Source organism: Heteronotia binoei, chromosome 3 (assembly GCF_032191835.1).
Source record: "Heteronotia binoei isolate CCM8104 ecotype False Entrance Well chromosome 3, APGP_CSIRO_Hbin_v1, whole genome shotgun sequence".
Taxonomy (NCBI): Eukaryota; Metazoa; Chordata; class Lepidosauria; order Squamata; family Gekkonidae; genus Heteronotia; species Heteronotia binoei.
Genome location: NC_083225.1, coordinates 6033405 through 6105493, shown reverse-complemented (window position 1 = coordinate 6105493; position 72089 = coordinate 6033405).

The window sequence follows — 72089 nt, the reverse complement described above, 5'->3', positions numbered from 1 at the left end:
TCTAACATTGCACCTTAGGTATCTTATTTTTTTTTAATCATTTTGGCATATTTTACCTCTTGCCGTGAACTTTTGATTGAGGATGTATTGTAGTGGTGGTGGAAACCATGCCACTGTGTCATGGCTGATTTATGGTGACTCCGTGGAGTTTTGAGGCAAGAGACATTCAGAGATGGCTTGCCACTACGTGCTTCCACACCACCCTGGTATATTTCAGAGGTCTCCCATCCAAATACTAGTGAGGGCTGACTGTTTAGCTTCCAAGATTTCATGAGACAGGGCTTGTCTGGGCTATCCAAGTAAGAGTGATGACATAATCTTTAGGGAGATAACAGAGACTATTCCTTCTTTAGATTATTTAGAACAGTGGTCCCCAACCTTTTTGGCACCAGGGACTGGTTTCGTGGAAGAATTTTTTTTTCACAGACCGGGGTGGGGTGGGGTATGGTTTCGGGATGATACAATTGTGTGTTTTATTTTGATGCGGAGGTTAAGCATGCGGACTCTTATCTGGGAGGACTGAGTTCGATTTCCCACTCCTCCACTTGCAACTGCTGGAATGCCCTTGGGTTAGCAACAGCTCTCACAGGTTGTCCTTCAAAGGGCAGCTTCTGGGGAGAGCTCTCTCAGTCCCACCTACCTCACAGGGCATTTGTTGTGAAGGAGGAAGGTAAAGGAAATTGTGAGCCACTTTGACATTCAGAGTGGAGGGCGGGATATAAATCCAATGTTGTTGTCTTCTTCTTCTTCTTCTTCTTCTTCTTCTTCTTCTTCTTCTTATTATTATTATTATTATTATTATTATTATTATTATTATTATTATTATTATTATTATTATTATTACATTATAATATATAATGAACTAATTATACAACTCACAGCCCAGTTGCTAACAGGCCATGGCCCAGGGGTTGGGGACCACTGATTTAGAAGATACCACCAGTTGATGGAGTCTTAGTGTATTTAAGGAGTATTTTATAAGATTCTGCTAGTTGGAAACAACCCACTATAACTAGGTTTTACCAAAGGTTTCTTTTTTTTTGTTGGAACTCCTTTGCATAATAAGCCATACCCCTCGTGATGTAGCCAATCCTCCAAGAGTTTACAGGGCTCTTAGTACAGGGCCTGCTGTAGGGTCTAGGAGGATTGGCTACATCAGGGGTGTGTGGCCTAAAGGAGTTCCTGCTACAAAAAAGCCCTTTTTAAACTATTGTAAATGTCAAGCATCGATATTTCCCAATAATCGGTCTTTTGTTATTGAATCAAAAGTTGCTTTATTGTAGAAACTCCATAGCTTTACCAAGGACAGAATCCTTGGAAGTAATGACGTATACAAACTTACATAGTTACTTTATAGGATAGCTTCAAAAGGTATCAACAGATGCAATTTGAGTCACGGGTTCAAAGGTTACTACATAGAATCTCTTTTATTACTAAGGAATGTAGGCTATTAAAAACATCTCCCTTTCTCACACTTTCTCTGAGGCCAGATAAGACCCATCTGTGTGGATCTGGGGGAGAGGCGCATCACACTGTTACCAGCCAGGCTAACCTAAACATCCTTGGGCCAGATGGATTTATTACTTGCCCTTAGGTTGTAAAAGAGGGGGGAGCAGGAGAGGTTGGTGATCTACTCTTTGTCTTAGGGACCATCATGGCACACAGAAATATGCATGCTTGACAGTATATTCCACCTTTTTTTTTTTTTTTTTTGAATGGGAAGGTTAAAAAAAAGATGCCACTTCAAGAGACTCTGTCCTGGTGAGCAAACAGAGTCATATAGATGAGGTACAATTGATAGAAGAACAAGAATTGTTTGAATGCTTTTTCATTATATTCAGCACAAATATTCCCAATGCTTCTCTCAAACCCTCACCCAAACCTAATCTTTGATGCTGCCTAAAATTTCCAGAAAAAGGGATACCTGTATGTAGGACTTTTTTTTTAAACAGGAATGCACAGGAACGCAGTTTTGGCTGGCTTGGTGTCTGGGGGTGTGGCCTAATATGCAAATAAGCTCCTGCTGGGATTTTTCTACATAAAAGCCCTGCCTGTATGTGGTGCACAATTTCCTCTCCTTTCCCCCCCCCCACACCCCGAAATGCTGATTGTGGGGGACAGGGACTGCCTCCTTCCATAATACTTTTTATGGGTAATTGTAGGTCTGCCACAAAGTTTCAGGCAAGATCAAAGCCCTCAAATCCAGCTCTTTATAGTGTTTCAGTTTGAATGACGGAAATCCACCGATGGAAGGTCCCATTTGGTTAGCATCTATGCCATCACAAATATCCTCTTTCCTTGAGCAATTTTGCAGCATCTTGAAAAGTATTTGCATGGATTTTTTAAAAAGTGTGACCAGGGCTTTTTTTGTACCAGGAATTCCTTTGCATATTAGGCCACACACCCCTGGTGTAGCCAATCCTCTAAGAACTTACAGGGCTCTTCTTACAGGGCCTACTGTAAGCTCTTGGAAGATTGGCTACATTAGGGGGGGGGTGTCTCAATATGCAAAGGAGTTCCTACTACAAAAAACCCCCCATAATATGACTATATCAAGGGATAAGTGTCAATGTGCCACTTTAGAAGAGTATAACAGGACATCCCACCTCATGCAAGTAAGGAGGAGTGAGAGCTCGTTACTATGTTCATGCATAAGGCAAATCGAGTCACTGACAAGTTGCCAACTCCAATTCAAGAAATATCTGGGGACTTTGGGGGTGAAGCCAGGAACAAGGTTGTGACAAGCATGACTGAACTCCAAAGGGAGTTCTGGCCATCACATTTAAAGGGACTGCACACCTTTGAAATCCCTTCCCTCCATTGGGAATAATGAAGGATCAGGGCACCTTCTTTGGGGTCTTTTAGACTTGGACCCCCTGGTCCAATCCTTTTGAAACTTGGAGGATAGTTTGAGGAGAGGCACTGAGCACTACACTGAAAATCTGGCACCTCTGCCTCAAAAAAACAGCACCCCCCAGCCCCAGATACCCATGGATCTATTCTCTATTATCACCTGTGGAAATTGGTCTCCATAGGGAATAATGAAGTGCCAAGCAGACATTTCCCACTTTCCCCCTGCTTTCTGATGACCTTGAAGCGGGGACAGGGCCTTCAAACCAGGAGATCCCCTGCCCCCACCTAGGGATTGGCAACCCTAGTTGTGAACTCTTCCGATGGCACTGTTGCTTAGCTTCTAATCCACCAAACCAACTGCAGGCCACCAGCCTAGGATAATGACCTGGGGTCAATAAACCCATTGATATGCTGCCTGTCCATAACTAGAAAAACAACGGTGGAGAGTCCATCATATGTTGCCTAAGTGAATCATAAGATGCTGTGAAGATCTGCTCTAAGAAAAAACTGGAGGTAATAACTGAAGCAAGCCCTGTTTCTCAGTCCAGAACGGAGGCCTTGATTTACACGATCGCTAGCAAGCCAATGGAATGAAAAAGTTGAACTTCCTGACACATTCCATTTTTTTTTACTGGTGTTTCTGAGCCATTTTCTCAGACTCAAATGACCAGATTTTATTGTCTTAATGTCCCCCGAGTCGACCCCCTCTCCTTTAAAGGCTCAGCTAAAACTTTCCGGTATTTGAAGTAAGCTTTGTACGAGCAGTTTGTGGTGTGCTCAGCAAGATACCTTATTTATCAGATGTATAGGGGACATTTATTGCTTCATACACCAGCGAGCTCCTCTGGGACTCTTCCTAAAACGTAGACCACTAAATCACCTTCAGCCAATTGCTACATTTACAGCTGAGGGCCGTTTGCCAAAGGCAACAGCATAGGTTGAATGCAATTACAAGCCATTGTGTTTGACTCAGAATGTTGCTGACCAACCTACAAGCATTTTCCCCTCTGTATATTCAGTTCTGAGTTTTCAATAAAGCACTGTTTCCCAGAATTTATTATTTTTCCTCCCCATGTCTAGATGTATAGAAACAGGCTGTATTGTATTTTCAGACCGAGTAATGGATTACGGGTAATATTTATGTCTGCAACAGAACTGAAAGCCAGTAGGCGACTATATTCATTCTAAAATAACTTCTGACTCAAACGTAGAAGGAGAAATGAAAACCTTGCCTGAAGAGCACAGGAAGAGATTAAAGAACAGCAGCATGGATTTATTAAATCATTGATGAAAGGAAGCCATTCTTATCAGATTAGAGTTCCTCTCAGATAATCAGAGGAAAACTCAGATTTCTTCCGGTTGAGAGCCATTCTGTAAAGACACTCCTGAACCCATGAGGCAGTGAAAAATCGAGTTTTATACGACTTCTGCTCTCTCTAATCAAAGCCAGGAAGAGGTGCTTAGTGAAGATTAAGCCCCTCTAGATGCCGCTACCAAATCATCATTGTGATCAGGAATGAACACGCATGAAGCTGCCTTCTGCAGAATGAGGCCAATGGTCTATCAAGGTCAGCATTGTCTACTCAGACTGGCAGCAGCTCTTCAGGGTCTCAGACAGAGGTCTTTCATGTCACCTACTGCCTGGTCCTCTAACTGGAGATGCTGGGGATGAATAAAGTTAAGGCTTATGTATTTATATGTCTACAGTATTTGTATGTCATGTTCCTCCCCAGAGAAACTCAAAGACTCTCACAGAACAATACTCAAACACAGTCCATCAGTGGGAGGGAGACTACAACTTGGTGGCTGAGCATCTACTTTGCAAGCAGAAGGTCACAGGTTTGGTTCCTGGTACCTCTAGTTAAACGGATAAGTTAAGAGGTGATGTGAACAGGCTCAACCTGAGAGTGACGCTGCCAGTCTGAGTAGATAATACTGACTTGGTGGACTAGTTGCCTGACTCAGTATAAGGCAGCTTCATATGTTCATCTAAACAAATAATTCAGTCAAACAAAAAAACAACCTGGACTGGTCCCAAGACAAGGCTGCCATAGACTCTCAGACTACTAGTCATGGGCTAAGAACCCTTTGAATTGAAATCCCAAGCCCAAGGGGCTACAGCCTTCAGCCCTGCCCAGACTACTATCTGCAAGAAACAGAAGAACAAAGTTTGATTCTAGTGGCACCTTTAAGACCAACAAAGTTTAATTCTGGCAGGGCCATATTAACAAATAGGCCAAGTAGGCACCAGCTTATGGACCCCCATGCCTTTAGGGGCCCTGGACCAGCTTTTCCCCCTGGTTTCCCCCCTGATTGCAGCCCTCCCAGCCTTCATGTGCAACCAGCAATTGAGCCGTTCTTTGCCCAACTTACATAAGAGAAGCCATGTTGGATCAGGCCAATGGCCCATCCAGTCCAACTCTGTGTCACACAGTGGCCAAAAAACCCAGGTGCAATCAGGAGGTCCATCAGTGGGGCCAAGACACTACAAGTCTTCCCACTGTTGTCCCTCTCAAGCACCAAGACTACAGGGCATCACTTGCCCCCGATGGAGAGTTCCAACAATACACTGTGGTTAATAGCCACTGATGGACCTCTGCTCCAGATGTTTATCCAATCCCCTCTTGAAACTAGCTATGCTTGTAGTTGCCACCACCTCCAGTGGCAGTGAATTCCACATGTTAATCACCCTTTGGGTGAAGAAGTATTTCTTTGTATCCATTCCTGGTGCGGCTGCAGCTGGTGTCGTCACCAATTTGCCTCTCTCTGCCTCTCCCCTGCAGCTTTGTCAAAAGGGCTTTTGAAAAGGTGCTTGCAGACTGAAGCAGGGGCCACGGAGAGTAGGGCAGATGTTCTGACTCTGAGATAATTTGCAAGGGGCCCCCAAGATTTTGACTGCCGAGAGGCCTCCACAGGCTTCAATCCAGCACTGAATTCTGGGTATAAGCTTTTGTGCCCATGCACACATCTTCAGAATAGACTGAAATCAGCCCAGACGAGGCCAGAAACATCTTTCTCAGGTTCTGGGCTCTGCTACCTGAGGTTTTAAACTGGAAATATTAGGAAATGTTTCTGAGACCTTCTGCATATGAAACTTGTGCTATACTACAAAATCAAAGCCTTCCCCTAGTGAAAAATAAAACAAATATCTGGAGTGTTTGTTGTGATTAATTCCCCCCCCCCCAATACTTCTTAATAAATGCTGTGAAAAAGATCAGTCATCCCTTTAAAGGAAATCAGTGCCTCTTGAATGCAAATTTATTTTATAAGTCTCTTTATTAGTGTATAACTTTGTTACCTATTGAGGATTTGCATGTGGTCAAAAAAATGTTTTGTCAGCCAGAAATAGGGGGTGCCCCCCCCGTTTCCTTCCTAGATGGTGCCCCTTCCCTATTAGCACCCCCCCCCCCCGGCAATCGGCTGTCTTTGATACCTCTTATGTATGAACATAGGAAGCTGCCTTACACTGAATCAGACCCTCGGTCCATCAAAGTTAGTATTGTCTTCTCAGACTGGCAGGAGCTCTCCAGGGTCTCAAGCTGAGGTTTTCACACCTATTTGCCTGGACCCTTTTTAGTTGGAGATGCTGGGGATTGAACTTGGGGCCTTTTACTTACCAAGCAGGTGCTCTACCACTGAGCCACAATCCCTCCCACTGTCCCTCTTGGTGCCAGGAAGATCTCTTTAGCAACTTAACAGACTCTTCAGAGACCGTCAACTGTTTGTTGAAGAACGGGCCACGAAGAATACTAATTAACTCCCCATCTCGGGTGTTTGCTTGATAACTTGATATTTCATTCCGGCTCCTACCATTAGCCCACACACAAAACTTGCTCAGCCGTACAACATTTGATTTCTTTTTTTTTCTTTTTTACCAAGATAAAGTTACATTTTCTTTTACAAGGTCAAGTTTCCAGGGAGCCGTACTGATCAAATTGGCTTGGCGTCGAGCACAAGAAGCGCTCATGCTGCGTTAAACTGCATTACAAAAATTCATACAACATTTGTTATGGAACTGATGGCCTCTCCGCCGCAGTAGCCAAACTTGTTCATGGTCATTAGAATGTTGCTATTTATTATTGCCAAGGAACAGTGAGGGGGGGGGGGAGAAGAAGAAGAAGGGAGGAATGACTTTAAAATATTTCTTTTGTAAGAAGGGCAGGAGAAGGAGGTTATAAAACACGCTTCTGTTTCAAAAGTCCAAGTAGCAAGCTAGTAGAGTTTGTTCCTAGCCAAAAATAGGTCTCAAGTACATTCCAGGGATTTCTTCCTCATTTCCCACCCACCCCCAAACACAAAAAAGGTCTTTTGTTGGTCATTCAGTATCTTGTCTGTCCTCTTGGTTCACAACCCCTGATGTCAAAGAGCCAGTCTACAGTGGGCGATATCAAATGTCCGCTGATTTTAGTTTGCACTTGACATTAGCACATTTTAAACCCAGTTGAATGTATCGGCTGTGAACCAAACTATTGTGAAGCTGGTTTTTGTTTCCCTGGTAACAGTCTCTCCTCAGCGCTGTTCTTACTTGTTCATCATTGTTATGGTGACCTCTTCACCTAGATTGGTTCATGGGCATCAGCATTGCCATCATATCCAATGCATTTACTATATATTTATTTACCCAGAATATTGCTCAAGGTGGCTTACAAACCAAAGGATATAACAATACAAAACGGCAAATAATGAAAAAAAAAAAACTGTTCGGCACAGAAAACACGGAAAAAAAATCTGTGAAACAGACTTTAGAAGCAAGTCAACAGAAAATCTGGGTAAGATATAGGGCAGGCATGAAGGAGCTAGAAAAAGATTCTTAAGTGTATGCAGGCTTAATTTTTGGGCAGGAGCTCACAGGAGCAGCGCTCTGGAACCTCTAAATTTTGTTGCACTCTTTCTTTCTTAACCCCTTCCTCCCAAAAAAAAAAAAATTGCTCCAAACCCCCTGTGAGAATTTTGCTGAACTCTAAGATTTGACAAACTTTCTAATATCTTTCCCCACAAAAGAATGGGAAAATAACCAAAACATATAAAACAGACAAATGGAAATCTTCTTCATGCCACCGTAGCCGTATAGGAAGAAGTAATTTGAAAAGTATGAGGGGAGGAAGGTTTTATTGTGACAATTCCAATTCAAGAAGAAATTTATGGCAGATGCTGAGCTGATATCCGGTGATGTCAGGGGGTGTGTGGCATACGTCAATGAGTTATTGACGTATGCCAGTTTGGTGTAGTGGTTAAGTGTGCGGACTCTTATCTGGGAGAACCGGGTTTGATTCCCCACTCCTCCACTTGCAGCTGCTGGAATGGCCTTGGGTCAGCCATAGCTCTGGCAGAGGTTGTCCTTGAAAGGGCAGCTGCTGGGAGAGCCCTCTCCAGCCCCACCCACCTCACAGGGTGTCTGTTGTGGGGGAGGAAGGTAAAGGAGATTGTGAGCCGCTCTGAGACTCTTCGGAGTGGAGGGTGGGATATAAATCCAATATCTTCTTCTTCATCATCTTCTTATGCCAATGAGTTGTGCTAATGAGCTCTGGCACCTCTTTTTCTATGAAATGACTCCTGGGAGTAAGCAGGGCTTAAATTCTGCAGGAGTTCACAAGAGCACAGCTCCTGAACCTCCAGCCAGGGTCTGCATGCAGTGTGGAGTTCTCTCCCCGCTGCACACAGATCCCGGGGCATATGCAAATGAGATATTCTACTGAGCTCCTGCACCTTTTTTCCCTAAAAAAAATGACCCCTGAGTGTAAGGATATGTCTCTAGTGACCAAGAGCAAGATAATTCGTGCCATAGTATCCTCCACCACTCTGTATGTGTGCGAAAGTTGGACAACGAAGAAAGCTGACAGGGACAATGTTGATTAATTTGAAATGTGGAGTTGAACATATGAAGCTGCCTTATACTGAATCAGACCCTTGGTCCATCAAAGTCAGTATTGTCTACTCAGACTGGCAGAGGCTCTCCAGGGTCTCAAGCTGAGGTTTTTCGCACTTACTTGCCTGGACCCTTTTTAGTTGGAGATACCAGGGATTGAACCTGAGACCTTCTGCTTTACCAAGCAGACACTCTACCACAGAGCCACCATCCCTCCCCAAACATATGAAGCTGCCTTATACTGAATCAGACCCTCAGTCCATCAAAGTCAGTATTGTCTACTCAGACTGGCAGTGGCTCTTCAGGGTCTCAAGCTGAGGTTTTTTCTCGCCCATTTGCCTGGACCCTTTTTTAATGGGAGATGCTGGGGATTGAACCTGGGACCTTCTGCTTTACCAAGCAGATGCTCTACCACTGAGCCACCATCCCTTCCTGAGACTGAGTTGACACTGAGTTGGAGGAGAGCTTAAAGAGTCTTGTGTATCACTCAAATTACAAAGAGGTGGGTTCTGGATAAATCAAGCCGGAACTTTTCGTAGAAGCTAAAATTATTAAACTGAGGCTATCGAAATTGGTCACATGATGAAAATACGCAAGTCCCCAGAGAAGGAAAACCTGATGGCAGCAGGAAAAGAGGAAGAGCCAACATTGGATGGATTGAATCAATCAAGGAAGCAAGATCTGAGCAAGGCTGTTAACGGTAAAGCTTTTTGTGGGTCATTCATTCATATGGTTTCTGCGGGTTGGAAGTGACTTGATGGCACTGAACATATGCCAGATAAAACCCCTAATTAAAAGCCTAGTTTAAAAGATGTGTTTGGGTCTTGCCTCTACCACAGAGTTTTTGACCAAACACCAGAGCATCGCCCAGAAGTAATGATGTCATTTCCTGTATGACGCTGGCATCATGGCCAATGGCTTCTTGCTAAGCCCCCCTGCGGGTCTGCTGATTGACAGCTGTGGAACAGGGCCCAATGGGGATGGGGACCCCACCTCCATCGGGGATCTGACAGCCCTACATGATGCTATCATAGGGAAGCTGAAACAGCGTCTGGAAGCAGGCCTGGAAAGTTTGGTTTTCTCAACACCCGGGGAAATGAACAGAAGACTAGATACGTCGATTCACTTGTCCAGCGTCTAGATCTTGCACTTGCTACAGAGTTTGAGATCCCTCTGACAAGTTTTCCAACCAAAAAGATAGCTGATTTTGCAGGTGCCAGCAAGAATAGGGGTATTCATTTTAACATGGCAAAAAAAAAAAAAAAACGACAAGGAAAAAAAAAAGACACATTCTGTCTTTCCATAGTTTTAAAGTAATTTGCAATCATAAAAGTGAATATATATATTCACTTTTTCTAATACTGTGATGTTTATTTTTAATATATTGTTTTTGCTTATCTTTTCTTTTCTAGCTCCAGGACTTTTATTTATCTGAGCAGATTTAGTATATGGCGGTTGACAGCATACACCTCGATTCTGTAATAGATATTCTAGTGCCAGTCATAACACTGGGAAGGGGGCAGCAGTCTTCTCAGCAAAAAGAAGCCAGAATTCCTTCGTGCTCCTTTGGCATGGCATGCGAGGAGACTCTGATAGGGTTGCCAGTCCCCAGATGGGGTCAACAGAGAATGTGATCACAAAGGTAACCACGTTATTCCACAATCCACAGGTGGGGGCAGGGGATCCCCCGGTTTGGAGGCCCTCCCCCCCCGCTTCAGGATCATCAGAAAGCACAGGGGGAATGTCTGTTGGGCACTCCATTATTCCCTATGGAGACCAATTCCCATAGAGTATAATGGAGAATTGATCTGCAGGTATCTAGGGCTCTGGGAGGGGGGGCATTTTTTGAGGTAGAGGCACCAAATTTTCAGCATAGCATCTGGTGCCTCTCCTCAAAATGCCCTCCATGTTTCAAAAGGATTGGACTAGGGGGTCCAATTCTATGAGCCCCAAAAGAATGTTCCCCAAGCCTTTATTATTTCCATTGGAGGGTGGGCATTTAAAAGGTGTGCGATTCCTTTAAACGTGATGGCCAGAACTCCCTTTGGAGTTCAATTGTGCTTGTCACACCCTTGCTTCTGGCTCCACCGCCAAAGTCTCCTGGCTCCACACCCAAAGTCCCCAGATATTTCTTGAATTGGACTTGGCAACCCTAGGTTGAATCCTGTGGACAATTTCTCATGAGTAAATCCTCTTGAATTAAGTGGGACTTCCTTCTGAGTCACATGGACAGGGTTGGGTTGTAAAATCTAATGTAATAATCTGTTCATAATGCCTTTATACAGCCTTAGAAGAGTTTTGGAACAAATGCTGCATGGGTGGAAACCAAGAGTGGAAAAGACATGCTGCCATTTGCAAATCTGAATATACTGAACAGATTCTGCAGAGATATGAGAATATTCACACCTCTGAAGATTTATTCAAAGCCTTCATAAACATTACAAAAAGTATAATCTTTACATGCCTTTAGAGAGTCAATTTGGTGTAGTGATTAAGTGTGTTGATTCTTATCTGGGAGAACGGGGTTTGATTCCCCACTTGCAGCTGCTGGAATGGCCTTGGGTTAGCCATAGCTCTTGCATGAGTTGTCCTTGAATGGGCAGCTTCTGGGAGAGCTCTCTCAGCCCCACCTACCTCACAGGGTGTCTGTTGTGGGGGAAGAAGATAAAGGAGATTGTAAGCTACTCTAAGACTGATTCAGAGAGAAGGGTGGGATATAAATCCAATTTCTTCTTCTTCTTCTTCACATTGTCTGGCTGCTTTTAGGACATCATTTATGTGACTGTTTTTAAGCCAAGCATCATCAAGCTGTTTTGTTATGTTTCCTTTTCCATATGTTGCACTTTTACGTTTCAGCATATTTTTGATGTTGATAATGAAGGCACGAATGGCCAATTAGCAGGTATTATCTAGTTCTATTTACCTTCCCTCAGGGACTCAGGCCCTTGTGATTTGTGATTTTAAAATCCATCTGTTATATACTATATTGTAGGCCATAGATCATTTTATAATGTTGAGGTATAAACAAAAAACGTTTTCTCCCTCTTAATGCAACCTCTCCAATGATTCTTGGCGACAATAACCAAGGATGTTTATATACATACATCTGAACCAAAAAAAACATTATTTTGGAAACACAAATTCTCCTGGTTGTTGACATCTCATACTACAATGAATATTTCTTGGTAAACATGAGAGATCCTTACCCATCCCTGAATCCCCCACAAAATCAAACCTCCAGTGTTTTAAACTGCTGCCCAATTGATAGATTTGCCAACTTCTGGGGCGGGGGGGGAGGGGCTGGAGATCTCACCAAATGATGACTAATTTCCAGAAAACAGATAATTCCCCTGGAGCATGTGAGTGATTTGAAGATAGACTCCATGGCGTTCTGCTCTTTTGATGCTGCTTTCTCTCCCCAACCCAACCAAGAGGAAACCACTTGACCTGATGTGTTGGTTTATTGATGTATTGGTCCAGCATTAGTTTATTGATGTATTGTGTTTTGTATCATGAACCTGTATAAGTATATACTTGTTTGACCTCTAAAGAAGACCATTCTTGGTCAAAACGTGTCAGGTCAAATGGTTTCCCCTTGTTGTTTTAAGATTTTACAAAAGAAGGAGGCAGAGGTGGAATTCTAGCAAGAGCTCCTTTGCGTATTAGGCCACACCCCTCTGATGTAGCCAATCTTCTAAGAGCTTACAAAAAAGAGCCTTGTAAGCTCTTGGACGATTGGCTACCTCAGGGGTGAGTGGCCTAATATACAAAAGAGTTCCTGCAAGAATTCCACCCCTGGAAGGAGGCTAATGATGGGCTCCTAAATATATTTAACTTTATATAATAAATACATGTATTTTTGCTTATGATTTAATTGCATATTTTGCTTTTAATTTTTGGCCCTTCAGTTGTATATTAACCTTTTCGGTTCTTGGTTCCCATTTTTGGGTTAAACTTCTTTCCCCTGTCTCCCCCCCCCCTTCCCCCTAGAAGTGACATCATGGCCCTGTTAACACAGCGTATTGAGTCTGTGTTAAACTGACCCAGTTCTATTCCAAATATCTTTGTACCGGATATTATTGATCAGACTGCCATACTGGAATTCGAATCACTCTGCAGTGAAACTGTCTTCTGCCGTCCACATGACAGCACCATGCCGTTCTTTTTTTTGTTTGTTTCCTCCACTATTATGTGCATAAGAACATAATGTGCATATTCACATGTGCATAGGTAAAAAACATAATGTGGTTTTGTAGTTATGTGCATATAGCTAAGTAGTAAAGAAAAATGGCAACCGTAAACTGGATGTCTGAGGCTCCTTTTGCTCCGGGACAACCTTCAGACACATCAGGAATTTGGTTAATATTGCAGGAGAACGATCCAGATGGAGAAAACTACGAGGTGAAACCGGACAATTCAAAAAACACCGCAAAGGAGCAGGTAACAAAATAATCCTGTTTGGTGAAGGACTGGAGGGGGGCGACAATGATTAACTACTGAGAGGCAGATGTTGCTGTCTGATCAACCACTTTTAACCCGGTAGGAAACAGCAGCGACAACTGGCTTGGCATTAGGGGGTGTGGCCTAATATGCTGGGCTTTCCCCACAAAAAGCCTTGTGTGAAACAATGGTGATGTCAGAGGATGTGGCCTTATATGCAGATGAGTCACTGCTGGGCTCTTTCTACAAAAAAGTCCTGTGTGAAGCAATGGTGATGTCAGGGATGTGTGGCGTAATATACAAATATGTTCCTGCTGGGCTGTTGCTACAAAAAAAACCCTTGGTGTTAACACATAATTGAGGCATGAATGATTAAATATAAGCCTGCTTTAGAACAAATGAACACTTTGAGGAGTCTGCAGAGAATGTGTATTTTCTTTTTTAAATATAATAGGAAATCCAGGTCCTTAGACTAACTGGCTCGAGAGAATGGTAATGATAACCCTGAATCTCAGAAGGAACAAACATGCAAAAATAGAAGCTGCCTAACTGCTTATCACTTTGCTTTGTACTTACACCATTCCTGCTATTTCTTAAACTGCAACTCACTGAATGTGGGAATCAGAACTGTGGCTGGTTGCTCACCTTTTGATTCTACCACTATGTAGTCGAACATCTTGACCAGAAGTCTGTCATTGGAGACTGAATAGAAGTTAAATGTTGATGAAACCAATCAAGGAGAACTTCTTCATGACCGTCCGGGACACCTACTCCACTACAGAGACATCAGTGTCAGCGCACTCTTCCCCAGTTGCCTGTGCCCACACAACCCAATGCATATAGCTCCAAAGGGCATGATCTGTATACTACACAAAAAAGCACAGATCAGACATCAGAGCACCTCAGAAGCCCCACTCCTTCACATGCACCTGCTGAGTGACCTCGGGTTAGTCACAAGTTCTCTCAGAGATGTTTTCTCAAGAGCAGTTCTAGAAAGAGCTCTCTCAGCCCCGCCTACCTCACAGGGTTTCTGTTGTGAGGAGGAGAAAGGAAAAGAAATTGTAAGCCACTCTGAGAATCTCAGTGAAGGGAAGGGTATAAATTCAATCTCTTCTTCTTCTTCTTCACAAAATTTATGTGCTCACCATTCTGCCCTTGCAAGAACTGCCAATTGAAAACACGCATAATAAAATTACATTATAATACCCTTAAAATCAACCTCCCTCGCAAACACACATGATCAAAACAGAGTTAAAATACATACAAAACAGTTAAAATGCTTACAGAACTTGAAACAAAAATTGATTAAGACAGTGAGATCATGGAGAGATTACCAAATGAAACCAAAAAAGTCTTTACCCACTAGCTGTAGATGGCAACAGAAGGAGACAGACAAATCTCCCTGGGGAGAATATTCTGGAGCTTTGGTACTATGACCAAAAAGGTCCTCTTCTGGCTGTCACCTGCCTTGAACACTTGAAGCAGGACCTCTAGAGATGACCATAATGATCAGGTTCATAAGACAATCCATGGGAGCAGTGCTCCACCAAACATTCATTCATTCATTCATTCATTCATTCATTCATTCATTCATTCATCAGATTTATATCCCACCCTCCCCTGATGAGCTCAGGGCAGCTAATGGTTTAAAACAGTTTAAAACAACATAAAATATTAAAAATAAAATGTATAATAAGACATTTCTATACATATTAACCATCATCAATCCATACACTAAAAGTCCAAGATGGCAAGTTTCTAATTTCCATTGTGTTAGTTCAGTGAGACTGATGGTGCTGAAAGGTAATAGTCACCTTCCCCTTAACCGTTGAAGGCGAGTTTGAATAATTCACTTTTACAGGCCCTGCGGAACTGTGGCAAGTCCCAAGGGGCCCTGATGCTTTTGGGGAGGGCGTTCCACAAAGTGGGGCTATTACCAAAATCACTCTGGCTCTGATGCTGGACAATTGAGCTTCTTTTGGTCCAGGGATCTTAAGGAGATTTTGAGACCCCAAGTGGAGTGCTCTCTGGGGTACGTATGGGGAAAGGCAGTCTCAAAGGTAGACAGGTCCAAGGCCATACAGGGCTTTTAAGGTTATGACCAGCACCTTGAAGTAAATCCAGAACGCCACAGGCAACCAGTGTAACACTTTCAGCACAGCTTGAATGTGCTCCCATACAGGTAGCTCCATTAACAGCCTGGCTGCTGCGTTTTGCACCAATTGCAGCCTCCGAATTTGGGTTAAGGGCAGCCCCACGTAGAGGGTGTTACAGTAATCTATTCTCGAGGTGACCATCACATGGATCACTGTTGCCAAGTTGTTGTGCTCCAGGTACGGAACCAACTGCCTTATCCGCCTAAGATGGTAAAATGCGGATTTGGCAGTGGCTGCTATCTGGGCCTCCATTGTCAGTGAAGGCTCCAGGAGCACTCCCAAGCTAATAGCATCCCATCAAACATGGGTAGTGTTGCCAAATCCAAATCAAGAAATATCTGGGGACTTTGAAGGCGGAGCCAGGGGACTTTGAGGGTGGAGCCAGGAGACATTGATTTTGCTACCCTATAGGATTGGCCACCCAAGCTGAAGGTAATTAGCAGGCTGGTTTGCAGAACTAAAAAGACCACACTTCACATGGAGTTTTTGCAACCCATTACACTTATAGCATAAAGACTTATTTACAGTGTTTAAGCGATTTTTCAACAATATATATGAAAGATGTTCAAGATTATCTGCTAGCAAAGAGAAAATGCTTTTAACGCTTATCTCAACAGCTTAAATGCAGATTGGTTACCCAGATGCTATAAACGGTCAGTACGGATGGCTGGAACCCTTTAACTGTTAGCACAGCTTTTTGTTCCTTTTCAGTGATAATTTGAAGTACAAACTTAATATTCTGTGTTGGAACAGCTTCAGCTAGCTCATCGCTGAACAGCCATTAAACTGCTATAAATAAAACTTACTTCACTGCTTACCATTAACAGCAAAGATATTTTGGTTAAACTGCTCTTCCTTGAAAGGAATTTCTCCCCCCACTACTCCATGTGTCCATATGGTAGAATCATTAATTCCGAACTATTTCCCTGTTTTAAAGGGGTCCTGATTTTGAAGCTTGTATTTTATGACATGCTGAAGTCATGCGAAATTTAATCAACGCCACAATTAAAAGTCCCTGCAAATGGAGATTTCTTTGCATGTACATGTTTCACAGCCATTGGCTTAACTTTGCACGGCACTTGTTTGCTCTTCCAGAAAGCACAGAAAACATAATGGCAGAGTTGTGCGGCACTTAAGATGTGAACCCGTTTCAGCAGATATCAACATTCAGTTGGTAGATCTATCTATCTATCTATCTATCTATCTATCTATCTATCTATCTATCTATCTATCTATCTATCTATCTATCTATCTATCTATCTATCTATCTGTCTGTCTGTCTGTCTGTCTGTCTGTCTGTCTGTCTGTCTGTCTGTCCGTCTGTCCGTCTGTCTGTCATCTATCTCTAGAGAGATATGCTCTCAAAGAAAAACAGGATAGACTCCAAAAAAGCTCAAAACCTCCAGTTTCCTGGCATATACGTATTTTAAATCACATTGCAGAACATGGAAGAAAACAACATCCTCTCAAAACAGTGAACAATCCACTCTGAGTGGGTGGACTGCTAGACTCAGGGAGAGGTTATGGCTAAGTGGCATAGCAAAGGTCTCAAGTTCAATCCCTGCCATCTCCAGTTAAAGGGAACAAGCACTAGATATCTGAAAGACCTCCAACTGAGGCCCAAGAGAGCTGCTGCTAGTCTGAGTAGATAACACTGAGCTTGATAGATTAGTGATTTGAATTTAAGGAAGCTTCATAGATTCGTGTGTTCAAGTCCCAACTGTTGAGGGAGTAGAAAATTATGATGGATCAAATGATGACCAAATGAAATTGCTAAGCAATCAGGTTAGAACAGATTAAAGGAAGTACTTCTTCACCCAAAAGGTGATTAACACGTGGAATTTGCTGCCACAGGAGGTGGTGGTGGCTACAAGCATAGCCAGCTTCAAGAGGGAATTGGATAAACGTATGGAGCAGAGGTCCATCAGTGACTTTTAGCCACAGCACATTGTTGGAACTCTCTGTCTGGGGCAAGTGATGCTCTGTATTCTTGGTGTTTGGGAAGGACAACAGTGTGAGGACTTCTAGTCCTGACCCCACTGATGACCTCCTGATGGCACCTGGATTTTTTTGGCCATTGTGTGACACAGAGTGTTGGACTGGATGAGCCATTGGCCTGATCCAACTTGGCTTCTCTTATGTTCTTATACATAAACTAGAACAAAGAGAAGCTTAGATTTTGTCATATATTCTGGTAATGCACATGTAGGAACTACATGAGTTGGTCAAATGGCATGGTTTCCTTCCATTCATATGCAGGGAAACGTTCATCACAGTAGCAATCATGTCTTTGGCTCCCCCTATCTTCTTTCTTCATGCAGCTAGCTGAGATGTTGCTCCAACATACCTGCCATACGTATTGGTTCTGTCAGTAGACGCTAACTCACTGGGTGGCTGGTTGTGTGAATAAAATAGATCACCTCATCCACCCTGCCTGACAGGCAAATGAAATGTAATGGTGTCCTTGTAGCTACTGCAAAGATACCGCCTTCATTTTCAAGACAATTTAAATTGCTGGGAGAGCTTGATCCTGATTGGTGTAGTGGTTAAGTGCTGATTGGTCCTGAACAATTGATCCTGATTTATCCTTATTGGTGTAGTGGTTAAGTCCAGTTTGGTGTAGTGGTTAAGTGCATGGACTCTTATCTGGGAGAACCAGGTATGATTCCCCACTCCTCCACTTGCACCTGCTGGAATGGCCTTGGGTCAGCCATAGCTCTCACAGAGGTTGTCCTTGAAAGGGCAGCTGCTGTGATAGCCCTCTCAGCCCCACCCACCTCACAGGGTGTTTGTTGTGGGGGGAGAAGATGAAAAGGATTGTAAGCCACTCTGATTCAGAGAGAAGGGTGGGGTATAAATCTGCAATTCTTCTTCTTCTAATTGGGCCCCCACACAGCACTCGTGCTTCCCCCTCCCCATGCCTTTCCAGATGCTGAAACAGCCACCATGAAGGGGTGAAAAGGAGCCTCATCCTTGCAGTGACCACAAGCACACCATCATTTTTCATTTGCCCCTGAAATGCTTGGCGGAAGAGTGAAATCCATTGTGATATATATATAGTTTCATTCTCCAAGCTTATTTGGTCATGCTTGGGCAAATATCCGTTGACGTTACTTGCTTGTTCAGAGACAAGTGCACTTAACTCTGAGGGCCTATATTCATTCATACTGATCCATTTTCTCCATTAATCACATTTTAAAAATCCCCCCCCCCCCATTATATTGCCTTTTCTTCATAGCTCTGTATTTTTAATGAGGAAGACTTTTGGTCTAATTATGTGATCTATGCCTATCCTCTTCAGGAACACAGAGAAAGCTACCCCTCACCCCATATCAAATCAGTTACTTATAGCATTGTTCATGTTGGTTAGGACCAGTTTCTTTTATAAGTATAATGGTTGAATTTGAACTTGAATATGAGCAATGAACGGGTAAGTGAAGACCCACTTTTAATTTTCTAGCACAAGTTGTTATAAACGATGCATGTTTGACAATATCAAATAATATGTGTATTCAGGATATAATACTAGAAGGTCATAATAATAATGCCAGATAATGAAGTGTTGGTGGTTTGGTTTTCATAGATTTAAAGAGTTGGAAGGTACCTCAGGGGTAATCTGGTCTACTCCCCTGCACAATGCAGGAAATTCACAAATATCTTCCCCACACAAATACTTCCCAGTGACCCCTGATCCTTGCCCAGAAGATGGTGAGGGAAATAAAATCCTCCAGGATCCCTGACCAAACTGGCCTGGAGAAATTTACTTCCTGACCCCAAAGCAGCAATCACCAGTTCCCTGGTGTTTGAGAAAGGGCCATGAGAATTAAGCATTGATGTAACCCTTCCTGCCCTCCCTCTCATGGACTGCCTAAGCTCACAGAATCAGCATTGCTGTCAGATGGCCATCCAGCCTCTTTTTTAAACCCTCCAAGGAAGGAGAGCCCACCACCTCCTGAGGAAGCCTGTTCCACTGAGGAATCGCTCTAATGGTCAGGAAGTTCTTCCTAATGTTTAGCTGGAAACTCTTGATTTAATTTCAACCCATTGGTTCCCGTCCAGCGAGTAAGTTTGTGTTCTGGATATGAACCCCAACTTACTCAAAGTAATATTATCTGAACTGTGTTCTTGTATCAGTGGGTGGCACTCAAGAACAGCAGAAGAAGAAGAAGAAGAAGAGTTGGATGTATACCTTGCCTTTCACTCAGAGTCTCAGAGTGGCTTACAATCTCCTTCCCTTCCTTTCCCCACAACAGATGCCCTGTGAGGAAGGTGGGGCTGAGAGAGCTCTGAGAGAGGTATTCTTGAGTGAACTGTGACTGGCCCAAGGTCACCCTGAATGTGGAAGAGTGGTGAATCAAACTCGGTTCTCCAGATTAGAGTCTGCTGCTCTTAACCGCTGGCTCTCAATCCGCCAATACAGCAGTACCATGTATCATATGGACATGCAGAATCCCCATCCCCTAAGAACTCCTGCGAGCCTTCTCCAAACTCCAGTGACTGGCTTCTTCTGAAGTGCCACCTGAGATTTATTTTGCTTTATGCAATAATTTAGTGGCCACTTTCCGTACTTGATTCTTCACATCTAGTTTTCTGATATAACAAACCTGGAGAGAACTAAAAAAAGATCAGGCATGGAGAGAATGAAAATGTAGCGTGGAAACAGACCAGAGAGTGACAGCTATATAAATACTCCCACAGAAAAAGAGGCTTTCAGTCTGGTAATGAAGTTGCATCCGTGGTGGAAGACAACTAGAATAACAGATAGGGTTGGATAAAGTGGATGCTTATTACGCTGACTCTTCACTTTTTTATGTTCAACTGACAACAGTTCACCTTCAGGATTTTTTTTTTCCTTTTGGAGGGTGGTTGTTGTCCTGCAGAACATTTACAATGCAATCTGAAGAAGAGTTACAGCCTTGTAAGACCACTGGAATCAATGGATTTAGAAGGGTGTAATTCTCCTTAGGGTTGCACTATTAATCTTGTTCAGTGTTCACTTCTGAGCAAAGCATAATTTTGTGTTCTTGAGGCAAAGATCTAACCTAAAGCAGGTCTGGATCTCCCTGTTGCTGAGTGATTCTGTGTAATCTTTATTTTTAATGGATTTATCATCTGCGTTTAATCAACTTTTGGTTTGCCATTGTTCAGTCGCACAGTCGAGTCCAACTCTTTGTGACCCCATGGACCAAGTCACGCCAGGCCCTCCTTCTTCCACCATCCTCCAAAGTCCGTTCATATTCATGTTAGTTACATCAGTAGTGCTGTCCAGCCATCTCACCTTTTGCTGCCCCCTTCTTCTTTTGCCTTCTGTCTTTCCCAGCATCAGGGTCTTCTCCAGGGGGTGCTCCCTTCTCATTGGGTGGCCAAAGTATTTGAGCTTCAGCTTCAGCATCTGACATTCCAGGGAACAGTCAGGGTTGATTTCCCTTAGGACTGACTGATTGGATCTTCTTGCAGTCCGAGGGACTCTCAAGAGTCTTCTCCAGCACCACACAACAGATGGATTACATGCACATATAATTGCACATACAATTGTATATCAAACAGGTGTCAACCTAGATGCCTTCTGGTTGAAGAACTGGAGACATTTGGGTTAAAAAAAAATTCTCTGTCAACTTGATTGGAAACTGATTGAGCTCTGGGAGTTTTCAAATTTGATTCCTTTATAGGGTTATCAGCTTCAGGTTGAGAAATACCTGGAGATATTGGAAGTGGAGATTGAGGAGGGCAGTATTTGGGGAAAAGAGGGACCTCATTAGAGTATAATACCATACAGTGCATCCTCACAGGAGCAGAGCTCCAGAACCTCTACATTTTATTGTGCTCTTTCTTTCTTATCCCCCCCCCCGAAAAAAAAAAAACAACCTTGTTTCTGGGCTCCATTGTTCAAACAGAATTTTGCTGAATTCTAAGATTTGACAAACTTCTAATATTTCCCCCCATAAAAAAATGGGGAGATAACCAAAACGTTTAAAGCAGACAGATGGAAACCTTCATCAAGCCACTGTTGCCGCATAGGACAAAGTAATTTTAAGTCTGATGGGAGTAAAGTTCACTACCACAGGAGGTGGTGACGGCTGCCAGCATAGACAGCTTCAAGAGGGGATTGGATAAACCTATGGAGCAGAGGTCCATCAGTGGCTGTTAGCCACAGCCTATTGTTGGAACTCTCTGTCTGGGGTATTCTTGGTGCTTGGGAGGCCACAGTAAGAGGGCTTCTAATGTCCTGGTCCCACTGATGGACCACCTGATGGCACCTGCTTTTTTGGCCACTGTGTGACATAGAGTGTTGGACTGGATGGGCCATTGGCCTGATCCAACATGGCTTCTCTTATGTTCTTATGAGATCTCAAGATGCTACCTGGAAACTGGCCACCTTATTGCTTTGAGTACCTTGGATTCTACTAAAGAGGTTTCAAATGGATCTCACACTTATTGTCATCATAACATAACTTCACAGCTATAAACTGAAAGTCACCCCCATCAAAGGGAATATATGTTTCTCTCAACAGCAAAGACACAGGTGAGGTTGCAGGCAGCCACCCTTGACTCGTTGATCTGTTATTCTTGATTGTTTGTGAAGTCAAAGTGCTGTTCTCTAAACTGCAATGCACAATGAAAAGTTTTTCAGCAAAAGTTTACAGTGCAAAAGCCCAGTATTGATTGTGACAGGCAAGTTTTATTGAAATTGTCACAAAAGCTGGGAAGCAAGCGAGGAATTATTGGGCAGAAGAAGGAATGAATGAAATCGACTTCCCAGGCTTTGGAAGTGAAACTTAAATCTTGTTTCACCTGTAATGAAACTGTGTTTAATGCAGAGTTTCTGAATGACAGCTGTCCATATCTACAACAGGTTATCTCAGAGCATACCCCCCCCCCCCCAATATTGATGGCATCCACCATTTCAGGAGTCTACTAAAATATTATTATAACAAAATTAAGTTGGTCTATAAGATATTTCCTCCAGTGGGCAGATACCTGGCACTTGGGGGAGGGAGCAGCAGGAGGGCTTCTAGTGTCCTGGCCCCCCTGATGGACCTCCTGATGGCACCTGGGTTTGGTTTTTTTTACCTCTGTGTGACACAGAATGTTGGAATGGATGGGCCACTGGCCTGATCCAACATGGCTTCTCCTATGTTCATACCTCCCAGATTGTAAGTGGAAGCAGTGTGGAACCCTAAGTAGCCGACAGGTGCCCCCGCCCTCTGCCCTCCCCCCCCCAAGACACCCTATAGATTTGAGAGGGGTCAGGCAGGCATCCAGATTCCTGCACTATGACCCTCAGCCTGCCCCTTCAGTCCCGCAATGATGTAGCAATGGCTTCCCCCACTCTCCACCCTCCCGTGGCACCGCAAATGGGACCTGGGTGGTCCAGGCCCCTGCTTACAGCAAAATAAAGTTGACCTATAAAATATTTTCCCCATAAACTGCTTTTCAGATCACCTCAGTAAAATTTACATTGAATGAAACTGATGGGCTGTACATCCAGGATGGACAAAAGGAAATACTGCTTTACACGGAGAGTGATTAAAATGTGGACTTTGCTGACGGAGGATGTAGCGATGGCCACAAAAAATATTTTATTTATTTTATTTTATCAGATTTATATCCTGCCCTTTCCTAACAGACTCAGGGAGGCTAACAACAGTTAAAAACCACATAGAATACTAAAAAACAATATACAATAAAATCAATTCTACGCATTTTAACCATAAAATCCAAGATGCACGTTGGTGTTTCTCAATTATATTTGTCCAGTAGGACTGTCAGTGCTGTGGGACATTTGCTACCTCCCCTTAACTATTGAAGGCAAGCTTAGATAGTTCAGTCTTACAGGCCCGGTGGAACTGTGGCAGGTCCCGCAGGTCCCTGATGTTTTTGGAGAGGGCATTCCACAGAGCGGGGGCTGTTGTTGAGAATGCTCTGGCTCTAGTGGTGGACAATCGAACTTCTTTCAGCTTGGGAATCTGAAGGAGATTTTGGAACCCTGAATGTAGTGCTCTCTTGGGCACATATGGGAAAAAGCGGTTCCGAAGGTAGACAGTTTCCAGGCCATATAGGGCTTTAAAGGTTATAACCAGCACCTTGAAACAAATCCGGAATGCCACAGGCAACTAGTGTAATGTTTCCAGCGCAGGTCGGATGTGCTCCCGTACAGGTAGCTCCAACAACAACCTAGCTGTTGCGTTTTGCACCAGTTGCAGCCTCCAGAGTTGAATCAAGGGCAGCCCCATGTAGAGGGCGTTACAGTAGTCTGTTCTTGAGGTGACCGTCGCATGGATCACTGTTGCCAAGTTGTTACGCTCCAGGTATGGAGCCAGCTGCCTTATCTGCCTAAGATGAAAAAATGCAGATTTGGCAGTGGCTGTTACCTGAGCCTCCATTATTAATGAAGTCTCCAGGAGCACCCCTAAGCTCTTAACCCTCGATGCTGGCACTAGTGATGTCCCATCAAAGGCTGGCAAAGGGATCTCTCTACCCAGGCCGCAGCGACTAAGGCACAGGACCTCTATCTTCATTGGATTCAATTTCAGACTCTGCCTGAGCCATTTCGCTATGGCTTGCAATGCCAGGTCCAGATTTTCTGAAGCACAGCCAGACCAGCCCCCCATCAATAGATAGAGCTGGGTGTCATCTGCATACTGGTGGCAACCCAGCCTATATCGCCGGACAATCTGGGCAAGGGGGTGCATATAGATGTTAAACAACATTGGGGAGAGAACCGCCCCCTGAGGCAGCCCACATTCAAGTGGGTGTCTCTGGGACGATTGCTCCCCTATTTCCACCCTTTGCCCATTGCCTTGGAGAAAAGAGGTAAGCCATTGAAGAGCAGACCCCTGAATCCCCACGTCGGCGAGGCAGCAAGACAGTAGCTGATGGTCGACTGTGTCAAATGCAGCCGACAGGTCTAAAAACAGTAACACTGCTGAGCCGCCCCAATCCAGATGTTTTAAAAGATCATCCATGAGGGTGACCAGTACCATCTCTGTCCCATGACCTGGACAGAAGTCGGACTGAAATGGGTCTAGCATGGAAGTGTCATCCAAAAACCCCTGTAACTGTGCTGCCACTGCCCTCTCAATGACTTTTCCCAAAAAGGGCAAGTTCGACACCGGCTGGTAGTTTGCCAATACGGCCAGATCCAAAGATGTTTTTTTGAGGAGAGGGTGAACCACCACCTCTTTAAGGGGTGTGGAAAAGGTTCCTTCAGTCAAGGATCTGTTGATAGTCTCCTGCAATGGGATTCGCAGTTCCGTTCGGCAAGCACACACCAGCCAGGAAGGACACAGATCCAAACTGCGGGTACTGGGACGCACAGTACAGAGAACTTTGTCAACTTCCCCCAAGTTGAGTGGAGTGAAATGATCCAGGATCAAACCAGAAGATGTGTTTGGAGCCTCGAGTTCGCTTACTGTATCAGAATTAACGGGGAGGTCGCGGCAGAGTGACAGGACCTTATCTGTGAAAAAAATTGCAAAGGCCTCACAGCCAATCTCCAGTTCCCTATCATTTGGTTTGCTCTGTGGCAAGTTTGTAAGGGTCTGAATTGTACTAAATAATTGGGCTGGGTGAGAATTCACAGACGTAATCTGGGTTGCAAAGTAAACCTTTGTAGCCTTGACTGCCATCTCATAGGACTTCATAAACAGCCTATAAGATGTTCTTGTTGCCTCGTTGCAAGCACACCGCCATCGCCTCTCTAGTCGTCTAAGCTGCCATTTTATCAGCCACAGTTCCGGGGTGTACCACAGCGCAAGCTGTGAGTGACAGCAAAGAGGACACCAGGGAGTAATCTCATTGATGGCTGTGGAGAGTTGTTGACGCCACATCTCCACTAGTTCATCTAGCAAGTTGCCAGGGGGCCAAGGATCTTGCAGAGCCATTTGAAGCTGCAAAATAAACAGCTTTAAAGGGGAGGAGGGTAGATAGATTGTTGGAAGATAAGTCTATCAGTGTCTAATAGCCATGGTGATGAGGGGAACCTCCACATTCAGAGGCATGAAGCCTCTGAATCCCTGAGCCAGGAGGCAAAATCAAGAGAAGGCCTCAGCCTCTATGTCCTATTGTTGGCCTCCAGAGAAACTTGGTAGCCACTGTGTGAGACAGGATGCTGGACTAGACAGACCCTAGTCTGCTCCAGCAGGGCTTGTGTTCTTATAATTCCCAAGAACTAGGTTACACCTCAAAAGGTAAAGGTAAAGGTAGTCCCCTGTGCAAGCACCAGTCGTTTTTGACTCTGGGGTGATGTTGCTTTTACAACATTTTCACGACAGACTTTTTATGGGGTAGTTTGCCATTACCTTCCCCAGTCATCTACACTTTCCCCCCAGCGAGCTGGGCGCTCATTTTACCGACCTCGGAAGGATGGAAGGCTGAGCCAACCTGGAGCCAGCTACCTGAACCCAACTTCTGCTGGGATTGAACTCAGGTCGTGAGTAGAGCTTAGGACTGCAGTACTGCAGCTTTACCACTCTGCGCCACGGGGCTCTACACCTCAAAACTTCCCCCTTTTAAAGATCACAGTCCATTTATGGTTTTCTGCCATGTGGTTCTCTTGCTACCATGATTTTATCCATTTAAAACATTTATTAGCCACCTTTCTCCCTTGCAGAACTCAAGGCAGTTTACAATATAAACAAAACATAACAAAAATAACAATGATAAAACACTTAAAAGTCACAATTTAAGGATTCCAAACCAGACCGCCAATTTTAAAAATGCTAAATCAATTCAATGCAATCCTAAGTAAAAGTGTCTCCTGAAGGTCAATGAGGAGGGGGGCAGGTGCACCCACTTGGGGAGGTTGCTCTATAATGGTGGGACAGCCGCGGAAAAGGCCTTCTCTTGTGTATCTGCCAAATGAGCATTTTTAATTGCCATAATAGCTGCAATATTTGGGGCATAACTGTTATTGCTAGGAAGTCTCTTTTTAATTTTTTTTTAAATTTAAACATTCTTTTAAATATAGACTGGCTGACTGTCCTTGAAATTATTGGTGCAGAAAAAGCTGACAAGTATGGTGGTCCAATATTTTTGTAATGGACCATGAAATCAAACTTTATCTTGCACAGCCAGCTACAAATATTTACCAAAAGGGAGCCCTAGGCACACATCACATTTTAAAGGATAGATAGATAGATAGATAGATAGATAGATAGATAGATAGATAGATAGATAGATAGATAGATAGATAGATAGATAGATAGATAGATGATAGAAGATAGATAGATAGATAGATAGATAGATAGATAGATAGATAGATAGATAGATAGATAGATGATAGATAGATAGATAGATAGATAGATAGATAGATAGATAGATAGATAGATAGATAGATAGATAGATAGATGATAGATAGATAGATAGATAGATAGATAGATAGATAGATAGATAGATAGATAGATAGATAGATAGATAGATAGATAGATAGATAGATAGATAGATGATAGATAGATAGATAGATAAGCTATTTGCAGTGTTTGGATTTATGAAACATTTTGTTGTTCAACCAGAACACATTTTCTTAAATTGTTGGAGTGATAAATCTCATCCAAAGGTTGTACAAGAAACTGTTTCCAGTTTCTTGTATGCTACCAAAAGTGTAATAGCTACACAGTGGAAAAGCCAATCAAGCCCAGTGGAAAAGCCAATCAAGCAGTTATGGTATCAAAAGCTATGAAGCCTATATGTTATGGCTTAAATAACCAACAGTTTTTCTGATATAGAATCTCATGCTCCCACTGTCAACTTTGAAGCTATTTGGTTCCCTGTATTAGCATATTCGACTGTACAGGATGAAATTCCAAAAGAATTAGACGCATTGTTTGTGGTTAACTTAAAACTGATATAGTTTCTATCTTGTTTTGATGGATATTTTGTTTGTTTATGCGCATTGCATTTTCAATTCTCTTTCAATAAAGATATTTTATTTTATTTTTTTAAAAAACTTGTTCTTATTGAAGGAAGACCATATTTAGAAATAAATTGGGAATGAAAGAGACTGCACAGCTAGCATTCTGGCTATTCCCCCCTATACTTCTAAAGGGGGGGACCCCTCCCTACACCTATTGTAGCCTTTTTTCACCCACTGCTGCCATCTAACTGACGGAAACCATCCAAAACCTTACAGACGACGAAGGCTTATATAATGAGTAAAATGGCACAGAAGTTCTCCAGCGCAATAAACAACTCCTGTTTCCTTGAGCATCATTGTCTTCCACAGCCTTGAAAGCAGAATCAGCAGTTCTATTTCAGTGCAGCAGGCGAAAGGACTTGATGGGGGATATGTATCCTTGTCTCTCACAAATCACTCATGTATTTAAGATTGTGAAGAAAACTCAGGTGCCAAGAAGCCTAGGAGAGAAGATGCTAAAGAGATATGAAATTGTTTATAGGTCTGAGTGAGGGCATATAACACACCCCCAAACACACATACACACACACAGAGACTGCTTGTGACTTAAGGGATGTAAAGAAATCCTCTTTTAAAAAAAAAAAATGTTTCCAATTGATTCTTTTCATGTGTTGACCCCCGATCATTGAATGTGTTCATCTTCAAAACAAAGTTGGAGATTGAATGCAGAAATCTCATATCTGCCTTGCTCTTATAACATTTATTCTATCATCTGTATATCTCTTTTTTAAAAAAGAAGTTACACAGAGACACATGATGCTGCTGCATATTGAATTGGATCCTTTGTCCATCATGGTCAGTATCATTTGCTGAGACTAGCAGAGGCTCTGCAGGGTCTCACCTACTGCCTGTTCTTCATTTCTATGCCCCAAGGGGGCTCCCTCGCTGGGTGTTTGTTGCTGTTGCTGTTGTTTGGTTGCCTTCATTCAGGGGGCTGAGAGTTCTTTTACGTGAAACTTTCGCCCCCTGAAACTCAAAGCCTACTGCCTTGTTTATTGTGCATTCAGGCTACCAGGTCAATCGCTTGTGAAAAAAGAAATATCCTAGACTTCCATTCAACCACAAACTGTAACTACTAATAAAAACAAAATTCATCAAGTCACGCTGACAAATGGAAAAGTTACATTATGTACTTCAGGGCAATGTTCTCTCTAAGCTGTGGAGCCTTGTGAGCAAAAATTCATCTTTGTGAGTTACTGGCATGAAAGTTGTGAGCTACTACATAAATTAGATTGCTCTAGGGCCATTTTTCCTGAGCCGAGACAAGAATGTGTGAGCTGGAGGCTAAAAAATTGTGCGCTAGCTCACACTAACTCAGTTAAGAGGGAACATTGCTTCAGGGTGTTTGAAGTCCATCTGCATCTCAATGTCTCGACAAGTTTTAGAAAAATCCTGTAAGGTGGTCCAAGCCCTGATTCACATAGCCCGGGCTAGCCCTATCCCATTAGATCTCAGAAGCTAAGCAGGGTATGGCCTGGTTAGTATTTGGATGGGAGGCCACCAAGGATGTCTGAAGTTCCTACACAAAGGCAGGCAAGTTGAAAACCCTGTGGTTTCACCATACGTTGCTGTGACTTGACAGCACTTCACACACACACACAAGCTGGTTCAATTTTGGTTACTTCTGTTTTGTAGTTTAGGTGCTGAAGGTGAAAGAGTACAATTTCCCTAAGGCCCATTGATGGCTTAGAAGAAGAGGAAGAAAAAGAAGAATTGCGGATTTACACCCTGCCCTTCTCTCTGAATCAGAGACTCAGAGCGCTTACAATCTCCTATATCTTCTCCCCCCACAACAGACACCCTGTGAGGTGGGTGGGGCTGAGAGGGCTCTCGCAGAAGCTGTGCTTTCAAGGACAACTCCTACAAGAGCTATGGCTAACCCAAGGCCATTCCAGCAGCTGTAAGTGGAGGAGTGGGGAATCAAACCTGGTTCTCCCAGATAAGAGTCCGCACACTTAACCACTACAAACTGGCTCCCCATGGAGAATTTCTGTGGATTAAAGAGGGAGCCAATTTTGCCGATTCCTGTCTCCCTCCTGAAGATCTCTGACTTGTTTGTTTGTTTGTTTTTTATTTATTACTATATTCATAGTTCAGCTTTCTCACTATGACTCAAGGCTAATTACTCAGCGTAAGCCAATAAAATCATCAGGATGAGATGCCTAAAAAGCAATTTATTCATTTCACTTACATTGTTTACAGTCTGTCTTTCTCACTGGAACTCAAGGCAGATTAAGCATAATGAATCAGTGCAATCAACAAAATAGGACATTCAACGCATTAGGATTTTGGCAATTTGGAATAGGGATCGATATGAACTGGCTCGCAAGCCAACTGGCCAGTTCATGACTTATGAAGAGATGTTCGCAAATTGAACCACCACCATGAACTTCCACAAATTTTAAGGCAGCTTGTGGTGGTTCATGGTAGTTCATGAAAAGCAGAAAGCAGGGATTTAAACAGCTTGGAACCCCTGCTTTCTGCTCCCCATAAAAAGCAGTGGGGAACAGAAAGCAGGAGGCACAAACCGATATGAACCAGTTTGGTTAACAAACCAACATCCTTGTTTATATGGGTTCATGGTTCAGTTCATGGTTCGGTCATGAAGCTCTAACTGAAAAAAATGTCATTTTTGCCCATTCCTAACCAGAAACCACCAGAAAGAGACAGGATAATAGCTTAAATATTAACATATTGAGTAGTACATAGGATCCCACATAGAATAAGCTACATGAAGCAGTATAGATCACAGTCTCAATTTTTTATCCAAGTAAGTTTGTACAGTGCAACCCTATAACCTACTAGAACTAGTGTTACAGAAATCTGACAGAAGCACTAAATATTTGACATTTTAAAGGAAGGAGATAACAATGTAGAAAATGTATTGCATCTGTAGAAAATAATGCAGTGGAAGGAGGATAATTCATATAGCAAACAGATGATATGTCCTATGCAGAGCAATATCTGTGCCTGGGGGCATGTCCTCATCCCCCTAGACAAGCATTTTGAGTTGCATTGGTGGGGGAAGAAGGCCCGCTCCACAGACAGAAAGAAGCCCCACTTTGCAAACAGAAATTCCTTTCATTGGAAGAGATTACAACTGAATCCAAACCAACGGATTAACGCAAGAAGCAAGATGTGCCTTTTCCTGATTCATAGATAAATTTCTTAGCCAATATAGTGTTCTATTCCTTTTCTTGTTTGGTGCGGGGTGGGGGGGGGGAGGTAATGGAGATTTGTTAGCATCTATATTTTCTCTTTCCTCTGTAGGTCTTTCTGGAGTCTCCACAGAACCAAGAACAGGCGAAGGAGGCATTGGCTGAAGGATACGTGCATCGCCACACATGCTTCATAGAATCCTGGGGACAAAGCGAACGTCATGACTGTTGGCTTAGTCGAAAGCTAGACAGAGGATACTATTTTTAACACACCGAAGGCCAAATTCATATTAGACTAGAGAAGACACTCGAGAGCGAAAGAACATTGGAGCGGTACACAATTTGCTGTCGCTGACATTGAATCTGTAAGCTCGCTTCGGTCCCAATGTTTGTTTAATTTCTATTATCAGCACTCCCCATAGGGAGCCAGTTATTTCACAGGCCTCAACCGTACAATAACTAAGATCAGCAAATGGGGGCGAGAGGGTAAGGTAGGGCAATTGGATTTCGGCGTACAGCCTCAAGGACGTCCGATAGAGCAAGGACTGTGAGAGGCGGCTGCAAACTAATCAATACCCTGGAGCCAGGTGCTCTCATACCCTCCCTAAAAGGAACAAATGCAAATGGCCGGGGGGGGGGGGGGGGGAGAGCGCTTTGTATCCAAAAAGGGTCTTTAAATAAATAGAAGCATGGAAGCTTAATATAGAAAGATACCTGCCATTATCAGGATATGTGATCATTCAGCCAGCAGACCCGGACTGCAATCTATCATGTGAACAAAACTGCTTGGAAATGCATGCACATTTTCCCACTATACATGGGCAGATCGCAGAGGCATTTTAATGCCTGTGGCACAAAAGGGCTAGAACCTTGACAAGATTTCTTGTAAGACTAAAATGCACTGCTAAATAATAACACCCCTCCTCTAAATTGAGTGCTATGGAAATTGGTTTACATCTACTTCCCAGAGACATAGCTTAAAATAGTTTTAGAAGCATGATTAAGGGCACATTCTTTAACAGATACAGTTGCTTTAGCTCTCATGGCATTGGCCATGTTGGTTGGGATTTTTGTAGAAGCTTCTTTCCAGGTAGTTCTTCAAGTGATATTTCACATACAACACCTGTGGCACACCTTTCAAAAGGCCAGGTATGGTTTATGCAGTACAACTCATGCTGGTTGAAGACCATGTTGATACAAACCCCTACACAAATCCAAAAATTGTGGGAACATTCAGCCTTCCAGGACATTCACTGGGTGACCTCGAAGTAACTGTTTTTTTATTATTATTATTGCAAAGGAACTTCAAGAACAGAAGGAGAAAGGGAAATTACTGAATTACAAGTTATTACAAAACTTGGAACTAACACCTACCCGAGACTCAAATGTTATCCTAATATGGAAAGAAAGACAAAGACAGAGAGACAGACAGAGGTGAAGAAGAAAGAAAGAAAGAAAGAAAGAAAGAAAGAAAGAAAGAAAGAAAGAAAGAAAGAAAGAAAGAAAGAAAGAAAGAAAGAAAGAAAGAAAGAAAGAAAGAAAGAAAGAAAGAAAGACATTTGAATACAGTGGGATGTATTTGATGAGAATGGGGTAGGCATATGTAATGAGATTTTAAAAACACTGTATTCTGATGTATTTCTTTCTTTCTTATTAGTGTATTGGGATAATGTTTAATATTAAGCTAAATATCAGAGTAGATTTTTCCGTCAGAAACACCTCTAAGAAAAAAATTGTTTGTTTAAACCATGCTTGAGAGGAGACCAATGGAGCATGACAGCAGACTCTCAATGTATTACTCTTTAGAATTAAGAAACAGGCAGCCCCGTGGCGCAGAGTGGTAAAGCTGCAGTACTGCAGTCCGAGCTCTCTGCTCATGACCTGAGTTCTATCCCAGCGGAAGCTGGGTTCAGGTAGCCGACTCAAGTTGACTCAGCCTTCCAGCCTTCCGAGGTTGGTAAAATGAGTCCCCAGCTTGCTTGAGGGGAGGTGTAGATGACTGGGGAAGGCAGTGGCAAACCACCCCCAAAAAAGTCTGCCATGAAAACGCCATGATGTGATGTCACCTCAGAGTTGGAAATGACTGGTGCTTGCACAGGGGACTGACTACCTTTACCTTTTTGCAATTAAGAAAACTTATGACAGACTCACCACCAAATCCTGACATATTTATATCCTTGTGATGTTATCTCCCTCCGCCCCCAGTTGAACCTTAACAGGTGATAGCCATAAAGCTAAGCTTATTATTCTTTCAATCTGTTTAAAACATCTTCATTATTCTGTATGCTAATTAACTGCCCACCCTCTATATGCAAGATACATAAGATTCTGTTTCTGTTTCATTATGTCTGGGGAAGTGTGTTTGGCTCACAAAAACTTCCTTGATCCCAGAGGTGCCCAGGGCTTTTATTTGAGCAGGAACGCAATCCCAGCTGGCTTGGCATAAGGGGGTGTGGCCTAATATGCAAATGAGTCCCTGCTGAGCCTTTTCTACAACCCCCCCCCCATCTAGCTGCCACTGGACTCCAACTTTGTGCTATAGCTGAGAAACGGCAAGCTTCCATAGAGGTCTCAGCAGCTACTACAGCCAGTTTGGTATAGTGGAGAAGTGCACAGACTCTTATCTGGAGAACCAAGCAGGAGTCAAGTGCGCCTTTAAGACCAACCAAGTTTTATTTCGAACGTAAGCTTTTGTGTGCTCTCTTAAGCACACTTCATCAGATGATCAGGTATTGTGGGCTGAAATACAAGCTGTTTGTTGATTAAGTATGCAGCCTGGTCACATGGTAACCCAGTGTAGCTTGGCCATTTGGTCTGGATAGCCTTGCCATAAAAGGTAATAAAGTCCTTTGCCAATTGGTGTTTCTGTAAATCTAGGTGAATCACAAAAGGATGTGTATTTCCTAGTTGTGGTCCACCGGGTTTGATTCCCCACTCCTCCACTTGCAGCTGCTGGAATGGCCTTAGGTCAGCCATAGCTCTCGTAGGTCCTTGAAAGGGCAGCTTCTGAGAGAGCCTCTCAGCCCCACCTACCTCCCAGGGTGTTTGTTGTGGGGGAGGAAGATAAAGGAGATTGTGAGCTGCTCTGGGACCCTGAGTGAAGGGCGGAATATAAATCCAATGTTGTCTCCTTCTCCTCCCCCTTCTTTTTCTTTTTCTTGCTGTGAGGTTTCAGAGCCATGTGATAGTAATTGGACAAATCATTGGAAAGCCAACTGGATCTGGAAACTCTGGGAAACTTCATCTCCTTCTCCAAGCATAAATGCTCTTGCTTTCCAAAGAAATCTGACTTCTGCTGACCACGTTGTATGCTGATAGGAGATGTATTGTTCCTCAACACCTAAGGATAGCTCTGCTTTCATTGTAGTGTCTACAGGAAACCAGTGTGACAAAAGCTGGTATTAAGGGGATGAGAAATCATTTCAATTGAAGGGGGGCCCTGAGAAATGTCAAGAAAAGAATTAAAGAAACCAAATCCCATCTGTATAATTATGCAAATATCAAATTACTTTCAGTACTCATCGGGGCTTTGACTGGTGTTTAAAAATAATAAATATTTAAACCGAGAGGGATTCCTAATTCTGTTACATTTGGCAACCATCTCTCTCTCTTTCTCTCAAAAACCCACCAAATTTATAGGCTGTAACTCATGAAAGATACTAGTTTCATCCCAACTATCATAGATTGCACTGAGAAATCGGATGACCGAGTTTTAGCTTGTACTTGTCTGGGAACGTAACACGCAGCTTCTCCCAGCAATGTCTTTTCTTATGATATTTGCTGTTCTCCTAAGTAGTTCCATACTTTAAGAAAGCCCTCCCAACAAATGCCCGGTTACTATATCAGAATCTCCTTACAAGCTTGTTGGATAGCTTGAACCCAGCAGCTTTAACCAGCTTGTGAAGTGAACTTCAACACCGACACAATCATTGCTCGATCTTACCATGATCAACCTTCTCCTTTATTTCTGAGTCAAACGTTTGATTGGATCACCTTGATGTTCTAATCTGATGTCCTCTTAAGCGGCTCTGTACCTGCTCAGCAGCTGCTTTTTATGGATTCTGTGCATAAATTGCTTCATACGCTACAGAGGCATTGACAGGTATGTCTTGATAAGCTACTTAAGTGTTGCAGCTTGCATTAATGTCTGTGACTATGCTGTCAGCCTGCAGAACCTTATTGATCACCTGTGAAGGCCTGTATTCCTCAGGTCATAGAAGAATCCCTGAAAAGACCTCCTTTTCAAGCAGAGACCACACATCATCCATATCCACTTTGTGTCTTTGCAGGCAAGGGTGCATCATTTAAATGGACTTCAGAGTATACACAACCTTTTGGAACAGCTTCACAGACAGACTGGTGTCAACTTAACATAAGAACATAAGAGTAGCCCTGTTGGATCAGGCCAATGGCCCATCCAGTCCAACACTCTGTGTCACAAAGTGGCCAAAAAACCCAGGTGCCATCAGGAGGTTCACCAGTGGGGCCAGGACATTAGAAGTCCTCACACTGTTGCCCCTCCCAAGCACCAAGAATACAGAGCATCACTTGCCCCAGACAGCGAGTTCCAACAATACACTGTGGCTAATAGCCACTGATGGACCTCTGCTCCATATGTTTATCCAATTCCCTATACTTGTAGCCATCACCACCACCTCCTGTGGCATTGAATTCCATGTGTTAATCATCTTTTGGGTGAAGTACTTCCTTTTATCTGTTCTAACCTGACTGCTCAGCAATTTCATTGAGTGGCCACGAGTTCTTTTATTGTGAGAAAGGGAGAAAAGTACTTGTTTCTCTGCTTTCTCTATCCTGCGCATAATCTTGTAAACCTCTATCATGTCACCCTGCAGTCGACGTTTCTCCAAGCTAAAGAGCCCCAAGCATTTTAACCTTTCTTCATAGAGAAAGTGTTCCAACCCTTTAATCATTCTAGCTGCCCTTTTCCGCACTTTTTCCAATGCTAGAATATCTTTTTTGAGGTGCGGTAACCAAAATCGTACACAGTACTCCAAATTGAGGCCGCACCATCGATTTATACAGGGGCATTATGATACTGGCTGATTTGTTTTCAATTCCCTTCCTAATAATTCTCATCATGGTGTTGGCCTTTTTTATTGCAGTCGCACACTGTCTTGACATTTTCAGTGAGTTATCTACCATGACCCCAAGATCTCTCTCTTTGAAGTGGGGCAGTTGACAGGGCCGGGGTTTCTGGCAGGGTCCAAATACTGCCAGGGAAGGACCTACAATGGTGGTGTACAATGGTGGCACTGCTGGAATGCACAATGTGGTGTTCCTGTCTGTACACACCACCTCGCGCTGTTGGGGAAACAACATATAATCCTGAATGAGCAAGGGAAGGAAGGACATGTAGGACAGCTGGGACTGGGACTGGGCTGGAAGGAAGGCATGAATGAAGGTCCTGGTGTTGGTCAGAGCAGGAGGGGGACCTCTGGGCACTCAGGGTCCCCGGGAACTGGCCCCGTTCGCAGCTGTTCAAGAGTAGCCGAGATAGTAGAATTTCATGTCTTTGTATATGTGCAGTAGGTGAGGTTGATTCTCCCTGGGACACAGGATGCATATAGGCTGCCAGTTGCTCTGTGCTGTGTAGTATAGGTTGAATACTTATAAATGAGCCAATAAACAGGCTGATTCCGCACTAGGGATTGTGTCTTCTAAGAAAATCCCTTCTTATATGAGCTTCCTTACAATCCCCAGATTTAGATATGTTTTTACGCTAGCTAGGCTGAATGTTTTCCCAACTGCAGAGCTAAGGGGACGTTTTGCTAAAATCCCATACTCAGACCGCCTGTGTGACTGTGCATCAGGTATAATAGAGACATTAGATCACCTTATGTTATTCTGCCATCGGTGGACTGTGCCCAGATCCTTTTGGATTACTCCTATTTTACATAAACATTTTCCCTCTTGTTAGTCTATTTTGGTTTTAAATTATTGGTAATTTGTTTTCTATATACTGTCTTGTTTTATGTTGCACTTAAGACCATTGGTCAAAGAAGCTAACAAATAAAAGGAAAGGAATAAGCCAATAAACAGGCTCAAACATCTCACAAACAGCAAACGGATTGGTGGACAATTGGCTTCCTGTTCGCAACTGGCAAACAAATGGTGACCCCAACCAGCTGGTGTCTGAGCAACCTTATTTGAAAACCCTGAATAGCTTATGATATTCATATAGGAACTTCCTATGTAATAGCTAGTTTGGTACCCCAACAAGACCCATAGCCTAGGGTTGCCAGCTCTGGGTTCAGAAATACCTGGAGATTTTAGGGGGTGAAGCCTGAGATGGGCACGGTTTGGGGAGTGGAGGGACTTCAATAGGGTATAATGCCACAGAGTTCACCTTTCAAAGCATCTTATTTTCTCCAGGTAAATTCATCTCTGTTGCCTGGGGATCAGCAGTAATCCCAGGAGATCTCCTGCTACTGGCTGGAAGCTGGTCACCCTACCATAGCCTCCCTAAATAATTCATTTGTATGTCCAGGCCTCAGATTCAGCTGGAGCTTAGCTCCTGAACCTTTCTGAGGGTTCCCCCTCCTCACCTACCTTATCTGTTGAATAGTAGGTGCAATTGCATAACGATCCCTGGATTTCAAGAGCAGCAGCCAACCAGTCAGCCATCAGGAGCTTTACCACGCCACTGTCAAGTCTGCAGATTCAATAACGAGTCAATGTAGATACAAAGAAGCTAGTTTATTGATACTGGATACTTGTGGCCTGAGCCAGGGTTTGAAGAAACTAAAACCATACAGTAAATACATTGCATATAAAGATCACTTCAAAAGCATTCCTACGGGCAGGGAAATTGTGCAGGGGACATTAACACACAGATGTTACTAGTAGATTCTCATGTTGATTAGGTGTAGTGGCCTTGATGTTTTACTAGGCTCCTACGACTCCCACAGGCCTGGGCTGAGAAGGTTCAGATAAGACTTTTTACACATCACCATTTCAAAGCAGGGAGAGTTTCTAAGGAAAGGGAGGGGGGAACAGTGGAGAGGCACTAGCAGCATTTGGTTCTACTTTGGTTCTAACCAGCATGCTCTCTGGTTGAGCCAGAGTCATACTCAGACTTGACAGCCACCAGCAACCCGCATTAACCCCTGGAGAAGCCCATGTCACCCTTTCTCCACTTCTTATGTGATTTTCGGCAGCGGGTGGTTTGCTGGTCTTTTGACTGTGGGGGGAGGCAGCCAAGGAGAGCCCCAAGTGAGTGAGGCCTGCTTGAGCTGGCTGGATCTCTAGCCAGCCCAAGCAACCCTCGCCCGCCCAGGGCTTTTTTTCCCTTGTATTGGATTGCTTTTGGCTGGGGGGGGGGGGACTGGCATATGCTAATGAGTTATGCTAATGCGCTCCCTCACCTATTTTTCTACAAAACAACCTCTGTGTATGTCTACTGTCAAGATCATGAGAGGGAACTGAAGATCAGCTGACCAGATGCTGAATCACATTATGCATATTTTTCTAACCAACACATGTGTAACGTAGACTTAGACTTTGTTGTTCTTAAAGGTGCCACTGGACTCAAACTTTGTTCTTCAGACCAACATGGCTGCCCACCTGAACATAAGTAACATGTAACTTTTCTTGGTTTTTGCATTATCAACAAAAACAAAACTAAAAATCCAATTCCTGTTGGCAAGTTCCTCTGGGTACTTTCCAGGCCACTAGAGGAGGAAACGCACAGGATGACAATGAAAGTTACTTTGACTAATCAAAGCCCAATGGCATCTTCCAGCTTTCTCTAATGCATTCCAAGTCAATTATTTCACTGTTCTCATTCATCCCTACATTCACATCAAAGAGTCCCCTCCCCCCTCGGTAAATATTTCACGATCCAGCTCTGAATCGATAGGTCAGCTCTTTATAAATCAATACTCTTATTGGTTGCAGGACGAATTGCCCTGCCCTCGATACAAAGACACTATTAGCTATTAATCACAGAACTGCCTATCTGGAAGTCATTCGGAGGTCATCCAGTTCAGCCGTCTAACGTATGGCAGGACCCTACATGCTGATGTTTGTGAGCTGCAAGAGGACAACGGTGATTTTTTAAAAAAAGATGCAGAATGGAAAAGAGAAGCCCTGGGAAACCATACAGAGGTGGCTCAAATCGATAGCACATGGCATGGGGAAGATTGAGGTGAATGTCCTTGGCATCAGGGGGTGTGGTCCTTTTTTCTGCTTTTGAAGTAAGCAGATAAATGGACTTCTACTAATTTTTATCTACATGGATAGCCTGGCTTAACCCAAATTTAGAAAGATCTAACTCTGTTTAGGATGGCAGTTTCGTGACATCTGATTCAGTATGTTCACTAAATTGGGGAGGGATGGTGGCTCTGTGGTAGAGCATCTGCCTGGTAAGCAGAAGGTCCCAGGTTCAACCCCTGGCATCTCCAACTGAAAAGGGTCCAGGCAAGTAGGCATGAAAAACCTTGGCTTGAGACCCTGGAGAGTGCTGCCAGTCTGAATAGACAATACTGACTTTGATGGACCGAGGGTCTGATTCAGTATAAGACAGCTTCATATGTTCATATGTCCACAATTACAGCAAGTGCCTAGCAGTGAGTTATATCTCCAAAAGTCATGAATTGAATTGTACTTGCAAATATTTATATAGATCATCCCTGTCCAATGCTCCTGTAGAAGTGTTCCTCAGAGATGGCAGATCCTCAGGAACAGCATGGGACACTGTGGACTTGGAGGCCCATGGGAATTGCATGCAGAAGTTCCAGCAAGGACGCTTCTTGTATCCAGCCAGTGGCTTGAAAAAGTGTGTCGGTACATATCTAAGGGGCTGCACCTTTACCGATTGTGCTGGGAAGCAATGGAGGGAACCAAGAACTTCCCAGGATAGAGATGATTTCAACAGTGCCCCTGGGAATGCAAAGGGGTGCACTGAAATTGACTCACATGGCTAATTTTCGGGGCTTTTTTTTAAAGCAGGAACTCAAATAAATGCAGTTCTGGCTGGCTTGGCACCATGGGGTGTGGCCTAATATGCAAATATATTTCTGCTGGGCTTTTTTTCTACAATAATACCCTGTGTGAAGCAATCATGATGTCAGGGGGTGTGGCCTAATATGCAAATGATTTCCTGCTGGGCTTTTTCTACAAAAAAAAGCCCTGCTAATTTTCACATGCACACACATGTCTTAAATCCAGGGCTTTTTTGTAGCAGGAACTCCTTTGCATATTAGGCCACACACCCCTGAGGTAGCCAATCCTCCTGGAGCTTTCAGTAGGCTCCCTACCAAGAGCCCTGTAAGCTCTTGGAAGATTGTCTGCATCAGATGGGTATGGCCTAATATGCAAAGGAGTGCCTGCTACAAAAAAAGCCCTGCTGAAATCCCTATCACTTACATATTTATTTCTTTAACTAAAATACTCACAACTCATTTTTCTCCTGACAAGCAGGGCTGAAGGAAGCTTATATTTTAAGTCCCACCTAACTGTATGGTACAATACAATATGATGCTGGTGGTGGAAAATGCCACCAAATTGCTGCTGACTTATAGTGACCTTGTAAGGTTTTCAAGGCAAGAGATGTTGCCTCTGAGCAGTGATGCTGGACTCTCCTGGTGGTCTTCCATCCAAGTACTAACCAGAGAAACCCAGATAAGATTAGAATTTCTATAGCAAATCCACATACAAAAGAACCCCCACAGGTAAGCTCCTCCATTAGCATGTCACAGCCCGGGAAGCTCACACAAGACAATGACTCAGCCCTGCCCTACCTGCCTGAGTAGGTATAAATTTCAGTTCCCCCAACTTATAAACCTTTGCCCTGACTGTTATAATTCAAGCCAAAGTGCGCCAAGCAAAAGCGGGGGTTTTGCACGGGGTTTTTGCTAAGCTCTCATCAGCGCAGATGCCCACTATCAGTTCATGGTTCTCATCTCCTCCATCTCTTTGGCCTTGGTTACCTAGCAACTAGCCAATTCCCAGACATGCCATCCTCCCTCCAGATAAGCAACAAGTTACAGTTATATCAAAGGCATAGCAAGCGGAGCATAGCATTGAAGCACAGCCTAGCGTTGTACAATTGAATACACATGACAAGAGGAACAAGATGGAGTGACTCTTGACTTTCTGCCCCCCCCCAAGACCCCTTTCCCCCAGGCTTATTAGGATGTTTGTTGTAAAAGTCTTTAATTAAAGCCTTGCAGTTGGTATTTTTGGAACTGACGCACTCAGCCTGACTTAATGGGAAATGAGTCCATTTGATGAGATAGAACAGTTCACCACGTTTGATCTTGGCATCAAGGATTTCCTGCATTTCATTATGAATCTGACCACGAACCAGAGTTGGGGGTGGTGGTTTTGTCTGGGGGTGCCAACGTGAGGGTCCAGGGTCCTTCAAGTAGCTGGTGTGGAAACAAGGGTGGACATGTTTAAGGGTTTTAGGCAGTTCCAGTTCAACAGTTACCTTATTTATAATCCTTTTGATTGGGAAAGGTCCCAAATATTTCATCCCTAATTTTTTACAGTTTTGCACATTAGGCAAGTGTTTGGTCGAAATGTACACCTTGTCCCCCACTGCTAAGTCCCAAAGTTCAGAGTGTTTTTGTCATATTGGGTTTTGTAGGCTTCTTGTGCCCTCTGTAGTTGCTTACTAATAATTTCCCAACTTCCTGCTATCCCTTGCCACCATTCAGTAAAGTCTGCAGGGGCTGACGAGGGGGTTAGGGTCAGTCAGTCCTAAGGGAAATCAACCCAGACTGTTCACTGGAAGGTCAGATGCTGAAGCTGAAGCTCAAATCCTTTGGCCACCCAATGAGAAGGGAGCGCTCCCTGGAGAAGATCCTGATGCTGGGAAAGACAGAAGGCAAAAGAAGAAGGGGACGGCAAAAGAGGAGATGGCTGGACAGTGTCACTGATGTGACAAACATGAATTTGAGCAAACTTCGGAGGAGGGTGGAAGACAGGAGGGCCTGGCGTGACTTTGACCATGGGGTCGCAAAGAGTTGGACTCGACTGCAACTGAACAACAACATGCCTTCTCCATAGGGTTTATTCATCATTTTAGCCTAACTCTCTTTTCCATAACACAATCAGTGAACACAGCCAGTCAGTTCATCCATTTGCATGACTATGCTTTCTCCTGTTTGGTGGAGTGGTTAAGTGTTCAGAATCTTATCTGGGAGAACTAGGGCAGTTGCTGTAAGAGCTCTCTCAGTCTCACCTACCTCACAGGGTTTCTATTGTGGGGAGGGAGGTAAAGGAGATTGTAACTGCTCTGAGACTCTGAGATTCAGAGTATAGGGTGGGATATAAATCCAATATCATCATATTCTTCTTCTTCTCCTCCACCTCCTCCTTCTTCCTTTTCCTGCAATCTATTTCTTATTCTTCATGGCTTGAGTTGTCCTGTAAATGCAACTTAATTAGCTTCCAATGAGGTTTGGGGCAGGGAATAAAGCAAGGTCAGCAAGGTCATGATGCCAGAGTAAAATCCAGAAGTGTCATGGGATACCTCTAGGAATCACTGGAGACTCTATGGTAAACCACAGAGCCTCTGGCAATTCTTAGAGCTACCTTGTATCACTTCTGGATTTTCCTATGTCGCAACATAGTTGACATCAGTGTTTTCTTAAGCCATCAAACGACACTGCCAGTGCGCAGTTCTATCCCAGTGCTCAATTTTTTATTCAACCTCTGTGCCAGCTGCAATCCTCAAAGCAGTTTCTACTCTCAGTAACTACCTCCTCTGCATATGGAACATTCTTTCCCAGTCTATGACTACTGTTTTCTTTCCCCCTTTACTTACTGAGTCTGCATTGTGGAATGATTTGGAAAGAAACCACTACCATTGCTAGCTTTTCAGAAAGCCGGCGAGACCACTTTCTTTCAGCAGGCTTTTGCACAAAGGACTGTTGGTAAACAGAAAGACACTTTATTTTCTTGGCTAGCAGTCAATGTCGATATTGTTTTCTTGCAGGAGCGTTGCATCTTTTCAGTGATATTTGTATTTTGGATTGTGTTCTCTGGCCTGTGGTCATGTTTATGAGCTCCCTTTGGCTATACTGGAAAGGTAGGATAGAAAGATTTTTAAAGAAACTGAAATAAGTAATTTCACTTCTCTCTCTCTCTCTCTTGCTCACTGTCTGTCTACAGCAATCACAGAGAGCCAGTTTGGTGTAGATAGCCAGTTTGGTGTAGTGGTTAAGTGTGTGGACTCTTATCTGGGAGAACTGGGTTTGATTCCCCACTCCTTCACTTGCACCTGCTGGAATGGCCTTGGGTTAGCCATAGCTATTACAAAGGTTGTCCTTGAAAGGGCAGCTGCTGTGAGAGCCCTCTCAGCCCCACCCACCTCACAGGGCATCTGTCTGTAGATAAAGGAGATCGTAAGCTGCTCTGAGTCTCTGATTCAGAGAGAAGGGTGGGGTATAAATCTGCTGTTCTTCTTCTTCTTTTTTCCCTCAGGAAGACCAAATTCTTCAGCAGTTTTTGGCCTAGGATTTTTTTGGTCAAAAAAGCCCAGAAGGAACTCATTTGCATATTAGGCCACACCCCTAACATCATCATTGTTTCACACAGGGCTTTTTTGTAGAAAAAGCCCAGCAGTGACTCATTTGCATATTAGGCCACACCTTCTGACTCCAAGCCAGCTGGAACTGCATTCCTGCTCAAAAAAAGTCCTGCCTAAAACTGTGCCCTAAGACACTGGTGCAAAGTCCCGTGTGTGTGACAGATTCTCCTCAGACTGCTATTATTCTCCCATTAATGTATTTTAAGGACTTCTTTGACAAGTTCCTTTCATCTCCGTATTTCCCGTTTTAGAGATTACATGTTCCTGTGCTCTTGTATCTGTCTTGCATGTGACCTATGCACTGTTAAGTACTGGTTGCTTTAAATATCCAGTCTGTTATGCTTGAGGGTTTTCCCCGACAGTATTTAAAAAAAAAAAAAAAAACAGTTCTCCATTTTCCCTTGCAGAGTCCCTTTCTGTAGTGAGTTGATGCGCTTTCTTGCTTTCTGTGCGCTTCTCTTGAATTCTAGTTAGGCCCAGGCCTCAGATTCAGCAGGAGCTCACAAGAGCACAGCTCCTGAACCTTTCTGACAGTTCCTCTTCTTCCACCCCACCTACCTTGTTCATGGAATAGGACATGCAGTTGCATAACAATCCCTGGATTAGAAGAGCAGGCAGCCAGTCAGCCACCAGGGGCTTTGCCATGCCCCCACCAGCCCTCATTAACCCCCGGAGAAGCCCAGACCACCCTTTCTCCACTTCTGATGTGATTTTGGGTGGTGGGTGGTTTTTGACTGGGGGGACAGCCTAAGAGAACCCCAAGTGAGTGAGGCCTGCTTAGGCTGGCTGGATCTCTAGCCAGCCCAAGCAGTCTCCTTTCATGCATCAGGTTGCTCTTGGCTGGGAGGGGAGGGTGGCATTTGCTAATGAGTTATACTAATGAGCTCTGCCACTTATTTTTCTACAAAATGACCCCTGCTTAGGTCAATCCACTGTCTACAACTTTGTTCAAATTCTGAGCACCTTTTCTACTCACGCACATTGCCAAATCCCTGGTGCTATTTTGTAACTGATCATGTCTGTCTGTCTGGATGCAATCCTGAGAACATTTTCCTGGGAGTAAGCCCCATTGAATAAAGTGGGACTTCTGAACATACCTGCTTTGGATCACTTACTCTGCCTCCATAAGACCTTTGCCTTGCTGCTTGCTAATAATTGCTCATAAAGCGGCAGCTCTAGAGTGGTGCTAGAAGATGCATGTGTTTTGCTGCATGTTCCACAGCTGGGGCACACATAGGGCTGTCCAGCCCCTCATCCCTGCCTCACAGCTCCTGTTGCCTATTGCCACTCTGAAAGGCAGTAGGAGAAAAAAAATCAAAATGTTGTGGGGAGGGAGGTAAAGGAGATTGTAACTGTGTGTAGCGCTACATCGTTGTTGTTGTTCAGTAGCACAGTCGAGTCCGACTCTTTGCCACCCCGTGGACCAAGTCATGCCAGGCCCTCCTGTCTTCCAGCAACCTCCAAAGTCTACTCAAATTCATGCCAGTTACATCAGCAACGCTGTCCAGCCATCTCATCTTTTGCTGTCCCCTTCTTCTTTTGCCTTCTGTCTTTTCCAGCCTCAGGGTTTTCTCCAATGAATGCTCCCTTCTCATTTGGTGGCCAAAATATTTGAGCTTCAGCTTCAGCATCTGACCTTCCAGTCTGGGTTGATTTCCCTTAGGACTGACTGATTTGATCTTCTTGCAGTCCAAGGGACTCTCAAGAGTCTTCTCCAGCACCACAACTTGAAAGCATCTATTCTTCTGTGCTTGGCTTTCCTTATGATCTAACTCTCACAGCTATACATTACTACTGGGAATACCGTTGCTTTTACTATACGAGCACTACATCACTCATGGTTAAAAAAAAAAGAAGGAAGTGACATAAGGTAGCTCCAGGAATCACCAGGAACTCTATAATTTTGTCATAGAGTTTCTGGTTATTCCTAGAGCTACCCAATGTCATTTTCTGGTTTTTACCAGAAATGATGGTAAAACCATACAATTGCCAGTGATTCCTAGAGCTATCCTATGTCACATCTGAATTTTTAGAGGAAGTATCATAGCAAAGCATTGTGACTTTCCACCCCATGTCTCTGTCCTCCCCCACCCTTTCCACCCCACTGACTTCCCAGTGACAAATCCACCTCTCATAGTAAATGAACCCTTTATTAGTCTGAGGAGCCCTGTGGTGCAGAGTGGTAAGCTGCAGTACTGCATTCCAAGTTCTGCTCATGACCTGAGTTCAATCCTGGTGGAAGCTAGGTTCAGGTAGCCAGCTCAGGGTTGGCTCAGCCTTCCATCCTTCTGAGAAGTTGGTAAAATGAGTACCTATTTTGCTGGCGGTAGGCAATGGCAAGCCACCCCATAACAAAAAGTCTTCCAAGAGAACAGCATGATGTGACGTCACCCTATGAGTTGGTAACAACTCGGTGCTTGCACAGGGGACTACCTTTCTCTTTTACTTTTGTATTAATCTAACCTCCAACAATTTTTTCTTTACCAAAGGAAACTATTAATCCTTGATAATCCATTTTGTATTTCAGATCCATAGCTCTGGACTTCCACTGCATCTTCTTCTTGCCAAATTCACATCTGGAATGCCTGCCTTTTATTATTAACACTTACACTGGTCTTCCTCAAATATCTGCAATGCAGTCTCAATATTCCCCCCCCCCTCCTTCTGCCTTCCTGCCATCATTATGGGAAACATTATCCAAGGCTTTCGAGCCTGTGACTATCAGGAACCGAACAATTTTCTCTTCATTGCCCTGTTTAGCAGCTCCTGTAGCTTTCATATACAATTCAAATTGCCATGGAAACTCCCCCCCTTCCCCACCCCCCCAAGACTTCAGACGCATCACTCCAGAATTTAAGATCAAAATTGCAGGCACATTGTAAAGTTCGGGAAGGTTGAAATGCAATTGTAAATCAGCCTCCTTGAATGGTCATCAACTGAGTCAGGAACGTCGTATAACTGCATTTCAAACTGTCTTTCTGTTTTATACACACTGCACAACCAGTAACAGCAAGAGAAGGGGGAAAAGGGGTAGCTCCCTTTAGCTCCGTGGCAGAGTGTTAAAGCTGCAGTACTGCAGTCCTAAACTCTGCTGACGACCTGAGTTCGATCCCCGGTGGAAGCTGGGTTTTCAGGTAGCCGGCTCAAGGTTGACTCAGCCTTCCATCCTTCCGAGGTTGGTAAAATGAGTCCTCAACTTGCTGGGGGGGGGGGGAGGGAAGTAGATGACTGGGGAAGGCAATGGCAAACCACCCCATAAAAAGTCTGCCTTGAAAACATTGTGAAAACAACATCACCCCAGAGTCGGAAACGACTGGTGCTTGCACAGGGGACCTTTCCTTTTTTTCCCCTTGACACACAAGCAGCATACCTTTACTCTCTACCAAGGGTTATTTTCCATTTCTTTCTTTTTTTAAAAAAAGTTGGAATACTGTTGATTATATCTAGTAATGTGCTGTTTGGCACACCTAGAGAAAGAAATGCGTAATGAATACAGGATCTCATCCACAATGAAGAGCCTTCTTGGCAGAGGAACAGAGAGGCTGCTAATTGGGTCAGTGCTCTTCAGTTTCACAGAAGTAAAAGATGAGTTCTCCGTTTCCTACAAACCTTTTTACATCCAACACTCAATCCTTCTGTCATTGGAAGAAAGTGCCAGAGGAGAAAGGTGAAATGCCCCAAAGAGAACTTGGGAGATTTAGTCATACAAATTAGAGCAGAGACGTGCTAGAGGCGTTGGGTATCCAACGGTGGGTGTTTACGTCCTCTAAAAGAAGCAGAGTGTATTGTAATCTCAAGGGAGTGTTGTCAGAAGTGTGGTTTCTGTTGCAAGCTATCTCCACTCTTGTCATGATGAGTCACACGACCACATGAAGCTGCCTTATACTAATTCAGAATCCCAGTCTTGGAGGTCAGTATTGCCTACTCAGACTGGCAGCAGCTTTCTAGAATTCCCAGGGAAGATCTTTTACATCATCTACTACCTTTTAACTGGAGATGCCAGGGATTGAACCTGGGACCTTCTGTGTGCCAAATAGATCCTCTACCAGTGAGCCACAGCCCCTCCCCTAAAAACTCCAAACACTGCAAAAATAGGTTGGTACCATCCCATTGTGGATCTACTCCACACTGGCCCTTCTAAACCCACCTCTGACCCACCTGTCAGGTTCCCAATATTCCTTCAATAAAGATGACTCTCTATGGAATTGGATAAGTATTTATTGTAAGGATCTGGATCCACTGACACTGACTTGTTGCCAAGCAGTGTCAAAAATAATACACAATGGCAAGGGTTTGGATTATATACCCTTGCAATGGTTGTTAAAAGTGCTTCTGAACTTTGGGCATGAAAACAGTTCCACTGTAGTAGCTATAGGTCACACACACACATTCACTACAAAGCATTCAACTAAACATCCAGGGAAGTGAGCAACAACCTTGGTACCAAGATATTTTCCAGCTCCTAGGAGGCGAAGCGGATTAACTTTTGGTTAAGAACATAAGAGAAGCCATGTTGGACCAGGCCAATGGACCATCCAGTCCAACACTCTGTGTCACATAAGGACATAAGAGAAGCCATGTTGGATCAGGCCAATGGACCATCCAGTCCAACATTCTGTGTCACATAAGGACATAAGAGAAGCCATGTTGGATCAGGCCAATGGACCATCCAGACCAACACTCTGTGTCACATAAGACCATAAGAGAAGCCCTGTTGGATCAGGCCAATGGACCATCTAGTCCAACACTCTATGTCACATAAGACCATAAGAAAAGCCCTGTTGGATCAGGCCAATGGCCCCTCCAGTTCAACACTCTGTCACATAAGAACATAAGAGAAGCCATGTTGGATCAGGCCAATGGACCATCCAGTCCAACACTCTATGTCACATAAGAACATAAGAGAAGCCATGTTGGATCAGGCCAATGGGCCATCCAGTCCAACATTCTGTGTCACACAGTGTCCAAAAACCCCCCAAGTGCCATCAGGAGGTTCACGAGTGGGGCTAGAAGCCCTTCCACTTTGTCCCCCCCACCAAGCACCAAGAATACAGAGCATCATAAGAGAACATAAGAGAAGCCATGTTGGATCAGGCCAACGGCCCATCAAGTCCAACCCTCTGTGTCACACAGTGGCAAAAAATGTTATATACACACATACACTGTGGCTAATAGCCACTGATGGACCTGTGCTCCATATTTTTATCTAAACCCCTCTTGAAGGTGGCTATACTTGTGGCCACCACCACCTCCTGTGGCAGTGAATTCCACATGTTAATCACCCTTTGGGTGAAGAAGTACTTCCTTTTATCCGTTTTAACCCGTCTGCTCAGCAATTTCATCGAATGCCCACGAGTTCTTGTATTGTGAGAAAGGGAGAAAAGTACTTCTTTCTCTACTTTCTCCATTCCATGCATCACTGCCCCAGACAGTTCCAACAATATGCTGTGGCTAATAGCCACTGATGGACCTCTGCCCCATATTTTATCCAATCCCCGCTTGAAGCTGGCTATGCTTAGCCGCCACCACCTCCTGTGGCAGTGAATTCCACATGTTAATCATCTGCAACAGACCAAGCATGGCCACTCAAACATTCCACAGTCTACATCAAAGAGGCACAGAAGAAACACAGAAATAGAGATAACTGGAAAGGGACTTGACACCACCTGGCTGCAGGTTACCCACCACTGGCTCGATAAATTCTTGGTTTGACTGCCTACTAAAACAGGAATAGAGCCAATCCACTGAGTAGCTTGTAGATATTAGGGACAGGACAGGGTGAATTTGTCATGCGGAAGGCATTTTCAATGACTGTCACCTTGTTCCTACTTCCTCTAATTAATCTTCACAACAACAGCCTTGCAAGGGTGGGTTAGGATAAGAGCTTGTGACAGGCCCAAGTTCACCTGTCAGGCTTCCATGGTTGAGTGAGAGATTCAAACTTGGTCATCTCCAGGTCCCGGTGCAAGGCTCTAACCACTCTACCACACCAGTACTCAATTGAAAACAATGATCTGGCTCTAACCTTAGAAGAGGTATTAGTATAGCAGCCCAGAAAGGAAGCTCTAGGACAAGGGTGTCAAACATGTGGCCCGAGGGCCAGATCAGGCTCCTAGAGGGCTCCTATTAGGGCTTCAAGCAACTCACTGTCATCTGCTTCCTTCTTCCTCACTTGCTTCCTTCTGTGTCACAGCTGACTTTGCTAGGCTTCCTCAAACACACAGGAGCTACAGAGGAAAGCCTCTATTTTCTCCATTGGCTGACCAGCTCGTGAAGCAATTTATGTACTGATGCTCGCAATGCCCAGCCATTTCATGTTTTCCTCTCGGTCTTAGGTTCAAAGCATTGACCATGATATTTCTGTAATGAACGTCAATAATTCAAAAGCAGGTGTGCAACTTACGAATACATACCTGAACAACATCTGAACAGCATAAGATTGCTGTAGCATAGACATTGTCTTCAGATTTTGATGCAATAATTTAGAGCAAGAGGTGTCAATTACCAAACTGTTAAATAAACAAAAGATTGCTAGAGTGCTAATCATTTAAATATGTTTTAAGTTTTTTGTTTTTAAAACCCTTTAATTGTGTTTGCCTGTGTCCTTTATAAAGTTTATATCTCCACTACCTGGCATTACATTTTATGACACACATGGCCCAGCCTGACAAGGTCTCATTTATAAAGGCAAAAGGCAAATGCAATTTTGGACTGTATCAACAGAAGTATAGTGTCCAGATCACGTGATGTGATGATATCGCTTTACTCTGCTCTGATAAGACCTCACCTGGAGTATTGTGTTCAGTTTTGGGCACCACATTTTAAGGATATAGACAAGCTGGAACTGGCCGAAGATGGTGGCGACGAAGATGGTGAGGGGTCTGGAGACCAAGTTCTATGAGGAAAGATTGAAGGAACTGGGCATGGAGAGGAGACGGCTGAGATGTGATATGATCACCATTTTCAAGTACTTGAAGGGCTGTCATATAGAGGATGGTGTGAAATTGTTTTCTGTGGCCCCAGAAGGTAGGACCAGAACCAATGGTTTGAAATTAAATCCAAAAAGTTTCCGGCTCAACATTAGGAAGAACTTCCTGACCGTTAGAGCAATTCCTCAGTGGAACAGTCTTCCTTCCTTGGAGGTTTTTAAACAGAGGCTAGATGGCCATCTGACAGCAATGAAGATCCTGTGAATTTAGGGAGAGGTGTTTGTGAGTTTCCTGCATTGTGCAGGGGGTTGGACTAGATGACCCTAGAGGTCCCTTCCAACTCTATGATTCTATGAGTGATTCTATGATTCTATGTCAGATCTGGCCCTCATAACAAATGAGTTTGACACTCCTGCTCTAGAACAACTTTAATTTAATATTAAAGAACTTTAATTTAATATTAAAGAACCGAGTTTAAAAGTGAAAAAAAACAAGAATGTTTTGAATACTTGCGGTTTCTGAAAAACACCCCCATCGTCACGGCATTGCTGCTCAGTAGAATTCCACAGGAAGTGACGTTTTGTACCATCGCGTGATTTCACTACCAGTGAGAACGGGACTTGGAGGGAAGAAAAGCAGGAAGTAACCATTGGAAGAAGGTCAAATTGCAAGTCAACCAGTCTACTCAAGGACTGAAAAACATCGGCAGCCATTAAAAAAAAGGGCAAATATATATATATATATATATATATATATATATATATTTATTTATTTATTTATTTATTTAAAGTGCTTGGGACTTTGGAAATTGGTGGAATTGGTATATTTGGACATTATAAAGTTAATCCTACTGGACAGTACAGTTGAAAGCAACTATAAAGGTCTAAAAAGGAAGAAAAAAAATTGAAAAAAGGGGTAAGAAAAGTTGTGACTGCCATTTTGGATTTTTTAAAAAATTGAAATATTAATATCTCGGCTTGGGGGGCTCCTAGAGCGGTGATTTTAGGCTCATTGGAAAGAGCAAGTCCTGCTCTTTTAAATCTGATACATAGTTTTCAATTTGTTGAGATCAAATTTTCAGGCATTTTTTAAATGTCAGATCACAAGCCAATACGTACAAGGGCCATCTCAATGGAAAAGATGCAGGAGTAGTTAGAGGCTATGGAAGCAAGGCTGATGAAAGGAATGAAAGATCTCAAGAAAGAAATTAAAAAGGACATTGAAGCTAGTACAGTAGCTCTAGAGAAAAAATTTGAAGACCTTAAAAATGAAACTGTAGTAACATCAAAAAAGTGGATGAGGTGGAGAAAAAAGTAAAAGGATATGATTCCACCTTAAAAAGTGTGCAAGAGAAAGCTGTATTGCAGGACTAAATTAATGGAAAACCTGGTACTTCTGAGAGGGGTACCTGAAAATGAACATAATATGAAGGACTATATAATAAAAATTACTGTGGATTTTTTGGATGATGATTTAGAAACATCAAAATACCAATATGACTATGTGTATAGAGTCAACTCCCTTTATGCCAAGAAGAATAAATTACCAAGAGATGTAGTAGTAAAATTTGTGACACGGGACATGGTGGGAAGAATTATAGCCAAAAGCTTTGAAAAGAACTTTGTGGTGGAAGGCAGCATAGTGAGGATTATGAGAGAGCTGCCAAAGAAAGTACTGTCTGATAGAAAGACTTATAAAAAATTAACAGGGAAAACTACGGGACAATGATATAAGGAATTACTCTGTTTTAATGTTTTAACTGCTTAAATTATTTAACTGTTTTATATTTGAAATTGTTTACTTTTAAGTTTGACTAATTGTTGGAAGCCGCCCTGAGCCATTCGTGGGAAGGGCGGGATATAAATCCCAAATAAATAAAATAAATAAATAAATAAGGTATAGATGGATTTTACCAGAAGGTTTGAGTTTTGAACTCCAAGGCAGAAGGATTACAATTACAAGTGTACAAGAATTGAGAAGATTTTTGAAAGAACATAAAGAATTTGGTGACACAGCTTAAAGACGAAAACATAATGATTACAAATTATTATCTTGGAATGTAAATGGACTAAATTCACCTCAAAAAAGAAAAGCAACATTTCAGTGGACTACAAAACAAAAATGTAACATAATTTGTCTATAAGAAGTTCATATTAAACAAATTGACTATAAATTTTTATGGAATAAGTAATTGGGTTTGGAATTCCATTCATTGGCTAAACAAAAAAGAGAGGTGTACTTTTCTATATTAAACAAGAATTGGAGCCAAAAGAAATTTTTAAAGACAATGATGGGAGATATTTAGCAGTGGAAGTAACATTAAATGCAAAAAACCAACTGCTGCTGGGACTATATGCACCAAATGGTGCGAAAGACTCTTTCTTTAAAGAAATAATGCAACAGCTTGATCAAGTGTCGTATGAACGAATTATGATAATGGGAGATTTGAATGGTACAATTAAAAATACATTGGATAGATCGGGGAAGAAAAAAAAATAATAAGGAAGGGAGACTGCCAAAATCTTTCTTTGAATTAGTCAAACAAGAAAACTTGGAGGACTTATGGAGGAAGTTCAACTATGAGGTACGGGATTATACCTTTTTCTCAGCAAGACATAACACTTTTTCAAGAATTGATATGATATGGTATACAAAAGACTGAGGACTTATAACTAAAAAAGTAGAGATTCTTCCTAAAGTAAGAGCAGACCACAACCCATTAATGTGGTCAACAAAGCCAATTAAAAAAAAACAGAAGGTGGGGGTTAAATGAAGATCTACTACAAAACAAAGAAATAGTGACATCTCTAGAAAAAGAAACAAAAGTTTTTTTTCAAATAAATGAAACTGAGGACATGGACTTTCTAACGGTATGGGAAGCATATAAAGCAGTGATGAGAGGTATTTTAATTACATTGAATAATAAAGATAGGAGGAATGGAACCCTGTTTATAAATGGGTTAAAAGTAAAGGATTTGATATGGAGTAATTATATTGAAATATGATACAATTATTGATCAATGAGAATATTTTCTTCTAGTTAAGAAGCAAAGGCTTTGACATTAACATTGAGTTTGTATACTAAAATATGAATGAAATAATTGTGAAATTATAACTGAATATCTTTTATTTTGTTGAAACCTCTCCGTCTCCCAGCGTGTTTGGCTGGGTATTTGTTGTGGTTGTTTGGTAATGGGAGGATGATGTATGTATTTTGTTTGTGGCTTAGTTACCGACTAAGTTATATGCTGTTTTCTGTGTATACTTTTCTTTTTCTTTTGTGGATGTAATGTTTTTCTTTTCTTAAATAAAAGTAAAATTCTTTTCTTGAAGAATAATAAAGATAAAAAAACAAAAGAAAAACAAATGTTAGACATTCAAAATCAAATAAAGAAAAAGGAAATGGAATTAAGGAAAAGACCTGAGAAGAAAAAAATTATTAGGGAGATTACAATGCTACAGTCACAATTGGGACATTTGTTAAACAAAGAAGTAGAGTGGAACCTGAAAAGGCTGCAAAAGAAATCTTTTGAGGGAGCAAATAAACCTGGTAAATATTTGGCTTGGCAATTGAAAAAAAAAGAAAAGAAGTTAAAATTATAAGCAAAATAAAGGTTGGTGGAAAATAAATTGTAGATCAAGAAGGAATAAAAAGGGAATTTTTAAAATACTACGCCAAATTGTTTAAAAATTCAAAAATAAGTAAAGAGAAGTTGGAGGTATATTTGCAAAGAATTAATGTGACTCCACTGACTGAAAACATGGAAAAAGTTTTAAATGATCCAATAGAAAAATGGAAATTGAAGCAGCAATAAATGTAATGAAAATGGGGAAAGCACCTGGTCCAGATGGATTTACGGCAAAATTTTATGAAGTCCTCAGAGAAGGGTTAACACCCAAACTGCATAAATTGATGAATATTATAAGAATGGAGGGGAAAGTACTGAATACGTGGAAAGAAGTGGTAATTTATTTGATTCCAAAGGAAGATAGAGATGTCACTGATGTAAAAAATTATAGACCAATTTCATTGTTAAATGTGGATTATAAAATATATATAAGAATACTAGCAGAAAGACTTAAACAATTTTTGATGAAGTTTATTAAAGAAGAGCAGGCAAGATTTCTTCCAAGGAGGCAAATAAGAGGTAATATTAGAACTGTTGTAAATACTGTAGAATATTATGAAAGACATCCTGAAAAAGAAGTGGTGCTGTTCTTTGCAGATGCAGAGAAAGCTTTTGATAATTTAAATTGGGACTTTAAGTTTGCGGTGATGGAAAAATTGAGATTGGGAGAGAATTTTATTAGAATGGTGAAAGCAATATATACTGAACAATGGGCAAGACTTTGTATGAATACAGATTTAACAGAGTATATGATGATCAGCAAAGGAACAAGACAAGGTTGCCCTCTATCTCCGTTGTTGTTTATAATGACTTTAGAAATTTTGCTGATGCAAATACAGGAAGATAAAGAGATCGAGGGACTGAAATTGAAGGGATTTTCCTATAAATATAGAGCATTTGCTGATGAGGTTATGTTTGTAAATTAAAACCCATTAAAAATAACACCACTGCTCTTGAGTAAAATACAAGTATATGGAGAATTGGCTGGATTTTATATAAATAAAGAGAAATCAAAAATTCTGTGTAAAAATATGAGAACTGAAAAACAAAAAAGAATTACAGAGCTCAACGGAGTGTGAAGTTACATCTAAAGTAAAATATCTAGGTGTGGAAATTACCATGAAAAATATTGACTTATATAAAAATAATTATGAAAAGTTATGGCATAAAGTGGAAGAAGATATGTTAAAATGGAATAGATTCAATTTGTCGTTATTGGGAAGAATAGCAGCAATAAAAATGAATATTTTACCAAGAATAATGTATTTGTTTCAAACTATTCCGATTGTTAAGGACAATAAACAATTTAGTAAATGGCAAAGGAAGATTTCGGAATTTGTGTGGGCTGGGAAGAAACCAAGAATTAAAATGAAAGTGTTAACAGATGCTAAAAAAAGAGGTGGATTTCAGCTACCAGATTTAAAACTATATCATGAGGAGGTGTGCTTGGTGTGGATAAAAGAATGGATAATGTTGTTAAATAAAAAAACTTTTAGCATTAGAAGGACATGGAAACAAATTTGGGTGGCACACATATATGTATTATGGTAAAAGTAAAATGGACGGCTTCTTCTCACACCATTATATAAGGAGAAATCTGTTAAATACGTGGATAAAATATAAAAAATATGGAGAGAAAGCCGTTGTGGATAGTGCCTATGGAAGTAATAAAAATATATGCTGAAGGTGAAGGAAAGTGGCTATCATATGTTCAAATATTGAAAATCCAAGGTGGTAAAATCGAATTAAAGATGGAAGATTTAAGAAACAAATATGATTGGTTTCAAATTCAACAAATTAAGAACTTGGTGGAAAGTGGATTGTAAAAGTTATGTCATGGAGTGAAATGGACAAACTGACAAGAATCCTAAGAGACTATGAGTTAGAGGGATTTAAAAGGGATTGGGATAAATTTAGAAAGTGCATAGAAAAAGAATGGAAAATAAAAGGACACTGGGTGATTTTTGAGAATACCACTTAGGTTTTCAGAAGAAGAAAGAAGATGAATTATAACAACTGGGTGGGACTTTATAAAGAATAAGAAATGGTGTTTTTTAACTTCTTTGCAAAATGATATATATACATTTTCTTCTTATTTCTTCTTATTAAGATTCTTTCAAAGTTAAAGATACCTTTTGATATTAGAAGTTTAGGTAATTGACACCGGCGGAAGTCAAGATTTGGGAGGACGGGGGGAAGGGGAAAGTGTAATGTTTGGGGAAGGTAGTAAGTGTTAATATTATATTAGAACTGGATATAATTACCATATATTACCAAATCAAACTGTGTTTAACAAAAAAAAGAAAGAAATGTTGAAGGAGCTGGGGATGTTTAGCCTGGAGAGGAGGTGACTGAGAGGTGATATGATCACCATCTTCAAGTACTTGAAGGGCTGTCATATAGAGGATGGTATGGAATTGTTTTCTGTGGCCCCAGAAGGTAGGACCAGAACCCATGGGTTGAAATTAAATCCAAAGAGTTTCCAGCTCAACATTAGGAAGAACTTCCTGACTATTAGAACAATTCCTCAGTGGAACAGGCTTCCTTGGGAGGTGATGGGCTCTCCTTCTTTGGAGGTTTTTAAGCAGAGGCTAGATGGCCATCTGACAGCAATGAAGATCCTGTGAATTTGGGGTAGGTATTTGTGGGTTTCCTGCATTGTACAGGAGGTTGGACTAGATGACCCTGGAGGACCCTTCCAACTCTATGATTCACACAAAATGCACATAGCCTTAGGCCTTGTGTACTGAAAAGTTATCTGATCTAGTCTTGTCAGCTCTTGGAAGTTAAGCAGATTAGTACTTGTATGGGAGACCACCAAGGAAGTCAAAGGCTGCTAATGCAGCGTCAGGCAATGGCAAACCACCTCTGAACATCTCTTGCCTTAAAAACCCAACAGGATCACCATAAATCGGTTATGACTTGATGGCACTTTCCACCATGACTGAAAGGTTTTGTTAAAATGCCTAAAGAGTCGAAAATTTGTATACATTCCACTTAGCTATTGAGCCAATGGCTAGTAAGGACTAGTTTCAATCAGCTAATTCTAGAGACAGATTGAAAGATGTCACATCCCCAAGTCTGCCACAAAGACAATGGTGCCACTGGATTTTTATTTTTCAAAATGGCTGTTTCAGTCCTTGAAACAAGTACTGGAGGGAGGAGGGACAGGATCCTCTCATCCCTTCACTCCAGAGAGCCAGTTTGGTGTAGTGGTTAAGCACGCAGACTCTTATCTGGGAGAACCAGACTTGATTCCCCACTCTTCCACTTGCAGCTGCTGGAATGGCTTTGGGTCAGCCATAGCTCTCACGGAGCTGTCTTTGAAAGGGTAGCTTCTGGAGCGCTTTCTCAGCCCCACCTATCTCACAGGGTATCTGTTGTGGGAAAGGAAGGTAAAGGAGATTGTAAATTGCTCTGAGACTCTGAGATTCAGAGTGAAGGACAGGGTATAAATCCAATTTCTTCTTCTTCTTCTTCCATGATCCCTGCCAGGACTGGGCTCCCATGGCATTTTGAAATGGTGCTGTGCCCATGTAGTGGACTCAGGGACACGGTATCATTTGGTTTGTTCCTCAGTCAGGCTTTGAAGTTTTCCAGTTGTGTTGGCCTCATGGGTTATTTGATTCCTGTCTGCGGGGAAGAGAGAAGAACGAGAAAACAGCAACATAGCTTGCAAAATCTGCATGTTCTATGCTTTATTCTGATACTTCATTGCCCTTAAAAAGAGTATCCAAAGCTTGTTTTGACTTCACAAGTAGACAGATTTCTATATCTGCTGACTGGCCAGATGGAAAGCGTAGGCACACCAACGGAATAGCTAGTCCTAGAGTGGTATCACCCCACTCTCCAAGATCTTCAATGGCCAGCCAGAAACCTTTTAGCAACTTATCCAAGTCAGCAAAAAAGCAATTTCCTTCCCGTGTCCAAAATACAGCTTTCAAATAGGTGCGACATCCCCCAGCTGGCTTTGGTCAACTAGTCTGTAAGCTAAATTCCTTGTTCACTTTGGCAAAGCTGAGCTGTGTTAAAGGTGAAGGACTAAACTGGCCGCATCTAGAAGCTGCCAAATCTGAGAAGCAGCATGTTGCATATAAAGCAAATTAGGATTTATGTCTAATAATATTATCCACCAGGGTTCCCACCCCTGTTCTCTCTGCTTACCACCTGTGTAGTTCACTGCTCTTGAAACATTATTTTACATGGGCTTAGGGCTGCCAAGTCCAATTCAAGCAACATCTGGGGACTTTGAGGGTGGAGCCAGGAGACTTTGGGGGTGGAGCTAGGAGACATTATGGGCGGAGCCAGGAGCAAGGGTGTGACAAGCCTAATTGAACTCCAAAGGGTGCTCTGGCCATCACATTTAAAGGGACTGCACACCTTTTAAATGCCTTCCTTCCATAGGAAATAATGAAGGATAGGGGCACCTTCTTTGGGGGCTCATAGAATTGGACCCCCTGGTCCAAGCCTTTTGAAACTTGGAGGGTGTTTTGAGGGGAGGCACCAAATGCTATGCTGAAAATTTGGTGCCTCTACCTCAAATTACAGCGCCGCCCCCAAGAGCCCCAGATAGCAGCAGATCAATTCTCCATTATACCCTATGGGAATTGGTCTCCCTAGGCCCAAGGGAATAATGGAGTGCTCAGCAGATATTTCCCTCCCCTCCTCCCTTGCTTTCTGATGACCCTGAAATGGGGGGGGCGGGGCTGGCAACCCTAGCTCTGCCCCTTATGCTTCTCAGGATAAAGCTGAAAGTGGCATTAGGCTCTATTATATGCCTAAAATTTACTTGGAAACCCTACATTTAAAAACATACAGCATACAGCTAGTAGCAGAGGAAGTGCCAGGCCATATAGCACCCAAGGCAAGCCCTCCCCACCAGTCTTCTCCCCCACAGAGACCTGGCCAGACGCTCCTCACCTCATCTCAGCCACCTTACCTGGGGTTTCTGAGAGCTGGGGTGGAGCTGCCTTCCTTGCCATGCTGGTGGCCATGCTGAGTTCCACAGCATGGTGCAATCAGCCTGGCTGCAGGCACTGCAATCCGGATGCACATCTGGATGCATGCACACTGCCGCCCTCACCTCTGCCACCCCTTCCATCCTGCATGACGTAAAACATGTGGGAGGGCACAAGTGAAAGGGCCTGCCAATCAGGGATCTTTATCTGTGAGTAGGAAGGGCAGTGGCTTTCCCTTCCTCACTCACTCATTCCCCCCACCGTCTCAGAGGGGAGATGCCCATTTCAGTGACCCCAGGGCCTCCCCCATAGGCAACCTCCAAAGGTCACCTAATGGATGTGCCGGCCCTGACTATCAGCCACAATAGCAGACCTCAGAGCAGTGGAGTCCCAGGCAAAGATCCTTTAAATCAAACAAAGGTTTCTTGATAATGTTCATGCATCCTAGAATGACCTCATTCACATGACACTCACCATGAACGCCCAAGCATTGTTGAGTCTAAGGACTGCTCAAGCAGGGAACATGGAACTCTCCTCCACTTTTCCCAACTTTGTAGGGTTGATAGTGTCTCTGGCCCTCCTTTGCACTTTCTTCACCTTTTTAGATTCCAAACATGATGTGCCCAGTTCTTGGTTAGTGCCAAATCTTTCTTGTTTATGCCATTGCTGCCTTTCCAGACTCATTGGCTCTGTCTCTTTCTACTCTTTTCTTGCTTTGCTGAGGGCAGAGAGACTACACAAAGAGATTCAGATGTATCCTGTGCACCCTACTGGAGTAAAGCAATATGGCTGGAGTGTGGTGTCTTTCATCTTTGGCCAACTATAGCTTTTCCCACATGCTTGCAAGCATCCTCTCTTTCTCATCAATAATAAGTTGCTGAATACACTTGATATTTCAGGAAGGCTTGCAGTTTACGAGCACAAACTCTAATATGGAAGAACTGGGTTTGATTCCCCACTTCTCCACATGCACCTGGGGTCAGTCCCAATTCTCTCAGAGCTGTTGTCTCAAGAGCAGTTATCAAAAGAGCTCTCTCAGCCCTGCCTACCTCACAGGGTGTCTGTTGTAGGGAGGACAAGAGAAAGGAGATTGTAAGCTGCTCTGAGACTCTGAGTGAAGGGCGGGGTATAAATGCAATCTCTTCTTCTTCATCTTCTTCTTTTCCCACCCCATGAAACTGTAGAAGCAGACATGTGTGTGTTCAGCCTCGTCATGTTGCTTCTGACTTATGGCCGTCTTATGAAGCAGTGTCCTCCAAAACGCCTATCATTAACAGCTTCAGTCAGATTTCAGAAACTGAGGGCTGTGTGACTTTCTTGATTGAGTCCATTCATTTCATGTTGGATCTTCCTCTTGTCCTGCTGCCTTCATCTTTTCCTAGCATTATTACTATCTTTTCTAGTGAGTCTTGTCTGCTCATGATATGACCAAAGTACACAGCCTCAGCAGGGGTAGAATTCTAGCAGGAGCTCCTTTGTATATCAGGCCACACACCCCTGATGTAGCCAATCCTCCAAGAGTTTACGAGGCTCTTTTTTGTAAGCTCTTGGAGGATTGGCTGCATCAGGGGTGTGTGGCCTGATATGCAAAGGAGCTCCTGCTAGAATTCCACCCCTTCGCCTCAGTTTAATCATTTTAGCTTCTAGAAGGAGTTCAGGCTTGATTGATCTAGAACTCACTTATTTCGGTGGGGTTTGGCAGTCCATGGTATCCATAAAACTCTCCTCTAACATCACATTTCAAATGAATCAGCTTTCTTCCCGTCAGTTGTATTCATTGTTCAGCTTTTGCATCTAGACATAGAATAAATCAGTTGAACTTAAAATAATCGAGTCTTTATGACTTTTAAAATAACAAATACAGGACTGTAACATTCTGCTGTCATTCTGCAACTGGGATTTGGAACGTATTAGTTTGTTCTGAGGAAGATGGTGAGACCAAGTCCTATGAAGAAAGAAGGAGCTGGTATATTTAGCCTAGAGAGGAGGCAGCTGAGAGGTGATATGATCACCATCTTCAAGTACTTGAAGGGCTGTCATATAGAGGGTGGTGTGGAATTGTTTTCTGCTTCCCTAGAAGATAGGACCAGAACCAAAGGGTTGAAATTATATCAGAAGACTTTCCACCTCAACATTAGGAAGAACTTCCTGATGGTTAGAAGGGTTCCTCAGTGGAACAGGCTTCCTTGGGAGGTGGTGGGCTTTCCTTCCTTGGAGGTTTTTAAACAAAGGCTAGATAACCATGTAACAGCAATGTGGATCCTGTGAATGTAGGGGAAGGTATTTGTGAATTTCCTACATAATGCAGGGGGTTGATGACCCTAGGGTTTCTCTTCCAACTCTATGATTCTATGATTTACAGAGCCTAAACCTCTGTTTGGGGAGTGGGGGCACCCGAGGGGCAAACTCTACCCCTGTCTCTTACAATATCGATAGGAGAAGAATTCAAGAACCTTGTTCAGCACTAGCACACCATACAAGTAGGTGGCCTTTGAGAAGAGGCACACCACTTCTCTATTTAGCTTCTGAGATAGCATCCCCTTAGTACATGTCGGTGATGTTCAAAATGTCACGTCAGGCCCTGTATTAGAAGAGATATTTCCTCCAGAGAGAAAGAGAAGGGGAAACATTATCTTCAAAGTACCTGCTATCCATGGTTTTTGTAGGTACTTGTATTAACACAATTAAAACTTAAAAAAAAAAAAAAAAAAAGGTGGGGAGGGAATCTCCTGCCCCAATCAATCAGGGTCATCTTTTTAATTAATCAATAAAATTTGTATCAATTAACAGATTAATCAAATACACACTGAATCCCTATTTGAGCTAAAGCAAACGATTTGTTTGTAATTTGTGACTGTAGTGGTGGGTGGTTTTCTATATACACATTTAATTTCTCTCCCGGGAGAAGTCGTCAGTACGTGACATTCCACAAATTGAGTGATATAGGAAAATGGCACATTGCTTTACTTTTTTTCCCCTCACACTTCCATTTCCTGTGATTATTCAAGCCACAGAGGAATCAATTTCTTTACAGTTTCATCAAACTTACACATTTTGCATCGGGCAAACTGTTCACATAGTGTTTATGTAAGTCAGGGCAGGGTTCAGATACGAAAAGGTCGAATCAGCATTTTTTTCTTAAAAGTTTTGTTGTTTGAGCTGGATTGGAATTCTACTCATTTGTGACCTTGTCTGAAGAAAGGTTATCCCTCTGGAGCCACAGTCAAAGTGTTAATTTCTGAGGTGAAATTAATACATTTGTGAATACAGTCTGGTGTGATTGAAAACTCTGTCTTGTTCTAATTAACTGCTTCATTTTGGGCTGACAGTCATATATGTAATAGCGCCCTTGAGCTGTGAATCAGTTCTTTTGGGAGGAATGCAGCCCCATCCCACTCACTCTGATCCCTGACTGGCTATACTGTCAACAAGTCTGTCAGTCTTTGGACTCAGTTTCATTTTCTTGGAGAGCCCTGTGATGCAGAGTAGTAAAGCTGCAGAACTGCAGTCCAAGCTCTGCTCATGACCTGAGTTCAATCCTGGTGGAAGCTGGGTTCAAGTAGCCGGCTCAAGGTTGACTCAGTCTTCCATCCTTCTAAGGTCTGTAAAATGAGTACCCAGCTTGCTGGGGTGAAAATGTAGATGACTGGGGAAGGCAATGGCAAACCACTCCATAGAAAGTCTGCCGTAAAAACGTTGTGAAAGCAACATCACCTCAGAATCAGAAACGACTGGAGCTTAACTGATGTTGTTAATTGATGATAATTGCTATTGTGTGCTATCATATATATTGGCTTCAAGACCCAATTTAGATATATATAAGCGTGAACTTACAGAATTCATATAATATTAGCTATTTTTTGTGTATTTTGAATTTATGGAACTACTTTATTACCTTTTTATCTTTGCTGGTATACTGATATGCAGAATGTAATATTTCTTCATGTATTCTTTTTCAATTTACTTCTTTTTCCCCTACCCTTTTTCTATGAAAACCTAATAAAACTTTAAACTGAAAAAAGTCTGCAGTGAAAACATTGTGAAAGCAATGTCACCTCAGAGTTGGAAATGACTGGTGCTTGCACGGGGACTACCTTTACCTTTTTTCAGTTTCTTGGGTCTCATTTTAACTCATTACCACTGTCAGTCTTTCAGGGAATGCATCCTCTCACCCAGTAGGTTATTATGTTGTATGAATACTGAAGGCACTTCAGATCTATGGAAAAACTCCCTCAGTAGTAATCAATTAATTAGCAGTGTGTGTAGCAATACTCCCTCTAAACTGCAGAGCCTTGTGAGCAAAAATTCTGCTTCATGAGCTACTGGCATTAAAGTTGTGATTTACTGCATAAAATTAGTTTGCTCTGGGGCCATTTTTCTTGAGCTAAGACAAAAAAAATGTAGGCACTGAAGGCTAAAAAACTGTGAGCTAGCTCACAATAACTCAGCTTAGAGGGAACACTGGTGTGTAGTATAGAATCATAGAGTTGGAAGGGTTCTCCAGGGTCATCTAGTCCAACCCCCTGCACACTACAGGAAACCCACAAATACCTACCCCCAATTCACAGAATCTTCATTGCTGTCAGATGGCCATCTAGCCTCTGTTTGAAAACCTCCAGGGAAGGAGAGCCCACCACCTCTCAAGGAAGCCTGTTCCACTGAGGAACCGCTCTAACGGTCAGGAAGTTCTTCCTAATGTTGAGCTGGAAACTCTTTGGATATAATTTCAACCCATTGGTTCTGGTCCTACCTTCTGGGGCCACAGCAAACAATTTCACACCATCCTCTATACGACAGCCCTTCAAGTACTTGAAGTTGGTGATCATATCACCTCTCAGCCGCCTCCTCTCCAGGCTAAACATGCCCAGCTCCTTCAACCTTTCCTCATAGGATTTGGTCTCCAGACTTCTCACCATCTTCGTCGCCCTCCTCTGGACCCATTCCAGCTCGTCTATATCCTTCTTAAAATGTGGTGCCCAAAACTGAACAAATATTCCAGGTGAGGTCTTACCAGAGCTGGAGATCATAAGATTGTCTGGGATCGAGAAGTTCTAGCTCTTTTAGTGTCTAGGTGGCAAGCTAGACTGAGATGTTTCAGAAGCGGTTTACCATTGTCTGCCTCTGCGTCATGCCGCTGATATTCCTTGGAGGCTGCCAGGATGACCCTGCTTAGCTTCCAAGAGCTGATGGAATCAGGCTAGCCTGGGCTATCCAAGTCAGGGCTCCCCCAGTGACTTCCTGAAGTAAAACAGCATGAGAGGTGAGGAACCTGCAGAAACTTGTATACAAGTACTAGAGAGCAGAAGAAGAAGATGAAGACGGAGAAAATAAGCAGAAGAAGAGGAAGAAGAAGACTGCAGATTTTATACCCTGCCTTTTCTCTGAATCAAAGACTCAGAGCGGTTTACAATCTCCTATATCTTCTCCCCCCACAACAGACACCCTGTGAGGTGGGTGGAGCTGAGAGAGCTCTCACAGCAGCTGCCCTTTCAAGGACAACTCCTGCGATAGCTATGACTAACCCAAGGCCATTCCAGCAGCTGTAAGTGGAGGAGTGGGGAATCAAGCCCAGTTCTCCCAGAGAAGAGTCCATGCACTTAACCACTACACCAAACTGGCTCTCTAATACAAGTCCATACACTTAACCACTATACCGAACAGTTGTTGTCCTGCACCATTTTTAACCAGGGCTTTCTTTGTAGCAGGAGCTCCTTTGCATATTAGGACACACATCCCTGATGTAGCCAATCCTCCAAGAGCTTAGAAGGCTCTTAGTACAGGACTTACTGTAAGCTCTTGGAGGATTGGCTACATCATGGGGGTGTGGCTTAATATGCAAAGGATTTCCTGCTACAAAAAAGTCCTAGTTCTCATAGTGATTAAGACTGAATGAACCTTTCAGTTTTCAGCGCATATGAGGCTCATTCATTTCATCACTCCCTTGGTTCATTCTGCAAGGGTCTGAATCCATTGGATAGTTCTATGGTAGAGTGATATATCTTTTACAATTGTTTTAAGATACATTTTTAGACTTCTAATTATGTCATTTAAAAACACACACACACATTGATATGCGTTCTCTATTAGGTTGATGATTCATTTGCCCAAGCTAGACTTGGCTATTTGGATTTCTCTGTTGTTGAGGTTACCCTCTCTATGGCAACCTAGAAGAAGAGATGTTGAATCTCCATTTTGGAAGTCAATAGAACTCAACATCAGGTGTCAATGGATATCAGCCTGTTTTGCGAGCAGTCTCCCTTCCACAGCCAAAAGAATGTTCCCATGCCATTCTTTCTCAACAACCTGAAGGAACAGCTAGATTTGAGTTCAGTAGCACCATAGAGGACAACAAGGTTTAGGGGCAGTGTTCCATCTAAGCTGAGTTAGTGTGAGCTGGCTTACAGATTTTTAGCCTCCAGCTCACACATTTTTGTCTTAGCTCAGGAGGGATGGCCCCAGAGCACACTAATTAGTGCAGTAGTTCACAACTTTAATGCTAGCAGCTCACAACTTTAATGCCAGTAGCTTACAAAGTAGAATTTTTGTTCACAAGACTCTGCAGTTTAGAGGGAATATTGTTTGGGGGGGGGGGTTATTTATTTATTCAGTTTATGAATCACCTATTCCCTACGATGTAAGGCTCTAGGTGATTTACAACCAATAAAACCAAGTTAAAAACAAAACAACCAAAAGACCAGCAATATTATTTCAGGTGGCATCAAATATTTCTTAACTTACCCTGTGCGGAACTGCACCATTAACTTGTAGGCAAGTGAGGAGTGGACCAAAACAAAGAAGAAGAAAGGAGGAGGGTGCCAGCTATGATGGAACTATTGCTGTCCTCAACCAAAGGCCTGGTGGAACATCTCTGCCCTACAAGGCCCCAATGGTATTTGGCAGAGAGTTCCACCAGGTTGGAGTTAAGGACAGCCAGATATTTTTAGGGCCAGGGACCACCAGTAGATTGTTCTTAGCAGAGCATAACACTCTACTGGGGACATATCAACTTGCTCAAGTCATCTGAGCTCCCATTTCGTAAGAACATAAGAGAAGCCATGTTGGATCAGGCCAATGGCCCATCCAGTCCAACACTCTGTGTCACACAGTGGCCAAAAAACCAGGCACCATCAGGAGGTCCATCAGTGGGGCCAGGACACTAGAAGCTCTGCCACTGTGCCCCCCCCAAGCACCAAGAATACAGAACATCACTGCCCCAGACAGAGAGTTCCATCAATTCCCTGTGGCTAATAGCCACTGATGGACCTCTGCTCCATATGTTTATCCAATCCCCTCTTGAAGCCCCCCGTGCTTGCAGCTGCCGCCACCTCCTGTAGCAGTGAATCCCATGTGTTAATCACCCTTTGGGTGAAGAAGTACTTCCTTTTATCCATTCTGACCCAACTTCTCAGCAATTTCATTGAATGTCCATGAGTTCTCGTATTGTGAGAAAGGGAAAAACTCATCCCTCTGAGTTCCACAGTGTACCAGGGGGATGTTCTTTGGCAGGAGTGAAGAGAACATCAAGGGCAACAGCATCAATGACTTCAGAAAGACGGAAATTCCAGTTGTCTATCACCTCACTAAATGAGTCATAAATATCAGAGAATCACTACCCTGGCATGCTTTAATGCCCTACTCTCAGAGCCAGTTTGGTATAGTGGGTAAATGTGCGGACTCTTATCTGAGAGAACTGGGTTTGATTCCCCACTCCTCCACTTGCAGCTGCTGGAATGGTCTTGGGTTAGCCATAGCAATCAGAGAAATTATCCTTGAAAGGGCAGCTTCTGAGAGAGTCCTCTCAGCCCCATCCACCTCACAGGGTGTCTGTTGTGGGGGAGGAAGATAAAGGAGATTGTAAGCTGCTCTGAGTCTCTGATTCAAAGAAAAGGGCAGGGTATAAATCTGCAGTCTTCTTCTTCTGGAAGGCAGATACAATGTGTCTCGCTATCTCAAAGGCTTTCTTCATGTCATACAGGGAAAGTCAAGTCTATTGAACATGTTCTGCTGCATTGTCCATTCTATAGCAACATTCAACATCATTGCTCCATTTCTGTCAACTATACCAGGAAGTTCTCATGAACTTTATGTATTTTCTCCTCCTTGCAGACTCCTCTCAGAAGATAACCCACAAAGCTCCCAAATGCCACCCATGGATGCGCAGGAGCTGACTGAGTCCCAATTACTTTGCCTGCCTGTTGGAGGTGGGTTTTGCTTTTCTTGTCTCCTCTCTTAATCTCTGGCCATTGTTTTAGACCTGTCACCTTGCTGCATTTTATTATTTACTGACTGTTAGGAGCGGGTTTTGTATCAAAATAAAATTTCATATCCTGAGTCCCAAGAGAGAAGGAATGGAGATCTGAGACCTGAGTGGGAGAGGTGTTGTGAAGAAGGGACTCAGGATGCAGAGATACAATGCATATGTAATCAGTTTGTAATCAAATGTGTAATCAAACAAAAGTTCCAACAATATGCTCTGACTAATAGCCACTGATGGACCCCTGCTCCATATGTTTATTCATTCCCCTCTTGAAGCTGGCTATGCTTGTAGTCGCCACCACCTCCTGTGGCAAGTGAATTCCATGTGTTATTCACCCTTTGGGTGAAGAAGTAATTCCTTTTATCCCTTCTAACCCAACTGTTCAGCAATTTCATTGCGTGCCCATGAGTTCTCATCCTGTGAGAAAGGGAGAAAGGTACTTCTTTCTCTGCCTTCTCTATCCCATGCATAATCTTGTAAACCCCTTGGGGGAACTTACTTCTCAGGCAAGTGCTGTTTTCAGTAGATTGCTGTGACCTGACTACCATCAGCAATAACAGCTGCAACTGTTTTCTGTGTGAGCCCATTTCATCAAGAAATCTGAATTGCACAGTCGGCACTTAACAAAGGGCAATATTTTGTAGTTCAAATAATACGTTTCCTGCATATGCACGTAAATATAGACCACTAGTCGTTCCGACTCGCATATAAGATATATTGCATAATGTCATTTTAAAAACAACATATTTGGCTGTAAATCCCATTCGAGGTAAACAAAGACTTTTCATTGTTGAAGCAATTGCCTTTGTTTTGACCAACCCATGGTACATCGTATAAATACAATGGTTTCGTTTAAGAATGTTGTTACAGGTCACAATGCTCCGAGCGGCTGCGGCTTTGCCATTAGTACATCTGTTATCAAAATCTCAACTGTGTGTAAAATGAAAAGCACAACAAATTAAGACAAGTACCAGAGTAACAAAGGTTAGTGGAAACACCTGCTAGTGTGCTTTTTTTCAAAGACAAATAACTGAAAAGTTAAAAGAAAAACAAATTACAGATGAGAGTAAAACCATAAACGTAGCGAAACAGGTGATGCCTATTATTCTTCTGGGAATGAGGAAGCCAAACCTATCAAATAAACTATGCTTTGTTCCAAACCTTAAAAGAACTACCTTGAAACATTATCATTGGCACTGGACCAACAAACTATAGAATTTTGTTTTCATCCCTATCACTAATCAGACAAGTAGGGTATGAACACACATCACCTCTATTACCCTCTAGGTCAGCCAGTCCAAGACTGATAGTACTGAACAGGGCTTTTTTTGTAGCAGGAACTTATTTGCATATTAGGCCACACACCCCTGATGCAGCCAATCTTCCAAGAGCTGACAGGGCTCTTAGTACAGGGCCTACTGTAAACTCCAGGAGGATTGGCTATATTGGGGTGTGTGGCCTAAGATGCAAAGGAGTTCCTGCTACAAAAAAAAAAGCCCTGGTACTGAAAACCACTGAATCTCCAAAAAAAATAGGCAGGGAATTGGATTGAAGCAAAGGCCTTGAAAATCCTGTTCTCACGAGAAAGACTGGATTTGCACAGTTGTCTCCTGTTAAAGCCTGTTAACCAGGAAAGGGCTATTGGTGATCAGCCAGTAACTGCTCAAGGTTGTGTGAAGTTTTTTCAGAATGGGTCTCATGGCTGCCCTTTTCAAGACAGTTCATAATATCCCATCCATTAAAGAAGCATTAACTTTTCTCTGGTCTTAACCTAGCAATCCCCTCAGGTAGATATGGGTGTGTGGGTGCTGCTGAGTGCCGTCAAATGTCTTCCAACTTATGGTGACGCTATGAATGAATGACTGTTTAAAAACCTCCAAGGAAGGAGTGCCCACCACCTTCCGAGGAAGCCTGTTCCACTGCCAAATCACTCTGTCAGGCAGTTCTTCCTAATGTTGTGCCAGGATTCTTAAATTCTTGTAATGTGACCAAACATCATAAGGTCTCTGAGGTAAGAGATGAATAGAAGTGATCCGCCATTGCTTTCTTCTGCGCAGTACTAACCAGGGTTAGTAGCCTCCCAAGAGTGTCACCTTCTACTACTGGATAGATTGGTGCAGATGCAAAGGATCATTTATTTCTTTGTTTTAGATAATTTATGTTCCACCCTTTCCCAGATGGACTCAGAGCATATAACAACATTTTAAAACAGCAATTAAAACCAATAAACAGTAGGCAATACAATTTGACGGCTCAGTTGGGCACATCATAATATATTTAACATCAGATAATATGTTCAGGTTGTTGAAATACAACACAGTACAATAGAGCAGAAAAACACAACCTTTCAGCATATACAGTATTTTAGTACAACAAAATTTGAATTTGTGGTTTCAAAAGGAAATTCTGTCAGAGATTTCCTTTTTCTATATAAAAAGTATAGAAATGATCTTTATTTAATATTCCAAAATTACAATGAATGTAACATTAAAGTTAAGGCACATAACGGTTCCCAGAAGTAAGGCAGAATTCACAAAGCTAGTATGCAGAGCAGGGCTTTTTTTGTAGCAGGAACTCCTTTGCATATTAGGCCACACACCCCTGTCGTAGCCAATCCCCCAAGAGCTTTCGGAGCTCTTAGTGCAGGGCCTACTGTAAGCCCCAGGAGGATTGGCTGCATCAGAGGGTGTGACCTAATATGCAAAGGAGTTCCTGCTACAAAAAAAGCCCTGATGGAGATACATAAATAAACAAGTCAACAGGTTTGCAGCACAATTTCAAAAAGCTTTCAGGGGAAAAAAGGAGGGAGGGGGAGAGAAGAGGAAAGGAAAGGAAAAGAAAAGAAAAGAAAGGGGGTGGGGGGGGGGAAGGAAAGAAAGGCCAGTGTAGAGTCATTAACAAGAGATACTTGTGTCCTTGTGGAGTTGGTGCAATTGGAAAGTTATCTCACATATTTTTCGATTGTGTGTTGGTGGCCCCATTATAATTATAAAACAATAACTTGAGATACTGCTTGATAACATGTTGTAGAGCTAGTGCTCCATCGGAGGAAAGGTTCAAGTTTATATACTCTACATATTACTCTATTCTACATGACCTAAGCCAAGGGTAATATCACATAACATTGCTTAACATTGCACGAATTAATGCTATAAAGCTATTTAGCAGCAAAGGTATCGGGACTGCCACCCCCGATGTACACCACCATGAGTAAAAGGAGAAAAATGTCTACAACAGATTCTATGGCCTTAATTTTTCGTACATTTGAGCTAATATGAAATGCAGGCCCTCAGGCTACTCGACTTTCCCCAGATAGAATGCTAGAGGCCTTGAATCAGCAGCCATCCCTTGCTAGGGCCTGTAGAGTACGTTCTGTTATTTTTGACACAATACCTTCTTCTCGTCTTCCATACTGCTTTTATTGATTGACCTTCCTATATATAGAAGGGTTCTTTCCTCTTGTCCAGAGAAAATGCTTTCCCCTCTGCTATTTTGTTGGGTAGATTCTGAGGAGTAGGCTATTTGGACAAATTGTGTCCTTGTGGAGTTGGTACAATTGGAAAGTTATCTCACATATTTTTCGATTGTGTGTTGGGGGCCCCATACAGAGATCTCTGGATTAGGCCAGTGATATAACTTCTTATATTTCTTTTTGATAGCTCAGGGTGATCCACCCTGACTAGGGAAATTCAGTGAGCATAGTAACTTTTACTTTATGTATTATCTGCATCTGAATTTTGCATCATTTATCAGAGAGCCAGTTTGGTGTAGTGGTTAAGTGTGCAGACTCTTTTCTGGCAGAACCGGGTTTGATTCCCCACTCCTCCACTTACAGCTGCTGGAATGGCCTTGGGTTAGCCATAGCTATTACAGGAGTTTTCCTTGAAAGGGCAGCTGCTGTGAGAGCCTCTTCAACCCCACCTGCCTCACAGGGTGTCTGTTGTGGGGGGAGAAGCTGTAGGAGATTGTAAGCCACTCTGAGTCTCTGATTCAGAGAGAAGAGTGGGTTATAAATCTGCAGTCTTCTTCTTCTTCCATTCTCATTATAACTTTAGGTGGATTACAGAATTATAAGACAATGTACTAAATACTACTATAATAAATGTTGCAATAAAACTAGACTATACAATTAAAGGACAACAAAATAAAAACAATGTAATGAATGCAATTAAAAAATGAAGTATGGGGGGGAAGCCTAAATTTTTTCACAGGCAATTTCCCTTTTACTTCCTTTTGGCTTCAAGAGGGGATTGGATAAACATCTGGAGCTGAGTCCCTCAGTGGCTATTAACCACAGGGTATAGATGGAACTCTCTGTCTGGGGCAGTGGTGCTCTGTATTCTTGGTGCTTGAGGGGGCACAGTGGGAAGGTTTCTAATGTCCTGGCCCCACTGGTGGACCTCTTGATGGCACCTTGGTTTTTTGGCCACTGTGTGACAGAGTGTTGGACTGGATGGGCCATTGGCCTGATCCAACATGGCTTCTCTTATGTTCTGATGGTATTGAGAGGAGGGATGAGGGCATTTCTGCTTCTGGATTCCCCCATCACTTTTACAATTTGTGTAAAGCTTCTGATGAGAATTTCCACCTTGTAATAGTTAAGAAGCAGAAACTGAATAACATTTTTTTTGGGGGGGGGGGGCGGGGAAGCAAGGAGAGTATGGTCCACTGGATTTTAGACATTTGATGTTACTGATATTATTGCCTAGCCTATGGGCAGGATAATTCATTAAAGCTACCTCAGAAATACCTCTTAATAATATAAAAATATTAGATTAATGAAAAATAGTTCTCGAGCTTTTTTTTTATTAGCGTGTCCCAAGTTCACTTCTGATTAGTGCAAACCTTAACTGGGCCACAATTAATTAGAAAAATATCCTCCATGAGCATTGTAAAGCTCCAGTGGGATTCCTGGCTCTGTTGGCTTTCATAGGCCTACCATTCTTGCAATGCAAATATGAAGGCAGGAGTGCCCATCAGTGAAGTCTATGGGATAGAATTTGCACATGTGAGAAATGCATAGCTGGTACTCTAAGGCACTCAAGAGATACATATGGGGAGGAGGATGTGGTTCAGTGATGCACAGAGTTGGCAGTTCCAGGTTGGGGAATACTTGGAGATTTGGGGGGTGGAGACTGAGGAGTGTGGAGTTTGGGGAGGGATGGGACTGCGACAGGGTATAATGCCATAAAATTCACTTTCTACAGTGGTCATTTTCTCCAAGTGAAATTGTGGCTTTGCCTGGAGATCACTTATAGTCAGGGGTGGAATTCTAGCAGGAGCTCCTTTGCATATCAGGCCACACACCCCTGATGTAGCCAATCCTCCAAGAGCTTACAAAAAAGAGCCTTGTAAACTCTTGGAGGATTG